The 67,185-nt window shown below is 43.8% G+C and overlaps 1 long non-coding RNA gene across 1 annotated transcript; it reads right to left on the bottom strand.

Moving 5' to 3' along the window:
- Positions 1–22,688: 22,688 nt before the first annotated feature.
- On the bottom strand, positions 22,689–34,279 carry LOC131193301 (uncharacterized). The gene is made up of 4 exons (XR_009153878.1): positions 33,922–34,279; positions 28,289–28,524; positions 23,259–23,409; positions 22,689–23,160 (listed from the first exon to the last, which is right to left on the bottom strand). It is a non-coding gene; the product is annotated as an uncharacterized LOC131193301 (long non-coding RNA).
- Between the last annotated feature and the right edge of the window lie 32,906 nt (positions 34,280–67,185).

Genomic DNA, 67,185 nt, shown 5'->3' with positions numbered 1-67,185 from the left:
CGTTGCTACCCAAAGTTTTTCTTTCATTACCCCAAACTGTTTATCAGAAAGTCTTAACAAACTTCGAGGTTCAGTTGTAAGTCATTTTCTTCAGCAGCATCATAACTCTGAACAGTCACTGAACAAATGGTCATAATTTGAGAACTACCTGTATTTTAAAAACAGCATCACTGAATAATCTTTATGACATTTCAACAAATTACCGTTGGTAATTTCATTGATTTTTCATCTTAACGGGAATAGTTAGCGAGATTTTTGAATATATTTTAGTACTCCTGGCACTCTTTAAGTCGATTTAAATTCTCTGTTGTGGTAATGGGTTTATTTATGTGCTGTTATCCAAAGTATAAAAACACTTCTACCCAATCAGGGGTAATTTACCCAGAATTGGAAAGCACTGAATCAAACTCATGGTAGGACTGAAATTTTCCCTGTGAAAAATAACATTTCTTTCCTATCCAGTTAAAGAATAGAAATAGCTGCAAGAAAAGAGTTTAGATAGCCCTAGTCTTCATTATAAATGTTGCACCTGAATTGATGGCAACTGGCAAATGGGGCCAAATCTGTTGCTTTAATTCAGAAAAAGAGGGATTACCCATAGATCACACAAAGGTATATGTATTGTTAAAATATTTTTTTATTCCTGTAATTATTGCAGCCCATCAAAGTAAATCTAGATCCACGTTTATTAGCTGCTAAAATGATTAAGGATCACTATAGCTATCATAGCATCCTTTGCAACCTTCATTTTAGTAGCTGCTTTAAAACGCCTAATAAATTGATACACCGTTTATAGGCTTCCCTTCACCCCACAATTGAACAAGGTCATCCCTTTACATTGCTTCCTCTCTTCCTCCCTGGCCCTGCAAGAGTTTTGGCCTTATGAAAGACTGTGAGGATCCCCTTGGCTATTTGTGCGTCTCTGCATCTTTCAGTCAGTGTTGACTCCTGGCAACTGCCTGGATTTAGTTCCTGCAGTTGTTCCATCCTAGGGCTCAAAGAGGATGACCCAGCTGGCTTCATGCCCAAGTTGGAACCAAAACTCACTATCTCCCCTTTTCATAGTCCGGTGCCTTAACCACCATACCACTGTCTTTCTTTCTTTCTTTCTTTCTTTCTTTCTTTCTTTCTTTCTTTCTTTCTTTCTTTCTTTCTTTCTTTCTTTCTTCCTTCCTTCCTTCCTTCCTTCCTTCCTTCCTTCCTTCCTCCCTCCCTCCATCCCTCCCTCCTTCCCTCTCTCCCTCCCTCCCTTCCTTCTTTCCTTCTTTCCTTCCTTCCTTCCATCCTTCTTCCCTCCCTCCCTCCCTCTTTCTCTCTCTCTCTCTTTCTTTCTTTCCTTTTGTTTCTTTCCTCTTTGTACTTCAGAAACATGTCTTCCCCTAGATACGGTTTATCTCTATGTGTCCACATCCAGATAAGCAGGGATTAATACCAGACAAAAAATCAAGCAGAAAACAATATAATCAAGGAGAAAACCATATTCCCATCAATACCAGGAAAGCAAGTTACTGTATGTAAACAGGGAACAAACTCCACACTCACTAGCACTGATGATGTTACCTAGTCAGGTAGTGAAATTTCTGCAAGCAAACAACCAAACTCAGAGAGCAACAAGGACTTCAGCATTCTGTCTCCAATATAACCAGGAGTGCCCCTTTCAACCTTGCTAAGGCCAGACACTATGTAGACTCCAGGTAGTATGTACCCATTATAATCTCTCTGCAACTGCCTTCCCAACAACTTACAGATGCTTCTCCCTGCTGCTATAACTCACTTAAAGGGCCTAGTTAAAGGCACGGGTACTTTCTCCCCACTTGCCAATCCATCAGCTTCTGAAAAGCCCATTGCCTGGGAGAGGCCCCAGGTGACCACCCAGCTTGTGTTTCTCATTTTGTAGGAGATCACTGTCATTTTCCACTGGGCAACCTAAACCCAGCTAAATCACTCCTATCGGATAGAACAGGTGGATTGCGCACCCTCGGTTAAGAAAGCGGATTCTCCTGGTTACTGTTAGCCAGACGGAAAATCTATTAAACTTCCTTCATTCTTAATCCACCAATTTGCCCCTTTCCCTCAAGAGGCACATCAAGCGAGGCGCCCGGGATAGAGCATATCTGTGAGAGAGCAAGAAAGAAAGAAAGGAGAACAACAATAACCGTTCTGCATCTGTCCCTAATGAATTGCGCATTTTGCCCATCATCGTGCGAGGGTGTGAAAAAATGCAATCAGTGATGAATGTGGCTCCCCAAAGAACATGGGATTGTTTGATTCATAGCACAAGCAGCAGCCGAGAGGAGCAAAGCCCTTTTCAAAAGCCTCCTTTATGGTTTTTTTTGAATCACAGAGCAGACCAAAATGAGCAAAACAATCTTTTCCCAAGTATGTTCTGTTGGAAGAAATGTCCATCTGGGTTCAGTTCCAAGTGGGGAGAAAGACACTGGAAATAGAAAGGCTGCTTGGAAGGATGGTTTAATGGAGCAGAACCATTAAGCGCACTGTCCATTGAGTGGACAGTGAGTGTTATTTATACCCTCTCTTGGGCTTTGGACTTGAGCTTCCTGTTCCTGTGGCAAGGGCAAGTATCCTATTGGCTGTCAGACTCCCAGGGGGTGGAGATCTTAACTAACTTTGTAGGCTGTCTGTGTGCCAGGCTTGGTTGAATCTTGCTGGGTGATGTAATAAAGGGACTTTGGGCAATTACTATTGTGGCTGAGGGCTAGTCCTATCTTTGTTGACTCTTGGATGAGTGTATTTGCTTATGAATAGACCTAGCCATCTCTTTATCTCTTAAGTGCTGACATCTGCTGTGTGCTATTGAGGAGGGTGGGGACTATTAAGAGTGAGTCTGCTTCCTGCCTCAAAAACCATGTTTCTGTTGTGACCCAGACCCAAGTAGGTAGTAATAAACTTAGTCCGTGGAAAAACAAACTTTATTCAAACAGCTGGGAATTACTTCATTCCCAGTGTCGTTCAACTCAAAGTAAAACAAATGCCTCCCAACACAAATTCCTCAGTTATCTCACAGACCTTAGTCCAATTAGGCAAACTGCCAAAGGCTCTTTCTGGCAAACGTCCAGAAGCCACAAAAACAAAGACGTACATGAAGCAGAAGACAGAGCAGAAGACACAGCTACAATGTTGTTTTCCGGCAAAGCTGAAACACCGGTGCTGGTCTGTTTTAAACCTTATGGGAGGGGCCAATAATCTCTTGGCCCTACTCCCGAGTTGTCCTCTCTGCTTGAGCTGCTCTTGCCTTCTGGCAGCTCTTCTCATGCGTACATTAGGAACAGGCTCCTCCTGTTCCTCTGCCTCACTACTATCAGTCTGTGGAGGCTCTGGAGTCCGCATCTCACTTCCTGATGGCCCTGGCCCCACCTCAGCCTCATCGCTTTCCGGCTCCGTTGCCAGCTCCATAGGCTGCAGACAGACCACAACAGTTTCTCCATTTCTCATCCAGGGAAATATCATATTCTGCCTTTTTAATATTTCCTAGAATATTTCATTCTTCTAGGAGAGGGGTGGGGTTCTAACTTTCTACAGTTCAGAGATCTGACCTTGAAGGGAAACTCCCTGGTGAGAAACATAGATGAAGAATAATTTCTGGGCAGCAGGTTTGCTTTTTATAGTGACATCAGCAGCATATAAATGTAATAAAATAAATAAATAAATAAAGTGCAGCCTTTTCTTTGTTTTCTCTTGCGTTGTTACTTCTCCTCAATTTTTTTGAGTGGTGATGGTGGCTGTTTGTGTGCATTTGTACACATAAGTGTGTATGTGTGTAATAACAACCAAAACATATGACAAAGTATAACTAAAAATATAGCAGTACTAATAAAATTAGAAAACCTATATATACATGAATGATGTTTATAGAAACTAAAAGTATATCCATTAAAAATTAAAATACAACTAGCTCAATCCATTAAAATATTATTAAATCTTGCCATATAAACTTGCTCCATTTTCTCAGTTTTAATACAATATGTTATTTCAATACAATGATATTTATGTAATATACTTAGATTCCTGATATTCTATTATGTAGGTGCCGTAGAGAATTAAATATAGAAAAGAAAAAGTGTATATTCTATCAATAGTAATTACTGTCTTGAATGTTAATGTTATAGGCATGATCATAGTTTGACTTTTCTTTAAAATTAAGTATAACGAATATATGGCTGCTGGGAGTAGTAGTTCCAACAGCTGAAGAATGGTTTTCCCATCCTTTCAAAAGTATACCAAAAACATGTGTGAAGTGCCTTATTATAAAACCTTTGATTGCTTTTTGGTATTGTCAAATGTACTATTTTTATAAAAAAAATCATTTGCATTCTTTAGAAGTCCAGTTGCCTCTTGAAAAAACACCTTTGGAACTTTTGATCTTAAGGAAAATTTTTATTATTAAAATCTCAATTATGTTTATTTTATATATTTAAGAAAAATTATATGGCCTCCCAATATAATAACTCTCAGTGACTCTGGGCAGCTTACAAAGATAAAATCCCAATGCAAAAACAACACAAAAAGCCATACTCCTCTCCCCAACGACAACAATCAAACGAGCCACTTGATGGGCTCCATATAATTCTGGGGTTCCCAGGCCTGTTGGCAGAACAATTTCTTCAGGGCCTTGCAAAAGAACGTCAAACTGAAAGGGGAGGGCAAACTTATCTCTGAAGGTGGGAGCCACCACAGAGAAGGCCCTTCTTCTTGATCCCGCCAGATGGATCTTGTTTGGAGAGGAGACTCGTAACGTATTCTGCCTCCCTGCTGCGGTGGATTGGATACGTGTAATTGGGAAAATATGGCCCTTCAAATAATTTGGTCCCAAACCATGTGGGGCTTTGAAAGGGACAACTGGGACCTTGAACTGGACCTGGAAGCAAACTGTCAGCCAATGCAGCTCCTGCAGGAGAGGCGACACACGGCATTTTGTAGGCCTGAGGAGAGGGGAGTGCAGCCGGTACATTGTTCCAGGGCCCGTGGAGCTCAAAGGGGGCCCATGAAGAGGAAAATTTAAAAAAAAATAATTACAAAACCAAAATTTTAAAAAGAAAAGCAATATTGGATATATACTGCATACTCTATACTTTGTGGATATAGCAAAACCGCCTTGGAGCCTTGTTTGACAAAACCTTTATTGAATTTTAATTTCATGACTGATTTGCTTAAGTTTGCAAGTTTAGTTACATTTAGTTTATGAATATATTTTATATTACATTTCAGTATATCTCACCTCATTATGAAATGAGGTGAGGGGGCTTATATTAGTCTTGTTCCAGCACTTAATTATCCTCTCGGCAGCCCTGGCATTTTGAACCAATTCAAGCTTCTAGATACTGTGTTGTTCAGTGGTGGGTTTCAAATTTTTTTTACTACCAGTTCTGTGGGCATGGCTTGGTGGGCATGGCATGGGAAGGATACTGTAAAATCCCCATTCCCTCCTGATCAGCTGGGACTTGGGAGGCAGAGAATAGATGGGGGTGGGGCCAGTCAGAATTTTTACTACTGGTTCTCCGAACTACTCAACATTTCCACTATTGGTTCTCCAGAACTGGTCAGAACCTGCTGAAACCCACCTCTGGTGTTGTTGCATGGGGACTGTGTGTGTATATATATATGAATATGAAAATGGGTGTAAGAGTTTTTGTACCTCCTCAATTTACATATACACCACTCGTATTTTCAGTTTGAAGGACCAGATTAACCCTGCTGGTCCACCCACAATTTAAAATCTGCAAAACAAGCCCTCCAATTCAGATTAGGAGACACAAAGGAGAAAGGCGTTTTCTGCAACATCCCACAACTCTGCAATTGTTTATCCGTCACTAGAAGCTAGTTTTCTTACTCTGACCTAACCTAGATGCCTAAAATATAAAGCGGATTTCTTTTCTAGCAAAACTCTTTTGTCTATATTTTCCACAATTATGTTCCTTAAACTGCTGAAGGGATGGAAAGTGTTAATCGCGTCACGCAACATACAGGTAGTATGATTTTCACTGGTTTATTCTCTGCTCCTGTGCTCAAAAGTGCTCAGTCCTAACTATACAGCCTGTTCAGGTTGGTTTCCTAGATGCTGAAAGGCCTCTTCCCACATAATTCATAATCTCAAGCTCTGCCTTGAAGCCTCCTTTCATGCTACAGTAGGTTGGGCATAGATCCACGGAAGAGTCTTCACATCAGTGGCCTCTAACTCTTACGATGGCAGTAAACGAAGACTTTTTTAAAACTCTCCCTCGCCTTTTAAATTTATCAATTTTTATTTGTGCTGTCAAGTCATATTTTAACCTTTGGTGCTCAATGTTTTCTTTTTTTTTAAAAAAAGAACACATCTCTGCCTATGATGTTTGCGAATCTTTTTTTTTAAAAGGGTTTTAAATTGATGGACCTTGGGAGGTGGGGGGAGGATTATTTGTGTAGTCCCTCTAAGGGCTATTACAGGTAGTCCTCGACCTACGACCGCAGTGGAGCCCAAAATTTATGTGGCTAAGCCAAGTGAGTTTTGTCCCGCTTTCTTGCCACCATTTTTAAAGCGAATCACTGTTAACTGTTAAGTTAGTACCATGGTTGTTAAGTGAATCTGGCTTCCCCCATTGATTTTGCTTGTCAGAAAGTCACAAAAGGGGACACTACAATTACCATAAATATAAACCAGTTGCCAAGCATCCAAATGAGTGGTGAAATCCAATTTTTTTTTTTACTTACTGATTCTGTGAATGTGGCTTGGTAAGCATGGCTTGGTGGGTGTGGCAGGGAAAGGATATTGCAAAATCCCCCTTCCCTCCCCACTCCTGGGGGAAGGATACTGCAAAATCCCCCTTCCCTCCCCACTCCTGGGGGAAGGATACTGCAAAATCCCCCTTCCCTCCCCACTCCTGGGGGAAGGATATTGCAAAATCCCCCTTCTCTCCCCACTCCTGGGGGAAGGATATTGCAAAATCCCCCTTCTCTCCCCACTCCTGGGGGAAGGATATTGCAAAATCCCTCTTCTCTCCCCACTCCTGGGGGAAGGATACTGCAAAATCCCCCTTCCCTCCCCACTCCTGGGGGAAGGATATTGCAAAATCTCCATTCCCACCCCACTCCTGGGGGAAGGATACTGCAAAATCCCCCTTCCCTCCCCACTCCTGGGGGAAGGATATTGCAAAATCTCCATTCCCACCCCACTCCTGGGGGAAGGATACTGCAAAATCCCCCTTCCCTCCCCACTCCTGGGGGAAGGATATTGCAAAATCTCCATTCCCACCCCACTTTGGGGCCAGCCAGAGGTGGTATTTGCCGGTTCTCCGAACTACTCAAAAATTCCGCTATCGGTTCTCCAGAACCTGTCAGAACCTACTGGATTTCTGCCCTGATCCAATGTAAGTCATGTAACCATGGGGATGCTGCAATGATCATAAGTCTGAAAAATGGTCATACGTCGCTTTTTTTCAGTGCCATTGTAACTTCAAATGGTCACTAAATGAATGGTTGCAAGTTGAGGACTACTGGTACCTGTATTGCAGGGCAGGAGAAAGAAAATTTTCAAGGGGGCAAAAGCACAGATGAAATCATGATGACATGGGGGTGTGGCAGTATTATTTTTAATATTTATAGGCCAGTCCTGATAAACACCCTCTGGCCTCTGGTGGCTCAGACTGTTAAGACAGTCTGTTATTAACACAGCTGCTTGCACTTACTGCAAGTTCAAGTCCCACCAGGCCCAAGGTTGACTCAGCCTTTCATCCTTTATAAGGTAGGTAAAATGAGGACCCAGATTGTTGGGGGCAATAAGTTGACTTTGTATATAATATACAAATGGATGAAGACTATTGCTTAACATAGTGTAAGCCGCCCTGAGTCTTCGGAGAAGGGCGGGATATAAATGCAAATAAAAAAAAAAACACCCAATGCAACCATTTCGTTTTATTTCCCGACAAAAGTTGGTAAGAAATTAATATTTAATTCTTCTACTTATAGTTTGCCTTTTTATTCAGTCCAACAACCAAAGCACCCAGAAACAACTAAAGCACAAATACAAATACAAAAGGAATGGTTCCACAGGTGTGTGCTAGAAAGTGGATGTTAGGGGACTACTTGCATAGTGATATATTCAAATGGATGCTTGCCATTTTTAAAACATCCAGACTGAGGCATAGGTGGAATTGAATTGGAATTATGAACGAGCCCTCCCTGAATGTGTCAGGCAGCTGAAATAAAAAATGAAAAATTTAAGAGGCTAAGGAGGGTACTTAAAAAAAAATAGTTTATTGCTACAATATGAGTCAGGGGGCCACTGATGAAATGTATCCTCTAAAGTGAGAGGGAACACTAGCAAGTGACAAAATGCCTTTTCTCAACTGGTCTTCTGCCTGATAATCCTTCAGAAAAACAAAACAGGCGGCTGTGTGTTTCTTAAACTCGGAATCTATTCGGAAAGTCATTTCAGAGATGTTTCCTCCACAGACAGAGTGGGGGAAAAAAATCAGTTCTAAATCAAGATTGCCAGAATTGATGAATAGCCTGGAAGGGTTGTGGTAATAGAAGCCATCAGGAAAAAAAACTATATAGATTTTTCATTGTTTCTTATTCTTAGAAGGCAATTTTAAGAGCAGAGGGAAAATAACTCAGCAAGGCAAAAGATTTGGGTAATTACTCTTGGGAATGGACATTGTTTGTCAAGAAACGAATGACTTTTTATGACTGGGTTGATAAAGGGACCACTGCAAAACTGAGGGTCAAGTCCGCCTAAGTTTTTTGGGCTGTTAACGAGGAGCAGAATTTATGAGAAAAAGATTGGACACCATCCAGAAGACTGTGGTGACCATGAGTCCATAAAGTGTAGAAACAAACACAAGTGACTAACTTATTTTTTTTTAAAAAAACAGAAGTCCTGTCCTATACCTTCTCCACATTTTCTTTCTCTTCAACACCCTTCGGAGAAACAGCCTTTCATGTTTTGTTCTTGTGTGCACTCCAAACCTTTCAAAACTTGAAGAGGGAAAGAAAGGATCCCAATGTCTGGAAGCCAATATGATGGGAAATGGAGAAAATAGAAAGAAGGAGAGAGAAGGTTTTGTGACCCAGGCCCAAGTAGGTAGCAGTAGATGCAATCAATTCAAAAACAAACAGACTTTGTTAAAACAGCTGAGAATTAACTCATTCTCAGCGTCGTCCAAACTAAATCATAGCAAATTATTCATAACACAGTTCTTCAGTCTTATCACCAACCTTGGTCTAATTAGGCAAATTGCCAAAGGCTTTTTCTTGGCAAAAGTTCAAAAGCAGAAGACGCCGGCAAGAAATAAATGCAGCAAGACAATGAGCAAGTCTATCAACGTTGTTTTCCGGCAAAGAGCCCAAACACCGTTGCTGGTCTTTTAAGCCTTATGGGAGGGGCCAATCATCTCTTGGCCCTACTCTCGAGTCGTCCTCTTTGCTTTAGCTGCTCTTGCCTTCTGGCAGCTCTTCTCATGCGTGCATTAGAAACAGGCTCCTCCTGTTCCTCTGCCTCACTACTGGCAGCCTCGGGAGGCTCTGGAGTCTGCACATCACTCCCGATGGCCCTGGCCCTATCTCAGCCTCCAACGCAGAGCCCTCATATGGGCCTTCCTCAGCCTCCAGGACTGGCCCATGTTCTTCCTCAGCCTCATCGCTGTCTGACTCCGCTGCCAGCTCTGCAGGCTGCTGGCAGACCACAACAGAAGGAAAGTAGGAAGGTAAAGAGAAAAAAGACATGGGTTACTGGTAAAGCATCCAGAAGTATATGTGAGGTCTTCAATGCACATTTTTTCTTAAGGCCCCACATTCTGAAGGAATACAAACCATCAAGAAGGCATAATGGCCTCAGTGTAATTCTGCATCTGATATTCTTAACCCTGAATGGGCATAGGTCTCTGTGAGAAGACGTATTTGACCTAATTCATTTGTGATCAGACAGAACGAAGGGGCTTCTTCACCATGCAGAGTCGTCTTATAAAATTCACTGTCCCAAGTGATGAACCTGAAGGGTGTTGAAAAAAGATTGGAGAAATTTATGGCTAGTGATAGAGAAAAGTTTTATGGCTGTGTAATCACCCCACCAGAATCAGAATCAGAATGATTCTTTGAATTTCACAGTCTCTATCCAAGGTAGTTAACATAGTCGCAAGCTTTTGGATTTCCAAGATCTTTGATGAAGCAAATTTGTTTTAAAAATCTCACACAGAAAGCACATAATGGTGACCTCTATTTGTGGAAGGTCGCATTGGAACTTACTGAATAAAAAATTTGCATTGGGTAGGAGGTCTCCCAAAGCTTCTTGAAAAGGAGAAGAGACAGATGATTATTGGATCCCGTAGTTGGAAATATGAATTTCATCTAATATAACTATGGTTTTTCCATTCTTTGTAATCCAGGCAGACTCCTGATACATATGAAACAAAGTGTGGAGAATGTGGTTGTTGGTTTGTCAAAGAAAAACAGTTGACTATCAGGGGTAATGAAACACCAGAGTAGACAGACTTTTGACTATATGTAGCGGGAACTCTTTGTGATTTTAATAAATCCCAGGTGGACACTACAATATATTTATGGGCGTACAGCAGATTCCTCCACTCTATTTTACTGCTGCCTGAAAGATTGTGCTGAATTGACCCAAACCAGTATTTCCCTAACTTTTCACTGGATCATTCAGCTTCTGATTCCTTCTCTATCCTGCTACGTTTCATCACCTGGTCAACCTTTGCACTTTGCTGCATGGTAGAATTCACAATGAATAATTTTCAGAGATTGTTACGATAGTTCTTCCTGATCCAGAGAAGACAGTGGAAGAAAGGAGGAGAGAGAGGCTTACTTATTGCTTTCACAAATTCAGGATAAGAAGATGGTCATTCATACAGGCATTGCTGATTTAATAGCAGTCTTTGTTCCATCAGGAGCTTGCTTTGGAATTGGTGCAGATTATTCTTGTCAGCCAACTACAAAAATGTAAACTTAAGGGGCGTGCATAAGAGCACAAGCGTGCCTACCGTTCCTGTCCTATTGTTTCCTTTCGTTATATCCAATTAATATAGTTATTACATACTCATACTTATATATATGCTTATATATTGTATAGTTACTACATGCTTATGGTTATATATACTGTGTGACAAAATAAATAAAATAAATAAAAATAAACTTCCATCTGTCCCATTTTCTTTATTGCCGTTGCCAATTATTTTTGCCTACATCCACCTAAGCAAAGGAAACCACCAAAGACCTCTTTAAGTATGATGTTGAAACTCTGGAAAGAGTGCAGAGAAGAGCAACAAAGATGAATAGGGGACTGGAGGCTAAAACGTATGAAGAACAGTTGCAGGAACTGGGTATGTCAAGTTTAATGAAAAGAAGGACTAGGGGAGACATGATAGCTGTGTTCCAATATCTCAGGGGCTGCCACAAAGAAGAGGGAGTCAAACTATTCTCCAAAGCACCTGAGGGCAGAACAAGAAGCAATGGGTGGAAACTAATCAAGGAGAGAAGCAACTTAGAACTAAGGAGAAATTTTCTGACAGTTAGAACAATCAATAAGTGGAACAACTTGCCTCCAAAAGTTGTGAATGCTCCAACACTGGAAGTTTTTAAGAAGATGTTGGATAGCCATTTGTCTGAAATGGTGTAGGTTTTCCTGCCTGGGCAGGGGGTTGGACTAGAAGACCTCCAAGGTCCCTTCCAGCTCTGTTATTATGAGCTGGACAAATACCTTCCTTTTCCTCAGCAATACCTGCAATCCAGAGTTATAAGTAATCCTCTTCAGGCCATCATCATTCATTCGATGTGCATCCTTAACAAATAACAAAAACATGAATAAAAAAGACTATCTTGAACATAGAGGTTAGTTGCGCCGGCTGAATGACACTTTTTGAACTGTCTCCGTTTCATCTCCACAATAAAAAGAGATGAAAGACTGATTGCATCACTATCGCAACGACCTTGGGTTTTTTGGGGCAGGATGCCTCTGGAATCTCAGATCATCACTTCAAGCACAAAAAAGCAGAGTCAATGCCTGTGACACACACACAAACATTTAAATAAAATTACCATATTTTTCAAAGTATAAGACGCACCAGAGTATAAGACGCACCTTAGTTTTTGGGGTAGAAAATAAGAAAAATGCTGATTGGCAGGTGGATCGGCCTCCAGGAATACCCCCAATCAGCTGTTCCCAGAGGTGAATTTTAGCAGCAGGTTCCTTGGTTGTGAGCTCTGTGCCTTGCTTTTTTTTTTGCTTTTTTTCCTTCCTCTGAAACTTCTGAAACTCTGATTCAGAAAAAACTTTTTTCTGCCTCTGAAAGCCTCCAAAACAGCTTCAGAAAAAAACCCTCTGAAGCTCTGTTTAGGGGCTTCTTTTCTGAAGCTTAGTTTCTGATGCTTTTTTCAGCCTCTGAAATCTCCGTTTGAGAAGCTGGGTGGGGCTACATTAGGAGTATAAGATGCACCCAGATTTTCACCCTCTTTTTGGGGGGGGAAAGGTGCATCTTATACTCTGAAAAATATGGTAATTTCAATCAGCAATAGCCCTTAGACTTATATACCACTTCTCAGTGCTTTTACAGCCCTCTCTAAGCGGTTTACAGAGTCAGCCTATTGCCCCCAACAATATGGGTCTTCATTTTACTGACCTCGGAAGAATGGAAGGCTGAGTCAACCCTGAGCCGGTCAGTATCGAATAGATGGCAGTCAACAGAATTAGCCTGCAATACTGCATTATAAACACTGCACCACCACCGCTCCTGAATCAAACTATTCAACAGTATTTACAGCACATTAACACTTGTTTCCCAGCTGTGGAAGAAACATGGGGAAGAATGGGATTTCCATCTTTGTATCATGCCTGTAGATAAGTTATTGTAATGTATTTTGAACTTTGAGAGGGAATTTTGGGTGGGAAAATTGCACGTTGCTGATTGGTTGAAGCCTCAACCAAAAGAGTATTTAAAGAGGGGTTTTTGCCGGTTGTGTTCGCTGGGGTCACAATAAACTAAAGAGCTGTTGTCACTCACTGGTCTCCTGCCTCTTCATTGCCCGAACTTAACATTGGCGACGAAGGTGAGATGTTGAGGCAGTGAGATTGAAAGAAAGAGCTGAAGGAACCAGGAATTCGAAAACCCAGCCAGTTCTCGAAGGGGGAAAATAGCGATGTCCAGCTACACGCCGCCAGCGCCATTCGACCCAGCAAAGGAGAAATGGGGGTCGTACATGGCTCGCTTCGAGTGTTTCCTCGAAGCAAACGAACTACAGGGAGTCTCGGACAATCGGAAGCGAGCATACTTCCTGAGCCACTGCAGTCCAGAGGTCTTCGATATGGCGGAGTCACTCTCAGAGCCAACGCCGGTACAATCGGTACCGTGGCAGACACTACAAACAACACTTCGAGCGCACTACGCACCGGTACCCTCAAAGTTCGTCCAACGTTTTGAATTGAGGCAATGGGTACAGCGAGAAGGCGAATCAATAAGTGTGTACATGGCCGCATTGAGGAAAGCCGCAAACCACTGCGAGTACAGAGATTTGGAGGATTCTTTACTCGAACAACTCATTTGTGGGGTCAGGGACATCAGACTACAAAGGCGGCTGCTGTCTAAAAGCAACCTGACTTTAGCGATAGCCCTAGACGAAGCCAGAGCTCATGAGATGTCCACCAAGGCGGCGGAGAGCTTGCCAAGCCAAACGCAGGGTGCCGGGACAAAGACTACACCGGTCCACAGTGAGGAAGTCCAGGCCGAATCGGAAGGTGAGGAAGAGGAAGAGGTGTTCCACACCGGGAGGCTGGAGAGAGGTGACCGGGACGAATGTGTGAGTTGTGGGGGGCAACACCAACGGCAAAACTGCAGATTCAAGGATGCGGTTTGTCGGCGGTGTGAAAAAAAAGGACACATAGCTCGGGCCTGCTGAGCCCCCCAACCTTCCCGCCAAAAATTCAAACCGACCAATCAGAGCGCGGGAGCAGCGAAGCGGCCCAGGATTGGTCCATTTAAAAAGGGCGCGAAGTTAAACCAGACCACTGTGAGAGTGGGCCACGCATCGACACGACCAGAGAAGAAAATATTTACCCAAGTCTACATTGAAGGGGTGCAGTGCCCCATGGAAGTAGACATGGGGTCGTCAATCACAATTATGTCCTGGGACACCATCGTGAGAGACTTGCCAGCGATCGCTAAACGTCAGCTACAAACCCAGAAGCTGAGAGTGCAGGACTACCAGGGGAATCGGATCCCTGTTCGAGGAGCCACATCCGTCCAAGTCAAATATGGACAATTCAAAAAGACCCTGCCGATCACCATAGTAAACGGAACTCTACCGAGTTTGCTAGGGCTGGACTGGTTCCGAGCTTTGGGCATGGGAGTGACCGGGGTCCACAGGAGCGACGTCATCCTCAGAGAGGAACTACTGAAGGAGTTCGAGGATGTATTCAAGGATTGCCTGGGCAAGTACGTGGGGACCCCTATTTCTTTCAACCTTGACCCCCAAGTCGCCCCCATCCGGTTAAAGGCTAGGAGGGTTCCATTCGCCCTAAAGCCTAAAATTGACCGAGAATTGGACAAGCTAGTAAGCCAGGGAATACTAGTCCCCGTCAATCATGCAAAATGGGAGACACCCATAGTAACCCCAGTCAAACCGGACGGTTCGGTCCGGATTTGCGCTGACTACAAAGCAACGCTTAACAAAGCATTGCAGAAAAGTGCATACCCCGTTCCAGTGGTGCAACATTTGCTACACTCATTAGGGCAAGGGCAGGTCTTCGCCAAACTCGATTTGGCCCAAGCCTACCAGCAGCTACCTGTAGATAGCAGCACAGCTGAGGCGCAGACAATTGTCATGCACCGCGGGGCTTTCAAATGTACGCGACTCCAGTTCGGAGTTAGCGTGGCCCCAGGGCTCTTCCAGAACCTAATGGAGCGATTATTACAGGGCCTGCCAGGAGTGGTACCATACTTCGACGATGTATTGGTATCAGCTGAAAACTTAGAGGAACTTGGGGTAAAACTAAGGAAGGTGTTGGGCATTTTTAGGTCTGCGGGGCTTAAAGTTAAGCTAAACAAATGCCACATTGGGGTGAAATCTGTAGAATTCCTAGGATACCGAATAGACAGGGAAGGGATCCACCCCACGGAGAGCAAGGTACGGGCCATTAGAAAGGCCCCAGCCCCCAAAAATAAAACAGAATTACAGGCATTCTTGGGGCTTGTTAATTTTTATGCGGTATTCTTGAAGAATAAAGCAACAGTAGCCGAACTGCTACATAAGTTGCTAGCAAAGAAAGCTGTGTGGTCCTGGGGCAGAGAAGAGGCTAGGGCATTTGAGGGGGTAAAAAACCTTTTGTCCAGCGATAGCCTCCTCATCCAGTACAATGGCACGTTGCCACTAGTGCTAGTTTGCGATGCTTCACCATATGGGGTGGGGGCGGTGCTCAGCCATAGGTTACCGAATAGAAGAGAAGCCCCTATAGCGTATTATTCCAAGACGATGTCCTCTGCAGAAAGGAACTACAGCCAGTTAGATAGGGAAGCGTTGGCCATAGTCTCCGGGGTTAAGAAATTCCACGAATACTTGTTCGGGCGAGATTTCGAGATAGTCACGGACCACAGACCCCTTCTAGGGCTTTTAGCGGGTGACCGCCCAACACCCGTGGCACTTTCTCCCAGGCTGACCCGATGGACTATTTTCCTGGCGGCATACTCCTACAAATTGCTCCACTGCCCAGGAAAAGACTTGGGGCATGCGGACGCTCTGAGCAGATGCCCTTTACCAGAGACAATTGAAGACCCCACCCCGGGGACACCCGTCTTACTAATTGACTCTTTGGACTCTGGCCCAGTCACATCCAAGCAGGTGGCTAGGGCATCTTATAGAGACATTACAATACGGACTGTAATCGGTTGGGTGCAAAGGGGTTGGCCCGCTGGGCGGCGTTCAAAGACTTTGCGAAAAAACAATCAGAACTGTCTGTTCAAGGGGGGTGTCTGTTATGGGGGGATAGGGTAGTTATCCCAGAAAAATTACGCAAAAATGTGTTGGAACTGTTGCATGTGGGCCACCCAGGGATTGTGCGGATGAAGAGTTTAGTGAGGAGTTATGTATGGTGGCCCTTAATGGATAAGGACATCAGCGACAGGGTAGGGAAATGCCAATCCTGCCAAGAGTCGAGGTCGCTACCCCCTACAGCCCCAGTTAGAGAGTGGGAGAAACCCCAGGGGCCTTGGTCCAGGATTCACATAGATTTTGCGGGGCCGTTCCATGGGCAGACCTTTTTAATTGTAGTAGATGCCTACTCAAAATGGTTAGAAATAATCCTCATGAAAAGCACAACGGCCGAAGCAGTAATCACAGTCCTAAGGCATCTATTCGTAACACATGGCCTGCCCGACACCCTAGTCTCTGACAACGGCCCGCAATTCACGGCAAACCAGTTTGAGGGGTATTTAGCAGGAGAGGGCATCAGACATGTCCTCTCGGCGCCTTTCCACCCGGTGACGAACGGACTTGCAGAACGTTTCGTTCGGAGCACCAAGGAAGCGCTATCTAGGATAAGTCCAGGCGACTGGCAAACGAAAATAGACATTTTCCTGGCCGTCCAACATAGGACCCCTTGTGTAACAACTGGCCGCAGCCCAGCGGAACTCTTAATGGGCAGGAAACTCAGGTGCCCGCTAGACTGACTAAACCCAACTTATACCCCAGACGGGTACAAGGGTATTCAAGGAAAAACCAGGGAAATGAAGGTGGGTGACCCAGTATGGGCAAACAACTATAGCGAGGGCCCAACATGGTTAAAGGGGGAAATTCTGGGCATAACCGGACCCAAATCATACGTAGTAGACATGGAGGACGGCCGGGTATGGAAACGCCACATAGACCAGTTAAGAAAACGTATACCAAACAAACTAGAAACCAAACAACCAGGCCAATTGTTTGAATCTGCAGCTGACTCAAACCCGAGGCGAGCGGAGGACTTATCTGATTCCGATGAAGTCCAGCGACGCCAACTGGTTCCTCCTGAAGGCAACAGGAACGACTCAGCCAATAATCCAGGGCCGGACGGCCTAGAGGAGGAGCTGGGAGGAACAAACAGTCCCTCCGACCAGCTCGACTCTCTCCCAGAGAATGAACTGAGCAGGTCAGAAAGAGTTAGGAAACGCCCTGTCTATCTGCGTGACTACGTAGAGAAATAGCATGTAAATATTATGTAAATAGAGGTACAAAGCGTTCTGGGAGGGAAGGAGTGTAATGTATTTTGATCTTTGAGAGGGAATTTTGGGCGGGAAAATTGCACGTTGCTGATTGGTTGAAGCCTCAACCAAAAGAGTATTTAAAGAGGGGTTTTTGCTGGTTGTGTTCGCTGGGGTCACAATAAACTAAAGAGCTGTTGTCACTCACTGGTCTCCTGCCTCTTCATTGCCCGAACTTAACAGTTATGGTGTCTTTTGATTGCTGAGGGGTCATCATGATCCCAGATTAAATCTGCATCCCTTCTAGAAGTTCTCCGTGATTTTCTGACTATCTGCTCCCCAAATATTATATAATATTTAAATGATAATAATATTTTAATGCTTATTTAATTAATATGTTAAATATTAATACTTAATTTTAATATTTAAAATTAGCTAACATTCATTTAAATTTAATATTCAATAACTTTTTTTAAAAAAAGCTCGACTATAATAAAGGCGGGGATCTTTATCCTAGTCCACATTCAAGGGATGGAGGGGGGAGACTAGCACAAAGATGCCACCGTTGGAGCTTTCCAGAAAGACATTATGAGACCAATGTCTGTGGCAGAATCAGCAATCTGTAATGTACAGCTACGTCTTTCTCAGCACCTGATGAACTGGAGAAGCAGGTGCAACCCAAAAGGAGAGCAGGCTGCTGAATTTGTCTCAATAATGACAGCCCAAGAATAATTGGTTCCTCTACATAGCCCCCAAATGAGGAGACTGTCCCAGGTTTACACATGGCAAGGCAACTCAACGCATGGTTGGTTAAGGCCATGGTTGGTTACCTGATTTACTATGGGTTGGTGGTGACGCAGTGGTGAGAATGCAGTATTGCAAACAGTCAGTTTGATCCTGACCAACTCAAAGTTGACTCAGCCTTCCATCCTTTTGAGTAAAATGAGGACCTAGATTGTTGGGGGCAACATGCTGACTGTAAACCGCTTAGAGAGGACTGTAAAGCACTAAAGGTAAAGGTTCCCCTCGTACATATGTGCTAGTCGTTTCCGACTCTAGACCTGTCACCTGACATCTCTTCTGGGAAAGGTAGTGGACATGACTATTAAACATAAAATTACCAAACACTTAGAAACACAAGACTCATTCAAGCATACCCAACATGGTAAGTATATTATACTAGAATTTTTTGAGGGTGTTAATAAACATGTGGATAAGTGTAAGTGAGCAGACATCATCTATCTACATTTTCAAAAAGTCTTCAATAAATTTCAAAGGCATCTCATGACGTTTTATAGTCATGAAATAAAAGGGCAGGTTCTCTGGAGAAGTGACTAGTTAAAGAATAGAAAACAAATAATAAAAGAATATTTCTCACAATGGAGGAATGCAACTAGTGAAGCCCTCAGATTCTGTCCTAGAATGGGTGCTTTTCAACATATTTATAAATGATCTGGAATCAGGTGTGAATAATGGACTAGCCACATTTGCTGATAACACTGAATTGTTCAGTGTGTTAAAAAAAAAGGGCTACAAAGAGCTCCATGGGGACTTCTGCACATTAGAAGAGTGGCCTTCAAAATTTGAGATGTCATTCAATGTGGGCAAGCAGAATAGAATAGAGTAGAGTAGAGTAGAGTAGAGTAGAGTAGAGTAGAGTAGAGTAGAGTAGAGTAGAGTAGAGTAGAGTATTATGTTTAAGTAATGCACAGCTGGCTATTGAAAAAAGTGATGATTAGGCTTTACATAATATCATCTGCATGGGTGGACAAGCTTTTGGAAGACTAGCAATACTGCTAGACCTGTCTGTTTGTGGGAGCTGTTTATTGATTTAAACAGAGGGAGCAGTGGTGAAAACCAATTTTTTTTTACTACCGGTTCTGTGGGCGTAGCTTGGTGGACGTGGTGTGGCTTGGTGGGCGTGGCAGGGGAAGGATACTGCAAAATCCCCATTCCCTCCCTACTCCAGGGGAAGGATACTGCAAAATGTCCATTCCTACCCCACTTCAGAGGGAAGGATACTGCAAAATCTCCATTCCCACCCCAATCTGTGGCCAGCCAGAGGTGGTATTTGCCGGTTCTCTGAACTGCTCAAAATTTCTGCTACCGGTTCTCCAGAACCTGTCAGAACCTGCTGGTTATGTCCCCAATTACTGTATTTGGTGGGGGGGGGTTTGATTGTCTTAACAAGAATGGGCTTGATAGAGCTGTACATCTACTGGTTTTATTATTTATTCGGGAAGTGGGGCCCATTTGGGCACCTCTGATGTTATTTTGTATACCTCTGTGCTGCTGCACAGAGCCACACACTTTCAGCACAGCATGGGATGTGAGTTAAGTTTGGGGGTCTGAAAAAAGAAAAAAAAAGTTGAATGTGATGGGTATGTGATGGAGCAGAAAAAAGCTTGCAGGTGCATCAACAAAGTTCTATCTGCATCATCCATCTGTACCTGACCAACCAATAAGTAAGAGGCTGGAACTAACTTATCAACCAAGTTAGAGAGAGGGGGGAGGGAGGGAGAGAGAGAGATGGCAGAGATAGAGATGAGAGAGTGAGAGATAATGATAGAGATAAAGGTGATAGAGGTAGATGATAGAGAGGAAGAGGGAGAGACAGAGACAGAGACAATAAATAGAAATAGAGACAGTAGAGATAGAGATGATAGAGATAGGGACAGAGATGATAGACTTTCCTTGGAGAAATGAGAGACTGAAACTTTGAACATTAGAACACTTTGTGATAACCTCCTTTATAATTTACTGGGGCAGAGAATATTTTTATATGTCCCATCAGACGTGCCTTGGTCTGCAGCTGAAGTGGCAAAACCCAACACAGATTTAGTTGCCCAGAAAGAAATCAACAGCTGTGGCCTGGGCAGCTATGTTGTGGATAATATTATTTGATTAATATTATATCTACTACTAACTATCCTAAGCCTCTTTCGCATCTGGCCTCTCTTCTCGGTCTCTTGGCTTATGCTGTGTGTGACAAGGGACCGCTTTATTACTAAGAGAAGTTGCAATTTGGCATATTTTATAGTACTGTATAACCATGACCAGTAGCAGTCAGTGAATTGAAACACTCATCACCCAACTACTATTGAGAAAGAAATGCCATCTATAGTAGGAGATTGTCGGTGGGTAATAAAGACTAGAGTCAGCACTATGCCAGGATGCAAAGACTAATTGGTTAATTAGTCCTCTGGATTTGAGGTGCTAATGTTGGGGACAACTATACTTGCATTGTGCAGCTTATTCTATTGGTGCTGCCATCTGCTGGTAGCTTTTAGTAAAGACCGAAATTCCACTTGCCAGCAGCCTGGTCCATGAAATTTACCAGTTTATTGTAAAAAGATGTATAAGTAAATGGAAAGTTATTTTCATTGGATCCCCCCCCCCACCCCAATTGGTAGAAAAGTAGGTGGATAGAGTTTCCCCCTACCTTTTTATCCATATATTTTAAAAGCATTGCACTGGGCTAAGAAGCATCCACCAACAAGGCACCCTTGGAAGACACGTTAACATCACTGGGAAGATGGTATGTGCTAAAAAAAAACCAAAAATGGTAGTTGCCCATGAGGAGGCACCAATCTTCTCCCTCATCAATAGTTTAGTGATCCTTCCTCAGTGCACACCATGACGTCTCTGATGTTCTTTTGTTATTTTTACTTGTTATTTTTTACTTGCATTTTTAATTCTATTGAATCAGGTGCCAAGATTCGCTCTGTAACTGAGATAACATACAAGCAGATATACTGGAGGGAGGGGGAGAGCGCGAGAGGGAGGGAGAAGGAGAGAGAGGGAGAGAGAGGGAAAAAGAGGAGAGAGAGGGAGGGAGGGGGGAGTAAGAGAGAGGAGGGAGAGAGACAGGGAGGGACAGAGAGAGAGAGAGAGATGGACAGATACCTGTGGTAACAATATAGCATTATCACACTGTAGCACAGTGCATGGACAATGAGTATATATATATATATATATATATATATATTTGTTTTCTGAGGTTTTCACGGGTGTTTGTATATAGGTCTTTGGTTGTTCGGGTTTTCTCCCATGTAAAATTGGAAGTGTCTTGGCGACATTTCGAGGAAGTCTCATTCGTCATCTTCAGGCTTCAGCTTCGTGCTTCTGGGAGCAATGTGTGATCGCAGCTGTTTCTTCCTTTTAACTGCTAGTGGGGGTTTGAACTGATTGGGTGGGAGCTTGGCTGTGCTCTGATTGGATGGGGGGGGTTTGTGCTCTGATTGGATGGGGGTGTGTCCTGTGTTGGTGGGGGCTTGTTTGTGCTCAGTTTAGTCTGTGTTGCAGGGGGATTTGAGCTGGTGAGCTGCATAGCTTATAAAGGATGGAAGGCTGAGTCAACCTTGGGCCGGGCTTGAACCTGCAGTAATTGCAGGCTACTGTGTTCTTAATAACAGGCTTTTACCAGCGTGAGCTAAACCGGCCCCTGTAAAATGTAATCTTCCCAGGTGCCATGTGGTGAGTTTCAGTTCTAGATGGGTTCTATTATGTTGCAGATGATGATGGCCCATTGAGAAAGGTGGGGAGAATGAGTGAGTTTAGCTGAGGCTTTTAATGGCCCATTGACAAAGGTGGGGGGGAGTCAGGAAGCTGCTTTGTCTTTAAAACATGTTTCTCCATTTCTCATCCAGGGAAATATATTCTGCCTTTTTAAATATTTTCTAAAATATTTCATTCTTCTAGGAGGGGGGTAGGTGCTAAATTCCTACAGCACATAATAATAATAATAATAACAGAGTTGAAAGGGACCTTGGAGGTCTTCTAGTCCAACCCCCTGCCCAGGCAGGAAACCCTACACCATTTCAGACAAATGGCTATCCAACATTTTCTTAAAAATTTCCAGTGTTGGAGCATTTACAACTTCTGCAGGCAAGTTGTTCCACCGATTAATTGTTCTAACTGTCAGGAAATTTCTCCTTAGTTCTAGGTTGCTTCTCTCCTTGATTAGTTTCTACCCATTGCTTCTTGTCCTGCCCTCAGGTGCTTTGGAGAATAGCTTGACTCCCTCTTTATTATTTAAATAATAAATAAAATAAATAAATAAATAAATAAATTCTTTGTGGCAACCCCTGAGATATTGGAACACTGCTATCATGTCTCCCCTAGTCCTTCTTTTCATTGAACTAGGCATACATAAGCAGAACTAGAACTCACAGTCTCCCAGTTTCTAGCCTGGTGCCTTAACCACTACACTGAATCAGCTCTTGCATTGGTTTATACCAGTATATACCAATCTGGTGCTTTTTTAAAAAGAAATGTTTGGAGATTAGGGCTCAAACTGGCTACAGACTTTGGTCACTGGGAATTCTGCCCTAAGATATATGGAAGGCACCCAGCTGGAGAAAGTAACTTTACACTCTAGTTTTATACATTTTGTGTTCGGCAATCTTCTTTGCGATTGAAATCTTTCCCGTGGCACTTATAAGAGAGCACTAAATAAAAGAAAATAATATTCTCCACTATGAAACATCCTACCTGTAGATTAAACCCTCGCTTCTTTCTGTCTTTTTTCCTTCTTCTTTGCAGGTCCAGCTGGGGGTAAGCCTTGCTGTTCTCTCACCTTCCTGTCTTGGTTACAAAGGTGTGTGTCTTTTGCATACAAATTGCAGCTTCCCCACTGAATTGGAAGAAATGCAGATTTCTGTTGTTTCCATAGAAACCGGCATTTGCCTGCTTTCTAACTTTCCTGCCTAATGACCCATCCAAGGGAAAAAGAGATAGGACAAGAAGATCAATTATTGATCTGCAAAGCACTCTCTTGGTTGTCTTCAGAAAGGGGCTCCTTAGGATTGAGCTACAATTGCCGAAGTCAATTCATTTTGACTTTCCACGCTTTTGAAAGCTTAATTCATCAATAGTGCACGAGGGAAGAGGGAAGGAATATAAAGAAATACACATCGCTCTCAACTTTCCACATTTTGCATAAGGCTTTCAGATCACTCCGTAGGTTTGTCTTCTGGGAACAGCAGATCTGGAGTTGGAGAGGAAAAGGGGGGAAAAAGAATCCTTATCTACTAGCAAATGGGACGTAGAAAAACACAGCCACACAGTTTGCTTTGGACTACTTACTGTATGTATCTAATCCAGGCGTTTCTGCTTTCTCAAAAACACTCCAGCATCTCAGACAACTTTAAATTGAAGACCCAGTCCTTGAACTTGGGATCTTCTGCATGCAAGCTTGTATTCTGTCCACTCGGTTGTGTTACGGTCCGGCAGCAGCCTGTGGAGATGGCAGCGGAGTCAGACAGTGAGGAGGCAGGGGAGGACAATGAGCCAGTCCTGGAGTCAGGGGAAGGCCCAAACGAGGGCTCTGCGTTGGAGGCAGAGATGGGGCCAGGGCCATCTGGGAGCGATGCACGGACTCCAGAGCCTCCAGAGGCAGACAGCAGAAAGGCAGAGGAACAGGAGGAGCCTGTTCCTAGTGCACGCATGCGAAGAGCTGCCAGAAGGCAAGAGCAGCTAAAGCAAAAAAGACGACTCGGGAGTAAGGCCAGAAGAGTAGCAGTGGCTTTTGGGTTCTTTGTAGGAAAGCAACGTTGCTGCAATTGTTTCTTATCACCTGTTTCTGAACTTCGTGGGGTTCTTGCCAAGAAAAGCCTTTGGCAGAGTACCAAAGAAGACAAAGGTTTGTGATAAGGCCGAAGGATTTTTTCTGAAGGACTTTGTTTTGGACTTAATTTGGACGAAGCTGAGAATTACTTCATTCTCAGCTTCGTCCAAATTAAGTCCAAAACAAAGTCCTACTTCATTCTCAGCTGTTCTAATAAAATACGTTTGTTTAGAGACTGATTGTGTCTGGTAATGACTACTTGGGCCTAGGTCACAACAGGTTGTGATGTCACCCTTTCAGAGCCCAAAGCAGCATTTCTGAAAGGGAAATCGTGATCAACAGCTTTTGAAATAGATTGCTAGCAGAAGATAAAGCATGTACTAGCTGCTGCATGTCTGCAGTCTGTGTCAAAGCTCCTTTCCTTTTCTAGGACAATGAATGCATTTGGGATTTTGGGAGCAGACATGATATCTGTCACGGGGCAGGGAAAGTGGCTTTCCTAATTGTTAAAAAGGGATTTGTTGATGTTTTGTGGATTCTTGTTTTCCATTTATTAAACTAATAGGGCTAGTAATGATAATGGGTGATTCAAACAAAAAAGTATTGAAGTCAGCCTCTCCGTCTGGTCTTCAGGTATCCTTGGATCAGAGGACTGCAGTGGAAATGTAGCTGTTCTTCTGCCTCAGGTTTCTATGCCTAAACCTAAATTAGGGACGGGACACAGTGCCCGTGGCTCTTCCTTTACCCTGCTGCCAATCTGATCCCCAGAAGTAAAGGGTGAGAAAAGAGTCGCAGTGAGGACTGCTTCCATGTGATTTCCCAAAGTAGACTAGAAGTGGTTTCCTGAGAGCTTCCTAATGGGCACTTCTAGTAGTAAGAAGGGAAAGGTGACAGTAAGAATTCTTATTGCTATTACCTTTCCATCACTTCCAGTGTTGGAGCACCCAAAACTTCTGGAGGAACGACTTGCCTCCGGAGGTTGTAGGTGCTAAACTCTGGAGGTTTTTAAAGAAGAGATTGGGCAATCATTTGTCTGAAACAGTATAGGGCAGGGGTCAACAACCTGTGGCTCTGGAGCCGCATGCAGCTCTTGGGGCTCTCTGTTGTGGCTCCCTGTCAGGTGATCCCACCACTGGCTGGCCCTGCCCCTCGCCCTCCCCTCCCAGTCACTCCTCGCCTGGCCTGAGAAGGTAAGGGAGACAGCAGGGGATGGAGAAGAGGCTAGAGCAGAGACAGAGAGATACGGGGGGGGGGGGGAGATAGAGAGACATAAAGAAATACAGAGAGAGAGAGGAAGTGGGTGGGAGGGAGGGAGGGAGGAGAGAGAGAGATATGTCAAAAGGATTCTGTGGTTCCCGGTGTTTTTTAACAACTGGTTCTCTGCCCTAATGACCGACTGGGTAGGCGTGGCTAGGGGATCATGTGACTTATGAAAGTGAGTGACATTGAGTTGGCCACGCCCACCCAGGTTTTGTGGCTCCCGGTGTTTTTTTGTTTTTTTTCCTGTGGTAAACAGGTCCAAATGGCTCTTTGAGTATTTAAGGTTGCAGACCCCTGGTATAGGGTTTCCTGCTTGTGCAGGGAGTTGGACTAGAAGATCTCCAAGGTCCCTTCCATCTCTGTTATTCTGTTAAGACTTTGGGAATGTTCCAAATTTGGTTTGTGTTGTGTGTTCTGCTATACATAAGCAAAAAAATTTCAGGACAAACCCATTAATGTTTCAGTTGACTGATGTTGGTAAAATAGAGGAGACAGTAAACTAAGTTGTTGACTAAAGATGGTAGGATAGTTCTGTAGAACTCAGGGCTTGTCTCACAAGTGTCCCCTGCTTGTTTCTCCATTAGTGTTTCTGACATTCTCACCTACATCCACATTGGATTTACAGAAAAATGTCGGATTTAAGAAGCATCCTTAATAACTGGATGCTTGAGGATTCACTCCTTCTGAGTTTGGGTATTGTTGTGCCTCGTCCGCTTTCCCCGCAGCCGGGCCTGTCTTACCTGCTTCCAAATGCTGAGGAATGTCCTAGCATGCCTCCCGGCCCCAGCCCTGGCTCCATGCCCAGACAGGCCAAAGAAGAAGAAGTGCCTTCTGGCCCCAGCCCTGGCTCCATGCCCAGGCAAATGGAGCAACTAGACCCCTCCCCCTCCCCCACAGCATGTGAGCCTGAGGAAGGTCAATTACCAACAGCTGCAGACTGGAGTGACCCTCCTTCAGGAGAATTGATAGGCAACAGCGACAGAAGGAAGGGAGGGGCAGGCCTGGATAAGTGCTGAGTCATGGAGCCACACCCCATGGCCTATATAAAGGATCTGCTTTCTGGCATTCTCTGAGTCAGGCAAAGTCTACCTTATCTTGCTGAAGTCACTTTCTGGTCTCCTGCCTGCCTTGAGAACTTTGCTAGGACTTTGGCAGAGCTGCAGAGGCATGCCTGATTCGGATCTCCCTGACCCGGTCGTCAGCGGAGGAGTGGGACACGACAGGTATGTTCAATGCTTTGCAGAGGAAGCCTGGATGTCTCCGATGTCCAGTGGCTCCCAAAAATCCGCTTACTGGAAAGTGTTTTATTTTCACTTCTCCCCCCCCCTTTTTTTAATCTCACACCAGAATTCTGATACTGGGGGGGGTGTTTCAAATGATTCCTGAAGTTGGATTTTTTTTTCTCCAACTTTAAGATGGAAAGTAGGAAAATCACCTTTATAATAAACCATAGAATCTCTATTGAAATAAGTAATTTGAAACAATCCGTCAAATTCAGATAGATACATATGTAAAAAAATCTATATTTCTTTGTAGAAATAATTCTGTCTTGGATAAGATGCTGGAAGAAGTAACATTCTCCTTATTCAATCTGATCTCTGTTTTCAATCACTTCCTGACAGAATCGGTTTCTCCATGCTTTCTTCTCCAATACTAATAATTTCACCAACAAGAATTGTATCGATTCACACATTCCTCACTATTAAGCTACGTTTAAACTCATTTAGCATCGATTCAAACAGATGCAGATATCTCAGAGTCCCCCCCCTCCTCCGATGGTTAATTGAACGGCCAGTCAGGGACTTGGTTGCATCCTGAGGCAGGGACTTGGTTGCATCCTGAGGCCCTGAGGATCAGGTCAGTAAGAGGCATCCTTGCTGGGTGCCAACATTCTACCTTTTCCCTTTGACTCAAAAACTAAGGAAAAGCATCTCGAGGCAAACTCATAAGCAAATGGAGCGTGTGACATTGCCCAACGTTAATCATGAGACCCGTCTACCCTGTCATCAGCACAAATTCTAATTGCTTGGCTTGGTGGCACTTGAAAAAGCATCAGAAACTCTGGTTTTAAACTGACGTTCTGGGAGATTCTTTGGATTCAGCTGCAAAAAGCTTCCAATGTCCTTCAGAGGAAGACAAAAGTCTTCTGTTGGTGATACTTCCCCGGATGTGTCTCATTGCTAGTAGGAAGACATAAAAGTACCAATTGTGTATTGCGCACTCCCAAGTGCTGAAGGAAAATGATTTCTAATTCCCATGGGAGCTTAAATCACAGAAGGTTTTCCACAAGGAGCACCAAAGCTCCCTCAGGTCTCTTCAAGATGGCTCTAAGAGTGGGAATTAGAAGTATCAATTCAGCATTAGCAGTTTAATAACCCTGTAAATTAACATGATTATTCCAGGGAGATTCAATAATTTCCCACTTCTGTCCCATTAAAAAAAGGACATTTCATGGCAACAAGGGGACATTAGGATCACAGGCACGTGCCCTGGGGCTTCAGCAGGGGCTCAGAGTTTGATTGTGACTTCCTGTCAAGTGAACAGGGACCAGGGCACGTTTAATGTTTTTGCTGATAAGAACACTTTACGTGGAGAAAAAGACTTCCTTCCTTTCAGTGGTGAAATTTAGATTTTTTTACTATCGGTTCTGTGGGCGTGGCTTGGCTTGGTGGGCGTGGCAGGGGAAGGATACTGCAAAATCCCCATTCCCACCCCACTCCAGGGGAAGAATACTTCAAAATTCCCATTCCCACCCCACTCCAGGACCAACCAGAGGTGGTATTTGCCAGTTCTCCAAACTACTCAAAATTTCTGCTACCAGTTCTCTGAACTACTCAAAATTTCCGCTACTGGTTCTCCAGAATCTGTCAGAACTGGCTGGATTTCACCTTTCCTTCCTTCCTTCCTTCCTTCCTTCCTTCCTTCCTTCCTTCCTTCCTTCCTTCCTTCCTTCCTTCCTTCCTTCCCTTCCCTTCCCTTCCCTTCCCTTCCCTTCCCTTCCCTTCCCTTCCTTTTCCTTCCCTTTTTTTCCTTTCCTTATTTCCTCCATCCATCCATTCATCCATCCACCCATCCCAAAGAGCATTTAGTTGGTTGAGTAAATGTTGCCTTAATAGCTCAACCTGAAAAATAAAATCCCTAACTTTCTACAAGTTGATTGCTGGAGGGAGAGCAAAGAAGAGAATTTAGAGAGAAAAAAAATAGAATTTAGGAATGCAGTGACATTATTTAGAGCGGGCAAAAAGTTAATTTACAGGGTTATTCAACTGCAGAGTCGACTAATGCTTACCATTTGGCATTATTTCTCTCTTACTCAATCCTCCATGTTTTATTATACGTGGATGGTGAACTTCCAAGTACAAGAAAAGGCTGGTATCCCAGGGATGCAGAACCAATGTGGGAAATGGCATGCTCAACTCAAATGGAAACATGGTGAAATTTCAGCAGCTGCGGTGCCAGATGTTTTGTGGTTCCAGAAAAGAGGCAGGGGATCCGTTTCATCCAGAGGCCTCGAAGTGGCCACTCCTGCCAGTGAAGAAAAAAAGAAAAGGGGGAGGGAAATAAAATAACAAGCTAGAAGAACGTTCTGCCAAATGGCTTTTAAATCCCCCCTCCCATATATCAGATCCCACTTGGGAAGAAAGGAATGATAAAAGTGGGTGCCTCCTTTCAAAAAAAGGTTGTTGGGCTTCAGGAACATAGTAACCGAATGCGTGGAGAAGGAATAAATAGGAAAACGAGTCAGATAAAATGATGGATGGGATGGAATAACTAAAGAGATGGGACAATGGAAGAGAGTAAGAACCTAACAATAAATTGGCTACTTATTCCATTTATATCCCAATTTCGTGAAGCTCTAAGCTGGCTCCAAGAAGCTGCTGGTTTAATGGTGTGAGAGCAGCATTAGGTGTTTAGCCTCGTCTTCCCCAACCTGGTGCCTCCAGAGCTCCTGAGGCTGCTGTTTAACAATCTCCAGACCTCTAACCATGCAGGCTGGGGATGATGGGAATCGTAATCCACCGCCCTCTAGAAACTGGATTTTTTGTAGTTAATTTTCTCATGTCTGAACCCAATCCTTCCTCTAAGAGCTTCTCCTAAAACCAAAGCTGTAAGACAAGGAGGACATTTGGGTTCTCTCCTGGCTCCGTGTGTATGTGCCTGGGTGCCAGCCATGTAAATTTACTGGAAAATCCAAACTTGGCAACCTCAGATACAAATAATCAAGACAACATGCACCCAGCTTTTCAAGCCTCCTGGAAAGAAGAAATAGATCTTGGCTGCCAATTAATTTCTAGAATGCCGCAAACTGCATTTATTTCACTCAAGCTGGGATATTGGGAAAAGAAAGCTAAGTGGGCTGACTCAAATGCTAGGATATATATTTGGAGAGCCAGTGTAGCCTAGTACTTAAGGCGCCAAGCTAAAAAACAAAACAAAACCAGGAGATGTGAGTTCTAGCCCCACTTTAACATGAAAGTCAATTGGGTGACTTTGGGCCAGTCACTCTCAGCCCTATTTACCTCACAGGGTTGTTGTGGGAAATATAGGAGGAGGAAGTATTAGGTATGTTCACTGCCTTGTGTTATAAAGCTGGGATAAAAATCTAATAAAAGGGAGAGAGAGGGAGGGAGGAGGGAGGGAAAGAAAGAAAGAAAGAAAGAAAGAAAGAAAGAAAGAAAGAAAGAAAGAAAGAAAGAAAGAAAGAAAGAAAGAAAGATAGAAAGGAAGGAAGGAAAAAAGAAAGAAAGAAAGAAAGAAAGAAAGAAAGGGGAGAGCGGGAAAAAGAAATTAAGAAAGAGAAAGAAAGAAAGATAGAAAGGAAGGAAGGAAGGAAAGAAAGAAAGGGAGGGGGAGGGAGGGAGGGAGAGAGAGAAAGAAATAAATTAAGAAAGAAAGATAGATAGGAAGGAAGGAAGGAAGGAAAGAGAAAGAGAGGGAGGGGAGGGAGGGAGAGAGAAAGAAATTAAGAAAGAAAGAAAGATAGGAAGGAAGGAGGGAGGGAGGGAAAGAAAGAAAGAGAGGAAGGAGGGAGGGAAAGAAAGAAAGAGAAAAAAGGAAAGAAAGAAAGAAAGGAAGAAAGAAAGAAAGAAAGAAAGAAAGGAAGGAAGGAAAGAGAGAGAAAGAAATTAAGAAAGAAAGAGAAAGGAAGGAAGAAAGGAAGGAAGGAAAGAAAGAAGGAGGGAGGGGAGAGAGAGAAAGAAATTAAGAAAGAAAAAGATAGAAAGGAAGGAAGGAAGGAAAGAAAGAAAGAAAGAAAAGGAAGGAAGGAAGGAAGGAAGGAAGGAAGGAAGGAAGGAAAGAGGGGGGAGTAGGAGGGAGAGAGAGAGAAAGAAATTAAGAAAGAAAGAGAAAGGAAGGAAGGAAGGAGGGAGGGAGCAGGGGAGAGAGAGAGAGAGAAAGAAATTAAGAAATAAGAAAGATAGGAAGGAAGGAAGGAAGGAAGGAAGGAAGGAAGGAAGGAAGGAAGGAAGAAGGAAAGAAAAAGAAAGAAAGAAAGAAAGAAAGAAAGAAAAAGACATTGAAATCAAACACTTAACCACAGCATTTCTAAGCTTTCCCCAGATCTGAGATTTTACATCCACACGTTGTATGGATTCCTAATAACACTGTAGCCTAGAATGAACTCTATGTTTCCCAATGGTCACTTAATAGCAAAGATTCCAGCAAAAAAGAAAGGAAAACCTAGCAGGAATTGCTTCCCTCCTGCCAGGAGCACCCGGCCTATGTGCCTATCTTTAAACTGGAGGTCTTTTCAACCCACCCCTCGCAAACAGTAGCTCCCCTCAGAAATTGCAGATGGGGCGGGGGAGAATGAGAGTGGGTGAATCGTGGGCCTGCTGGCTCCTCAGAAACAGCCAGTAAAGTTGTTGCAAGAGGGACAGGAGATGGAGGGAGAGAGAAACAGAAAGAGAGAGAGACGGCTTGCTTGGAATTGGAGCTCCGTACTGTCTGGACTGTTTATGAACCTGTTATTTCCTGAATGAAGAACTAGGGTAGTAAAAAATTTTATGGCCAGTTTGCCATCCCGTGCACACGACCGAGGTGCCGGGATGGGAGGGAGGGAAGCAAGCAGGTGGCAATTTTTCAACTGGGCTTTGGAGAAAGGTGCAAAAGGGGGATCGGGGAGAAACTATTCCCCAGCTGCTTTCATTGTCTGTTTTCTGCACTTCCTGGCTCTGCTGGACGAATCAGCACCTGCCTTCAAAGTGGAGCAGTCACCTCTCTCTCTTTTTATAAGGCATTGATTTTCCTATCAATCTTCTTTAAGGCCCCCTACATTCCCGGGGCTCGCAGCTCTCCAAATTGTCATTCACTTTCAACCCCTGCGCAGAGGAATGGATATGTGTCGCGGTTGCCTAGACAACCGTAACCATGGAACCCATTACCAGGAGCTTCAGAGTCACGTCTTTTCCCCTTGCGTTCAGCTCCAGCCTTTCTCCCCATCTGCCCTCCTACTCGTGCCCCATTTGTCTGAGTCCCACCCGCTCTGGGAAGGGATTCGATACCGCCAATATTAACATTCACGCTTTAACTCTTTCATGGATGCGTAAACTTGACTGATGTCCTATCTTGTTCCCCTGCTCACAATGCCTCATCAGACATTGCTCGTGAGGCCAACTTGACTCTGGTATGGCTATCAGAAGCACATGTATTCTACAGCAGGGGTGAAATCCAGCAGGTTCTGGAAGGTTCTGGAGAACCGGTAGTGGAAATTTTGAGTAGTTCGGAGAACCGGCAAATATCACCTCTGGCTGGCCCCAGAGTGGGGTGGGAATGGAGATTTTGCAGTACCTTTCCCCTGGAGTGGGGTGGGAATGGAGATTTTGCAGTATCCTTCCCCTGCCACACCCACCAAGCCACACCATGCCCACCAGAGGTGGGTTTCAGCAGGTTCTGTCCAGTTCTGGAAGAACCGGTAGCAGAAATTTTGAGTAGTTCGGAGAACCGGTAGTAAAAATTCTGACTGGCCCCGCCCCCATCTATTCTCTGCCTCCCAAGTCCCAGCTGATCGGGAGGAAATGGGGATTTTGTAATATCCTTCTCCTGCCATGCCCAAGCCACGCCCATCAAGCCATGCCACACCCACAGAACCGGTAGTAAAAAATTTTGAAACCCACCACTGTTGTGGTTGTAAGTCGAGGATTGCCTATATTCTCTAGGCCCATTTACAAAGTCATTTCCTTTTCTACTTTCTCTCTTACTTTCTGCCCAGAATGCATCTACTTCTAGCACTTGCTTAGAAGTAGAAACAAAAATCAGTTGAGGAATATTATTGATGCTCGAACATAACTGGTTTTGAATCAACCACCCCAATGATTTAGTTTTACTAAATAAGTTTATCTTCATTTAACAGGGGAAGGAAGTTCCCTCCATTTTACTTTCATAATAATTCTGCAAGATAGACAAAGCTTACCTAGCTCCATATAACCTCATCAAGCTATCTACGTATGACTTCTCATTGGCTCTCAAAATGCACGATTTAGTCAAAGTTGATCAGATGTATCTCTGAAAATAACAGTTCTTGCTCCCAGAGGCTTCTGTTGCGTTTCTCATGGTGCTGTATTACTGTGATGTAAAAAATATTTGTGTAGGAATACTGAAAGAGAGCTCCTGAATTCTACAAATTCTGGAGCAAATGTGTTATTTATCTATGGATGACATCTAAACTCAGTGTTCCTAGACACTTTTCTTCAATTTCCTCTGACTTTATCCAAATATGAATTATTGTGAGGTCATAGAACATGTACAAACATTTTTGACTGAAATTTAACTAGAGATAGGAAACATATTCAGATCAGTAGAGTGACAGTTGGGCTTGGTTCACGCAGGATGTTTAACCATGCAGGTGAAAAAGTTTGCAGCTACATTCAGACTGGGTTTGGTTTTGCTATGGCTGCACAAATCAGGGAAACGGGTTACCCTAATTCAGTAAAGCAAGAAATGCATGTTGTGCAAATATAACCACAGACAACCCAAAGATTGGTCCAACCTGAAGCCAAAACTTTGGCAAGATTTAAGAAAGGAAGGGATGGTAGAAAAGAAGTCAGGTAGACAGAGTACTTGAGAAACCAGCAAAGGGGATCAGAAGCTGTAAATGAAATGCATTCCTAAGGAGGCTAATTTTATACAGCAGAGAGGGGCCACCTGCAATATGTGGGATGCAACCCCAGAATACCCCAAGGAAACACCAAAGATTTAAATTTCCTCAAGGAATGGAATGGGAGTTTAAGGGGCATGCTTCTTGGAACCACCTCAAAACCCTAATCCCCACCACAAAATAGTGAGCCTTTGGGAGCGGGGCTGTTTAAGAAGCAAAAGCAGAACTTTTCTCACTCCTTTAATCTCTCTAAAGGTAAAGGTTCCCCTCACATATATGTGCTAGTCGTTCCCGACTCTAGGGGGCGGTGCTCATCTCCGTTTCAAAGCCGAAGAGCTAGCGCTGTCCGAAGACATCTCCATGGTTATGTGGCTGGCATAACTAAACGCCAAAGGCGCACGGAACGCTGTTACCTTCCCACCAAAGGAAGTCCCTATTTTTCTACTTGCATTTTTTACGTGCTTTCGAACTGCTAGGTTGGCAGAAGCTGGGACAAGTAATGGGAGCTCACCCCATTAGGTGGCATTGGGGATTTGAACGGCCGAACTGCTGACCTTTTGATCGACAAGCTCAGCATCTTAGCCACTGAGCCACCACATCCCCTCTAGCTCCCTAGTTAATCTCTCTACCTCCCCCTAAAAGGCTAACATCCATGACCTTGCCATTCTGGGCGGGGTCAATCTTTCTAGGGGCCCTCAGAGGCCAATGAGAAGCACAGGCCTGGTTCCAAAATCGAGACACCCAAAGAAAATCCAAACTGAACATACCTCACAAAGGAGAAGAACCCAGGAGATACCCAAATGGGTCGCTTCAACTATACCTACCTCAGAGGAAATCCCATGAATTTTGCTGCTTCCTCACAAGGCAACTGTTTTCTGGCTGCCAATATCAGGGGAACCAATGGAAATTACAGCTCCCGAGACCAAACAGTGCACTGACTGACAAATGCATCTTGATAAACAACACCCCAAAAATGTCATCCGTGATGATCGACGGCTGCTGCCTGTGGAGATGCCTCCCTTTGATAGAGCTCTTCTCTTTCTTTCCTGCATTTATGCTGCCCTTGTCACATCAATCAGGAGCTGTCATTGGTTTGATAATAGCCCCCTTGACGGTCCTCATTAATTAATAACCCAGAATATATGCCTGGAAAGGGGACTGCATGAACTATGCTACTATGACTTTCTGTTAATGGTCCCTTTAAACTGTCTCTACTGAGCCTCCAGTGACTAGGCCATGAGAGATGGGAGTTGACTGGTGCTTTATAAATAAAAATCAGTCTTAATTATGATGACCTTTTCCATGTTTTGTAATAGAGCTGTCTTGGCTGCTGATAATAGCATGTGCTTACAATCCCACGGAAGGAAGGGAGAATTTCTGTAGGCCCTGGAACCATATTTTCCCCCCAAAAGATATTCTTGGCCCGTGTTTTTTCTTCCAGGACAGCGTTGTGGCCAAACAGGGTAGTGAGACTGAAATTATGGATTCTAGACACCCGCTGCAAATGTTTCTCTTGGTTAGGAAAAGCAAAAGCAAAAGGAACAAAATGGAAGGATTGTTAGATAGACCACATCGACCGGCTGCATATATTGTTCTGCATCAGTACAATGGCGCTGTTGGAAGAAATGCCCATCTGGGTTCAATTCCAAGTGGGGAGAAAGACGCTGGAAACATGGCGACTGCATGGAAGGATGTTTTAATGGTGAACGGGACCACATGGTTTGAAGTCCTGGATAGCTGACTACATGGAGTGGAGCGTGAGATATATTTATACCCTCTCTTGGGCTTTGAACTTGCTTCCTGTTTCTGTGAAAGAAATATATTCTGATCGGTTGTCAGGCTCCCATGGGGCCATGCAGGGGCAACTTTGTAGGTTGCCTTGAGTCCCAGGCTTGGTTGAATCTTGCTGGGTGATGTAATCTTCCCAGGTGCCATGTGGTGAGATGGGTAGGTCTTTTGTGTTGTAGATAAGCTGGCCCAGCCTTTTGTCCTGTAGATAGGATGGCCCAGTCTTTCTGGGGCTATTAACAAAAGTGGGGGCTGCTTTCCAAGAGCATGTTTCTCCTTTTCTCATCCAGGGAGGTATAATATTCTGCCTTTTTAATATTCCCTAGAATATTTCATTCTTCTAGGAGGGGGGTGGGTGCTAACTTCCTACCGCGCATAATTCTCTTTCAACACACAGTTCTTTCCTATGGAGGCAACACTCAGGACTGCCATATGGGTGTGTGAAACATGAAGTATTGCTTCTAAAATAATGTTTCATTAAATAAGGAATTAGAAAGTTAACAGACTTTTTGAAACAAAAATCGTTGAAACAGTGTTGTCCTTACAGTTAACAACGTGGTTCAGAAAAGTCTAGAAAGAAAAGGCGAGAGTGCTTTCTGAGCAGCAGCTTAACTGACACATTTCAAAATAGAATCAATTTATGCAAAAGAGCAATGGAAAATTAGGGTTTATGCAGTGATGCACAATCACACCATGTCACATTGGTAGGGAATTTTGGGGGAATATTGTTAATAGGCTCTCCGGATAGATTGTGAGGTTGGTAGTACCCAGCCAATGGGGAAACAGGACGGTGTTGAGTGTTGGGCAAAAGGGTATAAAAACCTGTTGTATGCTTTGATCTGGTGTGTACCTGTATTTGCAAATACGTTAATAAACTTTTGCTACTTTTTTGGTACCAGATTGCCTTTGTTGCTTTACTGCTTCATTTCTATTACTAACGCCGCATCAGTAGAATGGTGCATAGTTTCCTTTCAACACAAGGTTCTTTCCTATGGAGGCAGGGCTCATGACTGCCACATGGGTGTATGACCATTAGTTTCACAATTGATCCACTGTTCCAGCTTCAGCCAAGGTTGTCTGCTCTGAGCATTTCTCTTGCATTTCTAGAGTCTTAGCTAATTTGAATTTTTTTTAAATAAGCGTTATCTCACAAGCATCTGTCTCACCATTGAACGATAGCTTCTATCTGTGTCGGGGTGGGCTGCTGGGGGTTCACAGGGGTTCAGGAGAACCTCTAGCTGAGATTCTGTGCAGTTCGGAGAACCCCCAAATCCTACTCCTGGCTGGCCCGGCCCACCCCACCCTGCCCCTCCCAGGAGTCCCCACACAGCCCATTTTGGATGTAGGTAAGTAAGTGCAGGGTGCACACGGAGGCTCAGGGAGGGCGAAAAAAAGGCCTACTGGAAGACAGCCTCCAGAGCCTGGGGAGACCATTTTCGCCCTCCTGGAGGCTCAAGGAAAGACTCCAGAGCCCGGGGAAGGCAAAAACGCCCCCCCCCCCGTGGTGCAGGAGGTTGACTAGGTCACGCCCACCATGGCCATGCCCACCCAGCAACCAGGCAAAGAACCCCTTGCTAAAATTTTTGAAGCTCATCCTTGATCTGTGAGCTTCCTAATATGCCTTCATAAGATGTTAAAAATTCAGATGACCAATTTTCACAGCATCCTTGTTCTTGATCCACTGATCAGCCACAACACATGCCTTTAAATTTAATAACACTCGGCCAATGGGGAGGAAACAGAAATATATATATATCAACATGGATTTTTCCCATGCTAACATATTACCATGCTACAGAAAAAGCATTTCTTTTGAAGTCTTCTCCTCTTGGCATTCTTAACTTATTGCAACAACAAAAAAGGTTATTAAATTAAAATCTGCAGCAGTGTTCAGAACAGTCTAGATATGCAGAATTCACCTCACAGAATTCTCAGCAATGGAATTCTGGGAGTTGAAGTCCACACATCTTCTCCCAGAGTAGGAAGGCGGGTTGAAAGCAGAATAGGGCTTTTCTGAAGCTAGTCCTCAATTATTGAGTTCCTGCATGAAGAGAGCTCCCTTAGGCTCCATCATGTTTTATATTAGCAGGGAAGATTATGTCTTTTTATCAAGTTTTTCATGCCGTTTTGATTTTACTGTGAAAAATCCTTCCTGTTTTTTTTTTCTTTTTTAAAAAAGTCTTATAGCTATGATTACTTTGCTTTGATAGTTCCATTGCTATTTTTATTGGGATTTTGCATGTTGCCCTGAGTGCTCTGTGGAGATATAAATTATACCAAATAAATAAATAAACTAGCCAGAGTTCTTCTGATCTAGTTGAAATGGTTTGCTGCTAAATGTTGCACATAAGTAATTGGGACTGATTGAATAGTGCCCTATATTCCATGTTCTAATACAGGTTTTTTCCAATTATGTTCTTAGGAACCCTGGGAGATTAAACAAAAAAAAATCTTCAATGTCATCATTTTTTATCAGTAGAGTTTTGCCTCTTGTGGCATGTCTTAGTTAACAGGCCTGAAACAAAAATGGAAAAAAAACTCATTATGATAACACTTTTATTCCAGGGTCAATAACTTTGGGTAATTAGAAAGCAGGAGAGCCCACATGTATTTAAAGATTCCAAAAGACACAGTGAGGAGAGCCTTGTGTGGATAGCAATTTATGAGATTTTGGGCAGACTTTCGTGTAAGAGTGTGTGTGTATGTGTGTGTGTGTGTGTGTGTGTTTGTGTTTGTGTGTGTGTGTGTGTGTTGGGAGTTTTGGGGGAAGGAATATTGCACTTTATATAGATCACTTTATAATTTTGTTCCCAACTGAAAATCAATATGTTATTGTGCCTCCCCGATTGGATAGTTTGGTAATATAATCTCCCAGGATAATAGGGACTATAAAAAGGCTTTGGGATTCAATATGCTGTAAGGTGTGTGGACTTCTCATCCCCATTTTCACTAGTGACCACAAAGCTTTAATCTGTTCCACATAATTCTGGGGTGAAATCCAGCAGGTTCTGGAGAACCGGTAGCGGAAATTTTGAGCAGTTCCGAGAACTGGCAGTGGACATTCTGAGTAGTTCAGAGAATCGGCAAACACCACCTCTGGCTGGCCCCAGAGTGGGGTGGGAATGGATATTTTGCAATATCCTTTTCCTGGAGGGGGTGGGAATGGAGATTTTGCAGTATCCTTCCCCTGCCATGCCCACCAAGCCACAGCCACCAAGTCACGCCCACCAAGTCACACCACACCCACTAAGCCACACCCACACAACCGGTAGTAAAAAAAACTGGATTTCACCACTGATATAATTGTATAATTACAAGAGGCTGCAGCATAATGGGAATCAGAGCCCTTTACTGGAAGAGCTTTGGGGAGGTAATTGAAACCTTGATATTTGCATGCAGGGAAAAGATAATGGCAAGTTGCCTTTAATACACTCTTCCATTGTACCATGGGTGAAATACTCCCGGTTCGGACCAGATCGCCCGATCCAGTAATGATGGCAGCGGATGGTTCGGAGAACCAGTATCAAAAATCCTTGCCCCACCCCTCCATGCCCAGCTGAGCCGCGCGATCATCAGAGGTTTTTTTTTGTTTAACTTTTAAAAGCATTTTTTCTTCAGCCGAAAAAATGCTTTTAAAAGTAAAAAAAAAAGCCTCTGATCGCATGGCTCAGCTGGGATCATCAGAACCCTTTAAAAGCATTTTTTCTAGAACCTCTTCGGCTGAAGAGGTTGTAGAAAACATGCTTTTAAAAGGCTCCTCTGGCGATCTCAGCTGAGTTGCCTGATCATCAGACAACCGATCATCGGCCGAAGAGGTTGTAGAAAAAATGCTTTTAAAAGTAAAAAAAAAAAGTTGGCCGTGCCCACCCAGTCACATTACCACCACCACCCACCATCAAGCCAAGCTCACAGAACTGGTCATAACAAATTTTACATTTCACTCCTGCTTTGTGCGCATTTGCTATGCTTTCTTTCAAAAATCTTTCTTTTTTTGCTAGAAGACATTTTGTTTCTCCTCCCAGAAGCTTCTTCAACTCAACCATGACACAGATAACTGAGAATTTCCATAGACCATTAGCTATGCAGTTTGGGATGAACATCCTTTAAATGGTCCAGAAGTATGAAAAGATTTCCAGGAAGAAAAAAACCCATGCAGACTACAGGATTCAGGTGACCCTGAGGGCATAGATAAACCTCCAAGTGGGCTCCATGATTCTCAGAAAGAGGACTACATGACTGCAAGGAATACTGTATAAATCCTCCCATTCTCCATCGTTCAGTCAGAACTGGAGAAGCTTCTTGGATGAGAAGAGAAGTTGCCTTTTGAAAGAAAACACCTTTGGGAGTTGCTGAGCTCATTGCTGAGAAATAAAACAGGGAAATTGGGGGATTGTGGAGGGAAAGGCAGATGCAATTTGTTTCCAAATTTCGTTACACCCAAACTGGAACCCATCACAGAAGGAGGTTTAAGATGTCGAGTCTGAACCATGCTTGCCATACTAATCGAGCACGGAGTAATGTAAAGTAGTTCAATTGGGTATGTATGTAATTGAGGAGAAAGAGAGAGAGAAAGAAAAGAAAGTATCACACAAGCGTCCCATCACACAATCCTCCCAAGGCTTCTTTTGTTAGCTTTTCCTGGAAGAGAAACACAAATATCATGACAACAACAGGAAAAGATTATCCTTTCCATCTGTGCAGCCTTCTGTGAACTGATGTTCTCCAGATGTGTTAGACTTCAAGGTCTGTAATCCCAGGCAGCATGACCTTGTGAGCGTAGCCCAAATTTGCGTGCTTGGAGAAGAGAAGACTTCTGCTTCTCTACGAGAAGAACATTTCTAAAATCGCTGCGCTGGATCTCACCTTTCTTCAATCTCGTCTCCTTCAAGTATGTCAGATGACAACTGATACAATCCTCTGCCAACATTGTCATTGGGTTTGCTCACTGGGGAAGATGAGTATCCCAGTGTAATAAAACCTGCAGGATACCTGGGTGAGCAAGGCAGGCCTATCTAATTCCCAGAGACGTCAATCGGATGTCCCAAGGACATCTACTCTTTGGATTGGAAAGAAAACAATGCAGTTGAAAGAGCAAAGTGTATGCCTGCCCAAAGCACCCGATAGATCATGTGCTGCCAAGGTTTTTCCAGAGATAAGACTTCTGCACTGCTTCCTGTTGTGAGGGTGGAAAAAAACACAAAAGGAAACCAAAGCTCTGCATGGAACAATCCAAGGATATTAAAACATGCTCTTTGGGCTATAGTCCTTTGTCAGCAATTTATTGGCAAAACTCTGATTTTCCCTTTACTTGCAGATGCTTTGAGGATGCAGAAGCAAAGCCACTTCTAAGCTTAGCAGCTGACTCATCTCAGCAGGCATGAGACAGGCCAACTCCATGAATCGGTCTATATGCACAGGCCAATGGTTTTTGTTTGTTTGTTTCTTTGACTCTGCTCCCTCTCCCTCCCTCTCTCTCTCTTTAGCTTCGTGATTATAGGCAGATCAAATTGTGTTCTGTAAAAACATAGAAATCAACTCCAAACCTAAACATTTTGTTTCTTAGCAGCTTGAGCAATGGCCAAATTCCAACCTTACGACTGAGCTATGATGCTTGAGAGGCTCTTTTCCAGACCCCGCTGGTATGTTTGGCACATGACAGAAAAATGATGAAGAGAGGCGAGAGAAGATAACATGACCTTCTCCTGAATAAGCTTGGAAACTGCTTGACTTTACATGCTGCAGTAATTATGTGAAGACCTTGTTTCAAGTTTGAACTATAGTAGTTTTGCTTACGGGTCAAAACGTAATGCCAAACGATGAACCCCTTCCAAAATAGACAAAATATGTTTTGCAAAGTCCAAAAACACTGAATAAAAATCTGGCAATCTGTTAGGAATCAAGAGTTCCATCAAATCTGTTGTTACCATATTTGAAGTTTCCACAGTGGATTCCGAGATCTGAGTCTGAATATTTTTTGATTGTGACGGTCCTCATGTATAGGTAATGATTCATTTTTGCCATTCCTCTCTTAAGGCTGATTGTCTTCTTAGATGTGGGGGTAGTATGCTAGATAATACCAGTAGGTGTTGATTTAATAGTTCCTGATATTAGCCGCATAGTGTGATTAAGCTGTGAATCCAGCGCTTTTGTATGGGCACTGTTTAATCACACGATACTCAGCCACCAAATATACCAAAGCAAGACCTGATATCCTAAGAACAGTAGCACTCGCTCCCTAACTGGTGCCGGAAGGTTTATGAAGAATATGGTTTTTATTCTATCTACATTACTTTATCCAAACAGAGCTGTGTGGTGGTGAAGATGCTTGTTTCCCACTCAGAAGATTGAGAATTCAATTCTAGAGCATGGCAGATATTTCTCTCTTAAGGTGCAAAGAAAAAAAATACTTACTATGAACTCTGTGTGGCGTCAGGAAGGGCATCTGGCCAGTAAACGCTCAGCTCCATTCGGTCACCCCAAATCTACCCCAAATTAAGGATTACAGGATCATAAAAAGGGAGTTTTATTTTATCCAAGTAAGGGACGTGGTGGCTCACTGGCTAAGATGCTGAGCTTGTCGATCGAAAGGTCGGCAGTTCAGCGGTTCGAATCCCTAGTGCCACATAATGGGATGAGCTCCCGTTTCTTATCCCAGCTTCTGCCAACCTAGCAGTTTGAAAGCACGTAAAAATGCAAGTAGAAAAAATAGGGACCACCTTTGGTGGGAAGGTAATAGCGTTCCATGCGCTGTCGGCATCAAGTCATGCCAGCCACATGACCACGGAGACGTCTTTGGACAGCGCTGGCTCTTCGGCTTTGAAACGGAGATGAGCACTGCCCCCTAGAGTCGCGAGGGGAACCTTTACCTTTATTTCATCCAAACACCCACATATTTACCTTGAGATAGCTTGGCACCAGGAATGGTCAACTTCTAACCCAGATTTGTTTAATTTCGTGTCAGCTCTAGTTTAACGTCCCTTCAGCTTTATCTCCTAAGGAAAATCTGGACAGTGCTCAACCAGATCCGAACTAATAATGGCAGGTGCCAATACTGGAAATATAAATGGGGGCTGGTTGATAATCCTAACTGTGACTATGGGAATTTACCACAGATTATACATTATGTTGCGATGGAATGCCCCCTCAGAAGGTTCCCAGGATCCCAGCATGAAATACATCATCTCGAAGGCACTGCTGTCCAACGGCTAAACAATCTAGATATCCAACCATAGATTTAGTCACTCCAGCAACTGCTCATACATAATTTAACTCTATTCATAATTTTATTCATCACTTGCCCTGTGTGTTTTTAAAATGATTCACTGCTCTGCTCTTTTATATTTTGATACACATTTCCCGTGTTGTTTCTGTGAATTTTATGCACTATGCTTCATTTTGCTACACCATACGAAATAAATAACCATATCTGAAGCTGAGTGTTATCAGAAGGCGTTCCCACATTCCTTATTTTTGCCATTCAAAGTTGTAATGTGACATGTCAAACGAGATGATTTAACCCAGCATTCAATTTATTCACATTTTTAAAACTCTTGTCTTCTCTTTTTTTTTAAAGAAGGACATTAAAGAGATATCTGAATTTTCAGGATGATAAAGGATAGTCAAGGAGATAGAATTGGAAACCTTCAGATCCATGGGAAGCTATCTGTTTTGAGGAATTTCCTCGGTCAACTCACAGGACATCCGTAACGTATCAATTCACATGTCAATCCAGATGAATTCAGCCAGAGTCCAGAAAATAATGGGAAGCTTACTGATTGGCAGCTTCTGATGGTTGGATTAAGTTCCTGTCCCAGAATTTCTACCCTTCCTTGAACCTGGGGCTGATATCCACTCAAATAGGACAAAGTTGCTGTAGCGGTTGTTTGAATGTAGGATTCTGCCATCAGCTCATTTACCTTTTCAGAAAGGAAGGGCTGTATTAACCTTCTATCCCGCCCATGAAAATATTCTATGGATGTTGCTTAATGCAGTGGTTGCCAACCTTTCCAGTATGGCGGCCCGGCCAGGTGCAGGGGTGGGGGAGCGTGTGAGTGGCAGGACCATGTGCATGTACACGTGCACATTTGTGCAAATGGTGGGCATGTGCGCCATCCACTCACACGAATGGAGCTCCGTGCACGAGTGGAGGGAGTTTGCGCTTGTACAAGAAGCTTCACTCGGGTGAGTAGCAGGCACTTGCACTCGTGCACAAAGCTCCCTTTGAGTAAATGGACTTTACCTTCCACTAATGTGAGTGGAGCTTCATGCGCACATATTTGCCCATCTCTTCCATGGCCTGGTTTTGAACGGGCGGTGCCCCAGTAGTGGGCTGCGGCCTGCAGGTTAGGGATCCCTGCCTTAATAAACTGATAGAAATTTTTCCTAATTGGAAATGACTGCTGTCTTCAGTCTATTGGAGAATGGCTACCAGTTAAACAAACCAAGACTCTGTTATGGTACAACACAAGCGCCTTTCTTCCTTCCTGTCTTTTTCTGGATATATCTGGAGAGCAGCCAACCTTACCTTCTGCAGTCTAAGCTATCTCTTGTCTTCCTTGGCTCTGGCTTTTTCCCCTGTCTCCCAAGGTTCACACTATTAAAGCTGCTCAGAAATGCTACAGTACGGGATAATTTAAAATCTAAACTAATCTGTATGCATTTTTTCACACTGAAGTAAGTGCAAAAACTTTATCAGTGAAGAAGGAAAATCAAGACAATCTGAAGGATGGGAGGATTGGGAAGAGAAAAGGTCAATTGCCAAATAACTCTTCTGTTTGTCTGGACATACCCTTGTGCAAATTGCAAGGCTAAAATAAGTTCCTCACAGCAGATGGTAGAAATACTGTAGTCCTTTCCCCATTATACCTTTCCACAGCTTAAACATGTCCCACAATCCTCTTTTTTCTACCATGTTCTCAATATACCGCCTTCATCTCATTCCCAGCTGATACCAGGGTAGCCTAAGAGTCATCCTTAGCTCTTCCAGTGTTAAAGGTAGTGTTTAGGCAAACTACATGGCTGTTGTGTTATGGGTGCATCTAAAATACTTCAGCCAGTATCACAGCCCTGTGACTCTTATCGAGTAGAATCAGCCTAGCACCTATCAGCTTGAATCTAGAATCTAGTGTGGGTTTTCCCCAATCCTCAGTCTCACCCCTTGGCTTGTACCTAGCAGCACAGGCACTTCCTCAGTCTTTTGGGGACTTTCATTCCAGAGGTGGGTTTCAGCAGGTTCTGACCAGTTCTGGAGAACCGGTAGTGGAAATTTTGAGTAGTTTGGAGAACCGGTAGTAAAAATTCTGACTGGCCCTTCCCCCATCTATTCTCTGCCTCCCAAGTCCCAGCTGATCGGGAGGAAATGGGGATTTTGCAGTAACCTTCCCCTGGAGTGGGGTGGGAATGGAGATTTTGCAGTATCCTTCCCCCAGGAGTGGAGTGGGAATGGAGATTTTACAATATCCTTCCCCTGCCACGCCCACTAAGTCACGCCCGCAGAACCGGTAGAAAAAAAATTTGAAACCCACCACTGTTTCATTCGGTCTGATTTTTTTTCAAACTGGGCTCTCCAATATGTATGTCAGAACCTCCAAACCTAGAATCAGCCTGGCTGGGCAGCTGACTAGCTGTGGTGGCAATGGGGACTTCTTAATGCTACATGTTCTACCTCTCTCTGTTGCTTCATGGCACAACTCTCCCTGTGGTATTCAATTACTGTTTGGGCTACTTTTTCACAGGAGTAGAGAGTGTTGTGAAGATTCCAGAGATATAAGTCCACAACACTCTTCTGGAATAAGGAACAAGACAGGAAAGTCTCCATATGAACCAGCTTGAGCTGAATTCAGGATCACAGCAGGATCTAGGCTGGAAAATAAACAGGGATACTGAGCCTTCACATCCTCCCTTGCCTTCTGCATTTTATTTATCCATAAAGAGTTTTGCATTTTACAACATTAGAAATAGTCAAGGCTCAGCCTTTGAATAATATGCAAAAACAAATTACCATTGCCATTACCAAGAAGAATAATGTAGCTGATCATTAAAATATAGTTCAAATTGATTCTTGGGTTTTTTATAATCTAATTTACTATCATTAAACAGCAAAGCCTAGCTACCGAGAGTCATTAAATTATCCAATTTACACAATAAATCTCACAACTAGAAAAAGACAGCTCAGGAACAGAAGAAAGATTCGACTCTGTCAATAAGCTTATATTGGGTTTTACACAAGGTTAACTGTCATGTCTTCTCCCAGTGCACCTAGGGAATTGTGATTTGTGAAGAAGATGATAATTTTCTTCCACCAACCACCCCCTGTCCCTCATCTTTCAGGAAAAAGGGAAGGATGGTCAATCTGACTCATGTTTTTAGTAAAGATTCAGCCTAAAATGTCTCTCCCCCCATCCCGCCACACAATATCATCCTCTTCAATAACAGCCACTGTTATTGGGAGGACCAGTTTAGGAATTGCTGGAATTACAATCCTAGCAATGGCAATAGTAGTAGCACTTAGACTTACATACCGCTTCACAGTGCTTTACAACCGTCTCTAAGCATCTTAAAGAGTCAGCATATTGCCACCAACAATCTGGGTCCTCATTTTACTGACCTCAGAATGATGGAAGGCTGAATCCATCTTGAGCCCATCAGGATTGAACTCCTGGCAGTCGGCAGAGTCAGCCTGCAATACTGCATTCTAACCACTGCAATACCACCATTCTAGACATCCTAACTATCTCCTAACTAGATAGATAATTTCAATTCATTGTCTATGGGGAACAAGATCATTCTGGGCCCTTAGATCTCAGCCTTTTCTATGCCTTTGTTCTTTCTCCAAGAAAAAGCACAGAACTCATTCCATTTTCCTCGTCTTCTGCTTTTCCATAATGCCAGCACAGAATTTTAGAACTTGCAGATCTCCAATGTATCAAACAGTGACACCTTGCATCTAACTGGACTATATCGGAATTGTTGTAAACAGGACATGTTATAGATACCCTTTTTTGAAAAACACAGTCTGTGTTGAGACAGCATCTAAGGAAAGAAGGATGGCTTGTTTTGAGGGGATTTGATTAAGAAGTCAGTTTGGTTAAAGCTAGAAACCAGGACTTTGTAAGTTCTAGCCCCATCTTAGGTTAAAAGCCAGCTGAGTGACCTTGGGCCACTCACTTTCTTTCAGCCTTTCGAAGAAAATCAAAACACTTCTTCGGAAGAAGGAAACCACTTTGGAAAAATGATGTGGGGGAAAAATTGCATGGACTTTTTCATGTACTTTCTTTGAGTCATGTCAAGACTGACTCAAAGATAGAGAGATGGGGGGGAGGGAGGAAGAGAGAGAGAGAGAGAGAGAGAAGAGAGAAGGGGGGGGAGAGAGGCATTCCTACAATATACTTCTTACAAAGAAAGACAGTTCCATAGAGGATGCATATATACGGTCAACCTACAGGGACTTACCATAATTTCCATATAGGTTGGCTTTTGGTCTTTAAAAGGCTGCCTCCTTCCTAAAGTAATTATGTCTACAAATCAGGGGCGGGCTTCAAAACCCGTTGCTACCGGTTCGCTCGTGGGTGTGCATGCAACACTTCTACGTATGCGCAGAAGCATCCGGGCAGGTGGGCAGAGCCTCCCGCCACCGCCGCTACTAGTTCGTCCAAACCGGGGCGAACCGGTAGCAACCCACCACTGCTGCAAATGTATAACTAAATCATACATTTGCAGACATAATTGGGGTTCTGCTATATATCCCACAGCTATAGTTAGGTGAGGTCTTAAAACAGGGCCTTTTTGGTAGCAGTGCCGCAGCTGTGAATTTCCTTTCTGAGGGCAATGAAAGGGCCATGTCTTGGTTTCAATTCAGACTGGCAAGAAAGACTTTTACTGTTCCATCATGCTCTTAACCCTGTGCAATATTTTATTTTGCTATGCAATTTTAAATGTTAATGCTGCTTTATGACTGTTTGCACCTGTGTTTCTTTGATTTTATGGTGCATTTTACAATACTTCACATTGTATTATCCGTTGTCCACTGAACAAATATATAAATCGGGGTCTGCGCTGTTAATCCTTTCCAGCCAGCTGCAATCAGGGGAGAAGGCAAAAAATAATCATGTGCAGGAACCCAAATCCCGAATGTATCATCTCTATATGGATTTCAACACTTGGTTATCGAGTGTTGCAAGCAAGGCCTGCCAAAAATTATTGAATTATACTTCCCAAAATGAAAATTATTATGCTGATAATAATATGCTTTTACCAAAGCATGATACAGATGAGAAAAAGTCTATCTCTTTATATCTGATACTAACCTAATTCTCAGATTTCAAACACTTTTCATGTATATACTCTGGCTTTCTCATCTGGCTGATTTGAGGCATCAATTAGAAATCTCCCACTATTTTTTTTTAAATTTGCATTTCTCCCTTTTGCTTCTTTTTGTATTATTGAAAGATATCCACAGCTTCTTAATCCTACTTGTTGGTCCCCCACCCTCTTTCTCCATTGTCCAAACTAGTGTTTTTCAACTTTGGCCCACTTTAAAATGTGTGGACTTCAACTCCCAGAATCCCTCCATTAGCATGCTGGCTGATGAATTCTGGGAGTTGAAGACCACACATCTTAAAATGGCCAAAGTTGAGAAACAGTGGTGAAACCCTGTCTCTAAATCAGTGGTGGGTTTCAAAAAATTTTACTACCGGTTCTGTGGGTGTAGCTTGGTGGGCGTGGCATGGCTTGGTGGGTGTGGCAGGGGAAGGATACTGTAAAATCTCCATTTTCTCCCGATCAGCTGGGACTTGGGAGGCAGAGAATAGATGGGGACGGGTCCAATCAGAATTTTTACTACCGGTTCTCCAAACTACTCAAAATTTCTGCTACCGGTTTTCCAGAACTGGTCAGAACCTGCTGAAACCCACCTCTGCTCTAAATATGTACCCAGTTTGTTTGAGCAGTCCTACCCATCCTGGCTCCTCTTTTTCTGATTCCATAGAGGCAAAGCCTGTGTGAATTCTAATCACTACTGCTTATAAAAAATTGGATTAACTATCAAACATTAAGTGGGTTTCAAAATGTCGGTTCTGCCATAGGGAATTTAGAAAGCAAGGTGATTTTCTTTTCTTTTCTTTTTTGCTACCTGCTTTCTCCATTCTTTCTATCTCCATCTCTTATGAAGCTTCTTAATGCGGAAGAAAATGTGTACCTGTTTTCTTTCAATGCTCTCCCCATCATAAAGATCATTTTCACATGTTGTTTATTCTGACCAAGGGAAGGGAAGGAGGAAAGAGACTTGTTAAATGACGATTAAAGAGTTAGCCCTGGAATTGGGCTCTGACAGAAACTTGCTAGACTGTAGATTTATGTAATTGGACTAGCAATAGCTGGAGGAGGAAGCTAAGCTACGGTAGTTATATCCAAGTCTGCAAAATCACCTGGAAGTAGACCAGGCTGCTGCTACTGAACCAGGGTTTTAGGATCAGGAAACTTCAGGAAAGTCTGGACTAAAACATTCCCAGATGCCTTTCCCCACCCCCACCCCAAGTATAATTTGTCTGGCAGTCAAATATCTTCTCTGTCACAAGGAGTACAGATGCTGGAAGCCCCAGAGAAAGGAAGAGAAGCACTCAATTTCAGGTGATCATGACCGTATTTAAAAATCTTTTCTGCTTTTCTGTCTAACAGACAACAAGTGGTCAAAATCGGCAATGCTTTATCAAATCCTGTTCCTGTCAAGAGTGGCGTTCCTTAAGGCAGCGTCCTTGGACCAACACTCTTTATTCTATACATTAATGATCTTTGTGACCATATCTCAAGTAATTGTGTTCTCTTTGCTGACGATGTCAAACTATTTAACACCACAGATAACACTTCTATAATTCAAAACGACCTTGACCATCTAACCGCTTGGTCTAAAAATTGGCAGCTCCAAATTTCAACCAGCAAATGCTCAGTCTTACATATAGGAAAAAAGAACCCTAAAACTAAGTACATACTAGATGGACATTACCTTACAGACGACCTTCATCCCGTTAAAGACCTTGGAGTTTTCATGTCAAATGATCTAAGTGCCAAAGCCCACTGCAACTACATAGCAAAAAAAGCTCTAAGAGTTGTAAACCTAATTTTGCGTAGCTTCTTTTCCAAAAACACCACACTACTAACCAGAGCATATAAAACATTTGCTAGACCAATTCTAGAATACAGCTCACCTGTTTGGAACCCTCACCACATCTCTGACATCAATACAATTGAACGTGTCCAGAAATATTTTACAAGAAGAGTTCTCCATTCCTCTGAAAACAACAAAATACCTTATCCCACCAGACTTGAAATCCTAGGCTTAGAAAACTTGGAACTCCGTCGCCTTCGACAAGACCTAAGTTTAACTCACAGAATCATCTATTGTAATGTCCTTCCTGTCAAAGACTACTTCAGCTTTAATTGCAATAATACAAGGGCAACCAATAGATTTAAACTTAATGTAAACCGCTTTAATCTAGATTGCAGAAAATATGACTTCTGCAACAGAATCATCAGTGCTTGGAATACTTTACCTGACTCTGTGGTCTCTTCCCATAATCCTAAAAGCTTTAACCAAAAACTTTCTACTATTGACCTCACCCCATTCCTAAGAGGACCATAAGGGGCGTGCATAAGCGCACAAACGTGCCTACCGTTCCTGTCCTATTGTTTTTCTTTTCTTCTTCCTATATATGTTTATATGTGTATATACTATATAATCTTTTTGTATGATGTTGTGACAAAATAAATAAAATAAATAAATAAATAAAAATAAAATAAATAAAAATCCCCAGAGTGGAATGGCTGAGATGGGATTTAGGGAGGTAAACTAGATCAGGAGTCTCCAACCTTAGCAACTTTAAGCCTGAAGGACTTCAATTCCCAGAATTCCCCAGACAGCAAAGCTGGCTGGGGGATTCTGGGAATTGAAATCCTCCAGGCTTAAAGTTGCCAAGGTTGGAGACCTCCCCGAACTAGATGAAAGGGCTCAGTTCTTCCCCTCCCCTCTTGTGAATTCCTTTCTCAAGGTGAATTCAGGATAGGTGTCAGACAATAATTGTTATGCTGCAAGTCATAATTTCATTGTTACAGCGAGCATCTTCAGACTCATCTCTATTGACATATTTTTGCACATGAAGGTAAATAGTTGATATCATTCCTTTATGCCATGTCCATCAGCCCCATTCCTGTGATGTCTGCATATAACTTCAGATTGTCGTGTTAACCCTTGCCCATCTTCTCCTGGATGCAAACTTTGCTGAACATATTTACATAGTCATTACTCAAGACAAGTAGTTTCCCCCTGTACTTCCATTGGGAACAGTCTGTCCTTTCTCATAACCCAGGGCAGGGTATAGATTATAGAGAGAGTGTTACATATTACATTGCTTCTCTCTTGGTCTGATGAATATGATTTAAGAGAACTAAGTTTAATGAACATGCACACCTACAGCTAAGATCCATTGCTCTAGATGAAGTATTGGTGTACATGGTGTCCGGGGCAAACGACAACAAGCGTATGATTATCACTGTATGTTTGCCATGACTTTGACATATTGTAATTTGGTACAGATGACATGGACAGTGCAGCATACAGATTTCAAGGCACTTAATCCTATCAGCCAAATATTGATGCAGCATTCATCACAGCATGATGTTACTCTTGAATCTTTATGCCTTTTTTGGATTATTTGGCTGGAGTCACATTAAGGGAGAATTAAGTTAAACTAGTTAAGTCACCTTGGCTGCAGTCCAATAGAAAGCAGACAAGAGGTCATTCTGACTGATGTCCTCTCCAGAAACTTAGATATAGAGCTCCCATCTGACCACTACTCTGTCCTCTTTCACTCATTGGCTGGTGGCCAGTTGTGGTTGCACTGCCCTGATACTAATGACCTCACATTGTCCAAACATAGACAAGGATCTTAACTACTGTAATACACTCTGTATTTCTGGCTCCCCATTAGAAACCTGTAATCCATGGTAAAATCCAATTTTTTTTTACTGCCGGTTCTGTGGGCGTGGCGGGTTTGGCATGGCAGGTGTGGCTTGGTGGGCATGGCAGGGGAAGGATACTGCAAAATCTCCATTTCCTCCCCACTCCTGGGGGAAGGATATTGCAAAATCTCCATTCCCACCCCACTCCTGGGCCAGTCAAAGGTGGTATTTGCCGGGTCTCCGAACTACTCAAAATTTCTGCTACCGGTTCTCCAGAACCTGTCAAAACCTGCTCGATTTCACCCTTGCCCATAATGCAGGATGATCTGACTATCCAAATGACCAGATTGCAAGCTGAGCCCTCTTATTTTTTCCAAAAGAAGTTTTTACTTGTTACACTAAAGAGGTTTGTTACCAATCCCTCTCCTCAAAATGTGTATTTGTTTTCTCCTTGGGGCATAATTAACTCTAATAGCCTATGGCTGTTAATTAAGGAAGCGTCTCAAGATCTTGCAATGCTCACCACCTCTTTGGGTGTTTGGGAATAGTTGGATGTGAACTTGTATAAAGTGTTTTTCAATCTTAGCAACTTTAAGACAGGTGGACTTTAGCTCCCAGAAGTCTCCAACCAGTAGGCTGGCTGGGAAATTCTGGGAGTTGAAGTCCACTAACACCTTAAGGCAGGGGTCTGCAAATTTGGCTCTTTTAAGACTTGTGGACTTCAACTCCCAGAGTTCCTCAGCCAGCCTTAAGGGCTTGAAGGACTCTCCACCTGTCCTTAAGTGGGCAGAAAACAATACCAGCGTGAAATGTCCACCCCATTGCCGGCCCTTATTTATTTTCTCTGTTTTAAATCACAGACTAGCTGTGTGACTTCTCTTGGAGGAAAGGAATGGAAAAATTCAATACAGATTTCACACTTTGAGACTTTTTGAATGGTGCCAGAATAAGGGAGAAAGTGCTATTAAAATACTCATAGAGAAAATGACTATTTAGAGCAGAGATGGGGAACTATGACCTCTTTATGACCTGTGAACTTCAACGTCCAGAACTCCTGAGCCAGCATTGAATTCTGGGAGTTGAAGTCCATAGGCCATAAAGAGGCCATAGTTGCCCACCCTTGATTTAGAGCAGGGCTGACAAACTCAAGGCCCGGGGGCTGAGTCCCAGCCCGTGGGGTGCTTAAATCTGGCCCAAGGGCCCCCCTGGAAACAGTGAAGGACCAGCCCATGGTGCCTCTGCCAGCGAAAATGGAGCTTGGGAGGGCTGCGTGTGGCCCTCACAAGCTCCATTTTTGCTGGCAGAGGGTTGCAGGAGGCCGTCACAACTGAAAATGGAGCTTGGGAGGCCATTTTTGCTGGCAGAATGCTCAGGCCACCACAGGTGCCCCTGACATGAGTGAGGGGTGAAATGCTCCTGGTTCGAACCGGATCACCTGATCTAGTAGCAATGGTGATGGGTGGTTCGTAGAACTGGTAGCAAAAATCCCTGCCCCCCTCATGCCAAGCTGAGCCGTACAATCATCAGAGGTTGTTTTTTTAAAAACTTTTAAAAGCATTTTTTCTTCCGCCGAAAAAATGCTTTTAAAAGTAAAAAAATAGGCTCTGATGATCGCGAGGCTCAACTGGGATTGTCAGAGCCTTTTGAAGTATTTTTCCTACAACCTCTTCATCCGATCCCAGCTGAGTTGCCTGATCATCAGAGCCTTTGGTAGAAAAAATGCTCTTAAAAGGCTCTGACGATCCCAGCTGAGTTGCCTGATCATCAGAGGCTTTTTTTTTCTTTTAAAAGCAAAAAAAGTGCTTTTAAAAGAAAACAAAAGCCTCTGACGACCAGGTAACTCAGCTGGGATCGTCAGAGCCTTTTAAAAGTATTTTTTTGCAATCTCTTCAGCTGAAGAGGTCGTAGAAAAAATGCTTTTAAAAGTAAAAAAAAAAGTTGGCCATGCCCACCCGGTCACATTACAACCCCCCCAAGCCACGTCCACAAAACCGGTAATAACAAATTTTACATTTCACCACTGGGCCACGCCCACTGGCTCTGCAAGATCAAACCCAATGCGGCCCTCAATGAAATCTAGTTTGACACCTCTGTTTTAGAGCATGGGCTGGGAATGACTTAAAGGCAACATCATGGGGAAATAGCAAAAAAAAAAAAAAAAGGTGGCCAGAGGAAAGGTAATAAAAGGTTTTTAATATATTGCTTGGATTCTTTTTCCCAGCCAGCAAGCTGTATTCACTTGTTGTTACCCCTCTTTCTTTTCATGGCTCTTTAGAACAGGGGTCTCCAACCTTGACAACTTTAAGACTCGTGGACTTCAATTCCCAGTATTCTGGGAGTTGAAGTCCACAAGTCTTAAAATTGCCAAGGTTGGAGACCCCTGCTTTAGAAGACCAAAAGGCAGATTCTTGAAGCTATCACACTTCACTATACTCCAAAAGTGGGAACGACAATAAAGCACCCGTGAACCTTGCAGATCACAGCTTCTACAATCCCCCGCACCCCATGCATGCCTCCTCCATCTCTCCCCAACAGTCCTAACTGGTTGACAGCCTGACCCATCATTCTGTTCATCCATTTCGCCACGGATGTGTTTCTTCTAACAGCCTCTTAAGTTGGTGAAACCATTTATCCATGTGGTGGAGGGGGGGGGGGCGGGAATTACTCCATTTTCATTTAAAAAGCAAGAGCCGGCGAGTTCCCAGTTTTGTATCTGTGTCAGAAGATATTAGGCCCATTAGAAGTTAATTGCCAACATTACACAGGAATAGGTGTAAAGTAAAATTAAACTTCTGTGCTCAAACATAATGGACAATTGTTATACGATTGTGAAACTAATGACTAATCTACGCATTCAGGAAACTCTCATGGCAGGATTTTATGAGATTGTTCAAGTCAAGCATAGAAATTGGAGATTGGGGGAGGGAGCATTTTCAAATTGAAAAATTCTCAGGGCATAGGAAACTTAGCATATTAGAATTACCTCAGCCAAGCCAGCCTTACTAACCCCACTGTGTTACTTCTTTACCAGAGTTACATATGGGAAGATACCTGCAACCTGTATGTGTGTGTGTGTGTGTGTGTGTGTGTGTGTGTTCCAGTTAGCTTTTGGACAAGTCCCTCTACAGGCAGTCCTCAACTCACAACCACAATTGAGCCCAAAATGTATTTTGTTAAGTGAGATATTTGCTACGTGAATTTTGTCCTTTTACAACTTTTCTTGCCACAGTTGTTAAGGGAATCAGTGCAGTTGTTACATCAGTAAGACAGTTGTTAAGTGAATATATCTGCCCCGTGGTCTTTGCTTGTCGGAAGGTCACAAAAGGGGATCACATGACCCCGGGAGACTGCCATAAATATGAGCCAGATGCCAAGCACCTGAATTTTGATCATACCACCATGGGGCTGCTACAACAGTCGTAAAGTGTGAAAAATGGTAATAAGTCACATTTTTCAGGGTCGTTTGAGCAGTCACTAAACAAACTGTTATAAGTCAAAGACTACCTGTAGTTTTCTTGTCAAGATTTTTCAGAAACAGTGCCATTGCTTCCTTCCTAGGGCAGAGAGAAGGTAGCTGGCCCAAGATCACCCAGACCGTTTCGTGCCCAAAGTGGCACTATAACTCACCATCTCCAGATTTCTAATCTGATGCCTTAACCACCAGGCTAAAATGGGAATCTAATCTAGTCTAGTTTCAATATCTTAGGGATTAACACAAAGAAGAGCAGATCAAGCTATTTGTCGTGTCCCACTCCTCCGCTGACAGCTGGGTCCGGGAAATCCGAATCAGGCGTGCCTCTGCAGCTCTGCCCAAAGTCCTAGCAAAGTCCTCAGAGCAGGCAGGAGACCAGTAAGTGACTTCAGCAAGATAAGTTTGACTTTTGCCTGACTCAGAGACTGCCAGAAAGTAGATCCTTTATATAGGCCATGGGGTGTGGCTCCATGACTCAGCACTCATTAAGGCCTGCCCTCCTTCCTCTGTTGCCTCCGCCTATCCAATCTTCTGATGCGAGGATTACTCCAATCAGCTGTTGGGAATAAACCCTCCTCAGGCTCACATGCTGTGGAGGAGGGGGAGGGGTCTAGCTGCTCCGTTTGCCTGGGCATGGAGTCAGGGCTGGGGCCGGGAGATTCTCCTTCTTCTGCAGTTTGTGTGGGCATGGAGCCAGGACTGGGGCCGGGAGGCATACATTCCTCAGTGTTCGGGAGCAGGTAAGAAGGCCCTGGCTGCTCTGAGGGCGGGCAAGACACAACACTATTCTCCGAAGCACCTGAAGGCAGGACAGGAAGCAATGGATGGAAACTAATCAAGGAGAGAAGCAACCTAGAACTATGGAGAAATTTCCTGACAGTTAGAACCATTAATCAGTGGAACAACTTGCCTCCAGAAGTTGTGAATGCTCCAACAGTAGAGGTTTGTACGAAGAGATTGGACAACCATTTGTCTGAAATGGTGGTAGGGTTTCCTGCCTGAGCAGAGGGTTGGACTAGAAGACCTCCAAGGTCCCTTCCAACTCTGTTATTCTGTTAGTCTAGTCTAGTCTAGTCTAGTCTAGTCTAGTCTAGTCTCTGTAATCTAACTGCTACAAATGTCAAAGAATGTTATACTTTCTGGATTGATGTACTTTGCAGTCTTGTTGAGTCTCGTGTGGAAAAGAAGAAAGGGATACTTCAAAACAGACCTGATTCTTATTTAATCTTCTTTTTCCTTAAAAAAAAAATCAAAAGTCCCCAAGCTATCCTTCAAGCTGGTATTCTAGCACATTGCCTGTACACTTGTGTTATTGGGAGCACGAAACAAGTCATATTCTCCCTGCCCCCACCCCAAATCTGTTGTTGTGACTACACATTTTGGAGGGTGAGAATGAAACAATAAAATCCGAAAGCTACCCTCATAAATTGCATGGATCAGAGAAGTCTCTATTGACAGAGCTGTAAAATGAAATTATGGCATGATTCCGCTGCAGGCATGCCAGGGCCAAATCCGGGCGTTCTTGAATTGGGCAGGAGGACCAGGACTTGTTATCAAAATCTGATTGTTTTTCTTAAGAACTAATAAAAACAAATATAAACCTCTCGCGCGCTCTCTGTCTCTTGCAGAAAGAGCATAAAAACATAGGGCAACTTTCCTCAATCTGCCACCCTTTGGATGCTGTCCATAAATTCCATGTGCGTGTGATTTATGGGTACTGTAGCCCAGCCCATTAAGGTTGGACCAAGATAAAAGAGGTGATCTATCCACTGTAAATTCCGTCTACTTGGAAAGTAGCTGTAGAACAGATCTGTTGTGTCTTGTCCGCTCTCACCGCAGCCGGGGTCTGCGGGATCACTTCGGAGATGATACTGTATTTGGTGCTGTTGCCAGCCTCCAGAAATATCTACACTATCTATGGTGTGGTGCATAGTTGGCTCCAATGGGATATATTACTAATTATCTATTGCTGGTCAGAAAGTCAGTAACTGCCACCCATCTGCCCACCACCCCACAGTCTTGTCCTTACGTCCCACATTTCAACCTGTCAGGATCCAAAAACAGGGACGTCGTTTGTGCTGTGTGCCACGCATAGCACAAATTGATTTATAAAATTGACGTATTGTTTTCCTTGCCTACCCTAGCGTGCATTCTGCCTCAAAAGCGATAGATTCAAGTAAACGGTACAGTATTACCTGAGGCTGAAACGGTGCTTGGGAACAATTTTCTCTAAACTCAAATAATAAAAAAACAACAACAAACAAGTATGTCTAGATTTCCAGGGGCAACAAAAATTAAATTTTAGCAAGCTGAAGTTAAGAGAACTTTTAATGTTAGCCAAGGATGACACCTATTTTAGTACTGAACCTGTGAGAAGAAGAGTGCCAAGGACCAGCACTCACAAAAGGGGAAGCCAGGCCAACTAACCCCGTGGAACTGTGATACCTTCTACCTAAGCCAGCATATTATAGCCTGTTCTTATGTTCATCTGAATACTCAAAGGCTATACCAGTGATGGTTAACCTTTTCGGCACTGAGTGCTGAAATGGAGTGTGCACACGTGCCGGAGCATTGGGACCCAGAAGAGAGCAGCTGGCCATTGCACGCATGCGCACCAACCAATTGCTCTTCAAGGTTCCATCACGTACATGTGCAATGGCCAGCTGCTCTCTTCCAGGTTCTGCGTGCTGGAGCCAAGAAGAGAGCGGCTGGCCAGCACGCATGCGCACGATGGAACTTGGAAGGGCAGCTGGCGATGGCATGTGTGCCCACAGAGAAGGCTCTGTGTGCCACCTCTGGTACGCCTGCCATAGGTTTGCCATCACAGGGCTATACATTGTGTAAGCCATACATAAAGGTAAAGGTAAAGGTTCCCCTTGCACATACGTGCTAGTCGTTGCCGACTCTAGGCAACGTTTCAAAGCTGAAGAGCCAGCGCTGTCCGAAGACGTCTCCGTGGTCATGTGGCTGGCATGACAACGCCAAAGGCACACGGAACGCTGTTACCTTCCCACCAAGGTGGTCCCTATTTTTTCTACTTGCATTTTTACGTGCTTTCGAAACTGCTAGGTTGGCAGAAGCTGGGACAAGTAACGGGAGCTCACCCCGTTACACGGCAGCACTAGGGATTCAAACCGCAGGATCGACAAGCCTCAACATCCTAGCCCCTGAGCCACCGTGTCCCTAAGCCATACATGTCTCTCCCCTAACCGTATATGTTCCAGCTATCCTGCCCTTCCAGGCCCTGGTCTTCTCTTGTTCAAATTAAAAGGAAGTTTACTGGTGATTGACAAAGCTCTTGAACCTCCTTGTTCTCAGTTGCCGAATTGTTAGGTTGGTCTTTAAAAGAAATGTAATAAAGCTATCCTTTCTAGGGGGCAATCCATTGGTTGTCATGTGGATATTTCCAATTTCAGTCAATGACAGCATGTTTTGAGATGTCAATCAGTGGCAGATATTTGTTCGTTTTAAGTCTATCCTGGGTTACTCGGCAAATTGGAGTACTCATATCCGATGATTTAAGTGCCAAAGCCCACTGTAACAACATTGCCAAAAAAGCATTAAGAGTTGTAAATCTAATCTTGCGTAGCTTCTTCTCCGGTAATATTACACTACTAACCAGAGCATACAAAAATTTGCTAGATCAATTCTTGAATACAGCTCATCTGTCTGGAACCTGCACTGCATATTCGACATTAATACAATTGAGTGTGTCCAGAAATATTTCACAAGAAGAGTCCTCCACTCCTCTGCTTGCAACAAAATACCTTATGCCACCAGACTTGAAATTCTGGGCTTAGAAACCTTAGAACTACGCCACCTTCAGCATGACCTAAGCGTAGCTCATAAAATTATCTGCTACAATGTCCTACCTGTCAATGACTACTTCAGCTTCAACCGCAACAATACATGAGCACACAATAGATACAAACTTAAGTAAACTGTACCAAATTCGATTGCAGAAAATATGTTCAGCAACAGAGGGGTCAATGCCTGGAATGCACTACCAGACTCTGTGGTCTCATCCCAAAATCCCCAAAACTTTAACCTAAGACTGTCTACTGTTGACCTCACCCCATTCCTAAGAGGTCTTTAAGGGGCATGCATAAGAGCACCAACATGCCTAACGTCCCTGTCCAAATATTCCCTTTATCTGTATTCATTTTAAATTTATTTAAATTTATTAAATTATTATTAAATTATAATTATTATTAAAAATTATTATTATATTATAAATTATTGTTAAAATTATTAAATTTAAATTTATTCATGATAAAGGACCAAAATGGCAGGGACCTAACTGTTGTGTCTCGTCCGATCTCACCACAGCCGGGGCCTTCTTATCTGCTTCCGAACACGGAGGAATGTCCTAGTATGCTTCCCGGCCCCAGCCCTGGCTCCATGCCCAGACAGGCTGAAGAGGAGGAAGTATCTCCAGCCCCCAGCTCTGGCTCCATGCCCAGGCAAACGGAGCAACTAGACCCCTCCCCCTCCTCCACAGCATGTGAGCCTGAGGGAGGTCAATTGCCAACAGCTGCAGACTGGAGTGACCCTCGCGTCAGAAGACTTGATAGACGGAGGCAAAAGAAGGAAGGGAGGGGCAGGCCTGGATAAGTGCTGAGTCATGGAGCCACACCCCATGGCCTATATAAAGGACCTGCTTTCTGGCATTCTCTGAGTCAGGCAAAGTCTAAACATATCTTGCTGAAGTCACTTTCTGGTCTCCTGCCTGCCCTGAGGACTTTGCTAGGACTTTGGCAGAGCTGCAGAGGCACGCCTGATTCAGATTTCCTTGACCCGGCCGTCAGCGGAGGAGTGGGACACGACACTAACAGAGGCAGAAGAGATTAAGAAGAGGTGGCAAAATTACACAGAAGAACTATACAAGAATGAGTTTAACATCCCTGATAACCACGATGGGATGGTCACTAACCTTGAGCCAGACATCCTAGAATGTGAAGTCAAATGAGCCTTAGGAAATCTGGGCAACAACAAAGCTAGTGGAGGAGACAGTATTCCAGTTGAGCTATTCAAAATCTTAAAAGACGACGCAGTAAAAGTGCTACACCCAATTTGCCAGCCTATTTGGAAAACTCAACAATGGCCACAGGATTGGAAAAGGTCAGTTTACATTCCAATTCCAAAGAAAGGCAATGCCAAAGAATGTTCAAACTATCACACCATTGCACTCATTTCACATGCTAGTAAGGTTATGCTTAAAATCCTACAAGCTAGGCTCCAGCAATATGTGGATCGAGAACTACCAGAAGTACAGGCAGGATTTCGTAGAGGCAGAGGAACTAGAGATCAAATTGCCAACATACGCTGGATCATGGAGAAAGCTAGGGAGTTCCAGAAAAACATCTACTTCTGCTTCATTGACTACGTTAAAGCCTTTGATTGTGTGGATCACAACAAATTGTGGCAAGTTCTTAAAGAGATGGGAGTACCAGACCATCTTATTTGTCTCTTGAGAAACCTGTATGCGGGTCAAGAAGCCACAGTGAGAACTGGACACGGAACCACTGATTGGTTCAAAATTGGGAAAGGAGTCCAGCAAGGCTGTATACTATCAGCCTGCCTATTTAATTTATATGCAGAACACATCATGAGAAAGGCGGGGCTAGATGAATCAAAAATTGGAATTAAAATTGCCGGAAGAAATATCAACAACCTCAGATATGCAGATGATACCACTCTAATGGCAGAAAGTGAAGAGGAATTAAAGAACCTTCTGATGCGGGTGAAGGAGGAGAGTGCAAAAGTTGGCTTGAAACTCAACATTAAGAAAACAAAAATCATGGCATCCGTCCCTTTCAATTCCTGGCAGATAGATGGTGAAGAAATGGAGGTAGTGACAGATTTTATTTTCCTGGGCTCCAAGATTACCGCAGATGGGGACTGCAGCCAAGAAATTAAAAGACGCTTGCTCCTGGGGAGGAAAGCTATGGCAAATCTAGACAGCGTACTAAAAAGCAGAGACATCACCCTGCCAGCAAAAGTGCGTATGTCAAAGCTATGGTTTTCCCATTTGCAATGTATGGCTGTGACGGTTGGACCATAAGAAAGGCTGAGCGCCAAAGAATTGAGGCCTTTGAACTCTGGTGCTGGAGAAGACTCCTGCGAGTCCCTTGGACTGCAAGGCAAACAAACAAGTCAGTCCTAGAGGAGATCAACCCTGACTTGCTCTTTAGAAGGCCAGATCCTGAAGATAAAACTCAAATACTTTGGCCGCCTAATGAGAAAGAAGGACTCACTGGAGAAGAGCCTAATGCTGGGAAAGATTGAGGGCAAAAGAAGAAAGGGACAACAGAGAATGAGGTGGCTGGATGGAGTCACTGAAGCAGTAGGCATGAGTTTAAATGGATTCCAGAGGATGGAAGAGGACAGGAAGGCCTGGAGGAATGTTGTCCATGGGGTCGCGATGGGTCGGATACGACTTCGCAGCTAACAACAACAACAAATGACCGACTGGGTGGGCGTGGCAAGATAGTCATGTGACTGGGTGGGCATGGCCAACTCAATGTCACTCATGTTGAGGGGCACCTTGCCAGCATCTATTCGCCACTCCTTGCCTGCCCACCTGGGCTCTTTAGGACCCCAATGGAAAGCAGTTGTTGGAGCTAAGCAGCCACCACGGGAAAGAGTTGGCAAAACAGGTCAGTTCAAATTTGATCTGACTGAGAAGGAGCTCAGAAGAACCACCTCACTGAGGACTACGAGCATAGGTTTTCCAAACAGAGGGAAGACCTGCGAGAGTACAAGGCCAGGTACCGGCACCTGGCAGCTCAGCGGGCTGAGGTGGTCAGCCAGTTCCAGGCCACGATGAAGTCCCAGTGGAACAAGGCCCTCTGGCTCTTCGCCACCAATGGTGCTTCCCTCCAGCCTCTGCCCAAAGCCCCGCACCAGGAGTCTGAAGCAGACCCAAGGCGGAATTTCTGCCCCCTTCTGACTCACACAAAAAGACCCCAAAGGGGGAGACTCTTTGCAGCAACACAAATGTTCATTGCACATATCTGTCCTGGGGCCATAGTCTGAGGACCCCTGATTTAGTGCAAGATAAAAAATGCAAATAATTTTTCTGGGGACCACCAAAATTTTCTCACGGATCACCAGTGGTCCACGGACCACCAGTTGGTGACCACTGATCTAATACATACTTGACAAATAAATAAATATAAAATATAATTAAAAAATTGACAGGATAAGTTCAGGGAGGCATCCAGAGCAGATGGTGTATCCATTAAAAATAGTATTATTATCATCGAAGTCTACTCCAGCTGGGACAAACGAGAAGCCACAGCTCCTTGTCCATGGCTCGCTTGCTCCTTCACAGACATCTGTTTTCATAAGGCACATAGCTGGCTAGCATGATCTCAGCTAGATGGACTGAAGGAAGGGACTTCTTGCCACAAAGTCCTTATGGCAGCTTTCTCTAGGCTCCCATCAGAGGTGGGTATTGTGAGGTGAAAGTGGTCAGGGAAATTTCCTTTATTTTATTTATTTATTTATTTATTTATTTTGATTTTTATACCGCCCTTCTCCCGAAGGACTCAGGGCGGTGTACAGGCAAGATAAAACCAGCAATACAAATATACAGGTTAAAATACCATTTAAAAAACTTATTTAAAATTAGCCTGAAATTAAAATTACCGTAAACTAAAAACCCCGTTTAAAAATTAATAAAATTTCACATTTAAAAATCCAATTTAAGCCAGCCCCGCGCGAATAAAGAGATGTGTCTTCAGTTCGCGACGGAATGTCCGAAGGTCAGGTATTTGACGTAGACCCGGGGGAAGCTCGTTCCAGAGTGGGAGCCCCCACAGAGAAGGCCCTTCCTGGGGCCGCCAGCCGACATTGTTTGGCGGACGGCACCTGAGAAGTCCCTCTATGGGAGCGCACGGGTCGGTGGGAGGCATGTGGTAACAGCAGGCGGTCCCGTAAGTACCAGGTCCCAAGCCATGGAGCGCTTTAAAGGTCGTAACCAACACCTTAAAGTGCACTCGAAGGCCACAGGCAGCCAGTGCAGTCTGCGCAGGAGGCGGTGTTACATGGGAGCTACGCGTAGCTCCTCTATCACCCGCAGCTGCATTCTGGACTAACTGAAGCCTCCGAGTGCACTTCAAGGGGAGCCCCATGTAGAGAGCATTACAGTAATCCAAGCGAGAGGTAACGAGCGCATGAGTGACTGTGCATAAGGCATCCCGATCAAGGAAGGGGCGCAACTGCCGAACCAGGCGAACCTGGTGGAAGGCCCTCCTGGAGACGGCCGTCAGATGATCTTCAAATGACAGCCGATCATCCAGGAGGACACCTAAGTTGCGCACCCTATTCTTTGGGGCCAATAACTCGCCTCCGACAGCCAGCTGCCTTCCACCCTCGACCACAGAGAATTCATTCCAAGACAAGAACAACTTGAAAAGTTTTCGATCAGCTGAGCCACTAGGAAATGCATTTCAATAGCACTTGTTGCTGGGAAGAATTGTCATTTCTTATGGCTTTGGGAAGAACTTTCATGGGATACATCAGGAAATAAGACTGCTGAGGTAGCTCTCCCGTTCCTGTTGGGGGAGAGGAAATCTTCCCTCATCTACTTTGACAAACAAATCTTCAGATATGCCACACAGCAGGGGAAATTGGAAATCAAGGCAACACTGCAGGGAAGAATGAGCAGGGAATCTATGATTGCTTTCTTAGCTGTTATGACACTGCAAACATATACAAAAGGGAGTTGCAACTTCAGTGTTCGATGAAAACTTTAAAGCGGGGGGGGGGGATAAAAATGCAAGAGTATAAAGCATGAGGGTCAGGAACCTGCCCATAATTCCTACTGTCCAACTGGTCAGCTGGATAGAAGAAATGGACTGTTAGTGCCCGGCTATCTTTGATGGTCGGCCACCAAATAATCTGGTCCATGATAAGAAGCTTCTGGCAGAGAAATGTCATAGTTAATGGGTGTCTGATGCTAGATTTCCATGACAGGTACCCTAAAATCTGCAGCTGAACCCTAAAAGGGAGGGCTCACAAGAAAAGAGATGTGATACCTGAGTATAAATCAGCAGGTTTGATCTGATTGGGTAAGGCAGTTATTAAATTCTTTCTTTGAGGAACATATGAAGGCCCAGCAGGCTAAAGCTGAGCAAAGAGCTTGTCATTTGCAACAGAAGGCTTGGACTGCTCATCTCTCTGTTTTTGCGATCTGGAAATTACCCCCTGTACCCCCAGAGGTCCCACTGAAACATACTCTACTGATGTTTGAGAACAAGGTAGCATTGTGGACTAAATTGGAGGAGGAGGAGAAGGAAAAGGTACTTGGAGTTGAGTTAAGAGTTAAGACAGGATGGCACAACTCAACTAAGGAACTAAGGAAAGGTGGTGCAAGAAAGAATTTGGGTGCTAAGCTTAAATCCCCTGTCTCTCAAAAACTCAAAATAGAGAGTTTCTAGCGCAGGTTTTCTATCCCCCCCCCACTTTTTCAGCAAATGGTCGTCTTGTAGTGTCTATTTGCCCATTAACTTCCCTGCACTCCTAACAGCCAGTGCAATTCTTCATGCAGAGATCCCACTTTCACTCCACTCCTGAAGAGTCAGGACCAGATTCTCCGTTCTGCATCCGGCACCCACAAACCAGGGCAGAATTTCCAGGGTATCCAAGAAACAGGTAAAGTCTCCAAAGGCAGAATCTGCCTCTCCAGACCCCAATCTAGCCTTCAGGCCTCATTTATAAGAAGTAGAGAGAATAGTAGCTGAAGATATAAGAATAGAATAGAATAGAATAGAATAGAATAGAATAGAATAGAATGGAATGGAATGGAATGGAGTGGAGTGGAGTGGAGTGGAATGGAATGGAATGGAATGGAATGGAATGGAATGGAATGGAACGGAACGGAACGGAACGGAACGGAGTGGAGTGGAGTGGAGTGGAGTGGAGTGGAATGGAGTGGGGTGGGGTGGGATTGGATAGGGTAGGGTAGGGTAGGGTAGGGTAGAATAAGATAGGATAGAATAAGAGAGAATAGCCATGGTGGCATAGTGGTTAGAATGCAGTTTGCAGGCTAACTCTGCCCACAGCCAAGGATTCAAACCTCACAGGCTTAAGGTTGACTCAGCCTTCCATCCTTCCGAGGTTGGTAAAATGAGGATTGTTTTGTTTGTTGGGGCCAATAGGCTGACTCTGTAGACCACTTAGAGAGGGCTGTAAAAGCACTATGAAGCGGTATATAAGTTTAAGTGCTATTGCTATCAGTAACCAATTGTTGATTAGGGTAGGCCCTAATCCATGGTGCAAATGGGGAGGTAAATGACCAGGGGTGGCCCACAACCCAGCTGGTTTCTCAGGGGTAGAATAACTATGCCTCTCCATTTCTCCAGCTGCCTCACTTCCTCATTGTTATTGGAGGAAGGATTTGACATAGGAATGCATCCACCAGCTGCCTGCCCCTCCCCTCTCTGTTTCAGCCGTGGTCCAGCAGTTGGAAACGGATGGCCAGCTGCCAAGGAGGTTTTAATGACAGGAATGAGGTTGAGAGAGAATCCTGCCTTTCTCTCTCTCTCTCTCTTTGTCTCTGTCATTCTGCATTTCTATGCTCAACCTGCTGCTCAGCTATTTGACTTGTGGCCCGGCTCCTTGTTTCTAGGTTCATGCAAGGCCCGGAACACGCCCCAATTATCCTTGGAAAATACCAGCTCACGCATAAAGAGACAGCCATAATATTTTATTTGTGCTTTTTTTTATGATACAAGCCCTTGAAAGTAGTCTTGGCAAAGGGAAGCGAAAGTGATATATTATCATCTAATAAAGCAATTGAACATGACAGCTTTTAAGGAAGATCTGAGATGGAGATCTGATTAGGGGTCTTCTGAGTGCCGGGGGAGGGGATTGGACCAAAGAGAAGTGGAAGTGCAGAGGGAAGGAAAGCAGGTGGGAAGGCAAATCAAGAAGTGTAAATACCCCATTAAGGTGCTGGGGTGTTCAGCTTTCTGTTATGTTAACCAAGTAATAAATGTAGTTTATGGCCCTGCAAAGAATAAAAAGAGGGCAGGCTTTGCAGCAAATCCTTCAGAACTGTTATAAGGCTCAGAAAGACACTAAGAGGCAGGCACCAAACAAGAAACCACGTAGGATGCAGGCTTGGCCAGTGCCATACAGATTTAGGGAATACAGGTGAAGGCATTGTTCATAATGGGATACAAAGCAAGCACAACTCACTCAGGAAGCCTGAGTGGAATGATATGTGGAAATGGCCTTGGGAGAGAGAAGGGAGAGTCACAAAGTAGGCAATGGTTAGATAAGAAGCAGCTGAATGGGTTGAATGGGCAGAAGGAAGCTGAGCCATCAGAAGGACTGTGCAGGAGATGATCAGGCTAAGCCTGAGGGAGGGGGTCAAACAGGTCATAAGTCATGAGTCCCTGGACGCCCATAAGAGACCTGTGTCCAGCCCACCTTGAATGCCTTTTTTATCTCCCGCTCATTTTCCTTGACTGTTAGTTGGTCAGATTCTTGTAGAGAGCTTAAGCTTGCAAGAAATCTTTATTCTCATTTGAACTTCTTGAACCTCCTGATGTCCTCAGCACTTGACAGAACATTCCTAGTTTCTTGGAACGTAAAGGCAAGGAGGGAGAAATGTAGTTTCAGACTTGCAAGATTCTGTTAATATAACTTTTACATTAATATAATATAAGTTAAACATTTATACTGTTAATATAAAGATAGAACTAGTACTTCTGGCGTGCTTCTTGTCTGGACTACCTTTCAAGGCTGAGACCCGGAGACAGAGTCAATGCAGAGTGCTAGTTTGGTCTAATGTTTAAAGCATCAGTTTAGAAACCAGAGGGCTGTGAGTTCTGATCTTCCTTTAGCTTGGGTGACTTTGGGCCAATCTCTCTCTCACAGTTCAACCTATCTCATAGGGTTGTTGTTGTGGGATAATAGGAGACAAGAGCATTAGATATACATACATACATACATACATACATACATACATATATATATATATATATATATATATATATATATATATGTCTTTGGTTATTCGGGTTTTCTCCCGCGTAAAATTGGAAGTGTCTTGGCAACGTTTCGACGAAGTCTCATCCGTCATCTTCAGGCTTCAGCTTCGTGCTTCTGGGAACAATGTGTGATTGCAGCTGTTTCTTCCTTTTTAACTGCTAGTGGGGGGTTTGAACTGATTGGGTGGGAGCTTGGCTGTGCTCTGATTGGATGGGGGTTTTTTTGTGCTCTGATTGGCTGGGGGTGTGTCCTGTTTGGGTGGGGGCTTGGTTGTGCTCAGATTAGTCTGAGTTGCAGGGGGATTTGAGCTGGTGAGCTGCACTGCTGCTGTTTGGCTTTGTGGTCGTGATCGTGCTACATCTTCGTAGTGGGTGTCAGTCTGCTGCATGTATGGATTGGAGGGGTTTGAAATGGCTAATGTTGCAGCTGGGGTCTGGCTTCTGGTCCTTGGTCGTGCTTCCTGATCAGTGTGGGTTTGGGTCTGCTTTCTGGGTGGATGTGTGGTGGTGACATCCTGTGTGGACCTCGTGAGTGTGGGTCTGGTGTCATTCCTCGTGTTAAGGACTCGTTTGTCAATAAGGGCGGGTTTCCAAATGGCTGGTAGGCGGGAGGTATCATTTCGTTTGTTCATGCTGTGTGGGCGTTTTTCTATCTCGATGGCTTCTCTGATTATTCTGTTGTTAAAGTGTTCAGTTTTGGCGATAGTTCTGGTCTTTTTAAAGTCAATATCATGTCCTGTGGCTTTAAGGTGTTGGACCAGGGAAGAAGTTGGTTCCTCTTTTTTGACTGAGTTCTTGTGTTCTTCAGTGTGTGCACTTATTCTTCTGTTGGTTTGTCCGATGTATGTGGTGGGGCAGGCGGTGCATGGGAT

This window comes from Ahaetulla prasina, chromosome 2 (genome assembly GCF_028640845.1).
Source record: "Ahaetulla prasina isolate Xishuangbanna chromosome 2, ASM2864084v1, whole genome shotgun sequence".
Classification (NCBI taxonomy): domain Eukaryota; kingdom Metazoa; phylum Chordata; class Lepidosauria; order Squamata; family Colubridae; genus Ahaetulla; species Ahaetulla prasina.
This window is presented reverse-complemented; position numbering and strand designations above follow the sequence as displayed.